A 67970-nucleotide genomic window follows, 5' to 3' on the forward strand; every position below is an offset into this window, starting at 1 on the left:
GTTGCTTCTTGGAACTCCATGAAATAGGATTAGAACCTAGGAAACTGATGTAGGCAGATGTAGACGTGCGATCATCAACGTTGCCAGCCCAGTCAACATCAGAATACGTCCGTAAAGCTGTGCTGCCAGTCTTGTGGAGCTGAAGACCATGATAGATGGTGTGTTTTAAGTAGCGAAGGAGTCTTTTAGCGGCAATCCAGTGTGTTATTGTAGGCCTGTGCATAAACTGAGATAGTTTATTAACAGCAAACGAGATATCAGGACGCGTCAACGTAAGATACTGGAGGCTGCCAATGATGCGACGAAAATGGGAACTATCCACAGCAGCGGTGCCATCATCCAGTTGAAGAGATTGAGTGGATGATAGAGGAGTGGAGACATTTTTCGCACCACTCATACTGGTAGTTGCTAGAAGAGCACACACATACTGATATTGAGACAGAAGCAAGCCAACTGGAGTGGGAATAACTTTAATGCCTAGGAAATAATGAAGGGAGCCCATGTCTTTGAGGGAGAACAGGGCACCAAGTTGTTGAATAACAGAGTGCACAAATGATGGAGCATTCCCTGTAATGACAAGGTCATCCACATATACCAAGAGATAGCAGATAGTGGAGCTGTTCTTGTAAATGAAAAGAGAGGAGTCTGCCTTGGAGTTCTGAAATCCCAGCTGAAGAATGACAGATTTAAGAGCAGTATACCAAGCCCTCGGGGCTTGTTTGAGGCCATAGAGTGCTTTGTTTAATCTGCAAACATAATGAGGCTTGAACAAATTCTTGAAACCGGGGGGCTGCTGCATAAACATAGTTTCAGTTAGTGCACCATTTAAAAAGGCATTGTTAACGTCCATTTGCCTCAGTTCCCATCCATGCATGACAACAATAGAAAGAACAGTCCTAATGGTGGCTGGTTTAACCACGGGACTGAAAGTCTCGTTGTAATCAACACCAGGACGTTGATGATAGCCTTTGGCGACTAATCGAGCTTTAAAACGATCCACTGATCCATCTGCTTTGCGTTTGGTGCGGAATACCCACTTACAACCCACTGGCTGACAATCTGAAGGAGGTGGAACCAAGTCCCAGGTGTCGTGTTTCATAAGAGCAGTAAGTTCATGAGACATGGCAAGACGCCAGTGAGGCTGAGACAAGGCTTGACTCACACTAGTTGGCTCAATGGTTTGAGGGAGGGGATATTTGGATACGGTGTTGAGTTGCTTAGGCTTGAAGATTTGGTTCATGGATCTGGTGGTCATGTGATGGGTGCGGTGGAAAGGTTCAGGTGCTGCAGCAAGGAGAGGGTGAGAAGAGTGAGAGGAGGCTGGAGGCAAACTAGAAGTGGGAGCAGAAGGTGATGGGGAGGAGCTAGGCATATTAGCAGGGTGAAGCTCAGGGGAAGAGGAAGAGGGGTCGAGATTACCTGAAGAGAATGTAACGATGGCAGGGGGACCTTCCTGGTGCTGGCAGTTCTGGTTTGAAGGGGGAGGAACAGGCACCGAGGGAACATGAGGGAGAGGAAGCCATGTGGGAGATTCTGAGGATGTGGGAGGTGCAGAAGAAGGCACAGGAGTGGATGGAGGGAAGAAATATTGATGTTCATCAAATAGCACGTGTCGTGAAGTAAAAAAAAATTTTGTTTTAGGTTAAAAACATTTGTATGCATTTTGCGTTAAAGAGTAGCCAAGAAAAATGCAAGTTTGGGATTTGGGCTGCATTTTATTTGAATTATAGGGTCGGGTAAGCAGGTAGCAAATACACCTAAATTTTTTTAGTTTCAAATAATTTGGAGGTTGACCAAAAAGAACTTATAGTGGTGATTTGCCATGGAGAAGGGGTGTGGGTTGCCGATTTATGAGATAAGACGCAGTTTGAAAGGCATACAGCGAATACGAAAAATCAAGATGTGCATCATGAAGAAGAGTAAGACCTGTTTCAACTAGATGACGGTGGCGACGTTCAGAGACACCATTTTGTTGAGGTGTGTGGGGAGCAGTGGTATAGTGGGATATGCCATGAGTTGAGAGATATGATTTTAAAGCAATGAATTCTCCACCATTATCAGAATACAGTGTTTTGATAGTTTTTTGAAAATGATTTTTCACAACCTTTTTAAAAAGTGGGAAAATGGTAGAGACACCTGATTTTGTGACCATTGGATAAAACCATGTATATTTAGTATAATGATCCACAAAAATAAGATAATATCTGGATCCATCAAGACCAGTATAACTAGCAGGACCCCACACATCAGTGTAAATAATATCAAGTGGTGCATGGCTTTTAAGACTTGTGACATGAAATGGTTGTTGATGTGCTTTATTAATGGAGCAGGAATGACATAATGAGGGAAACTTTTGTTTGGATGTAATGGGAAGGAAAAAACTGTTGATAAGATTGTGAACAATTTTATTAGAAGGATGCCCAAGGCGTTTGTGCCATCCATCAAGTGATGTTCGTACATGAACATTTGCAACCTTTTTGGAGGAGATAGGAACCATCGATATGGGGAAGATATAGATGCCATCGTTACATGCTCCTCTTAGCAGTGTCGCCCCGTGATCGTGTCCTTCACAAGAAAATGAAAGGGGTGAAATTCAACAAACACATTATTTTGTTTTGTAAGATGATGAATAGAGATTAAATTTTTACAAAGATTTGGAACACAAAGGGTGTCACGTAAAAGGAAAGTCCGGTTAGGGGAGTGTAAAGCTAAAGAACCAACGTGTGAGACTACCAAATCTGAATCATCACCAAGTAGGACTTCATCAGTTCCATCATATTCAGAATGAATGGAAATATTAGAGAGATCTCCTGTGATATTGTGAGAGGCTGCGGAATCAAGAAGCCAATTTTTGTCTTTGCCTGTGGATGATGTGGCACAATTTGCAGAAAGATTTGAGGAATTTGAGTGGGAGCAGAACTTGGCAGTGTGGCCAAAATGATCACAAAGTTGGCATTTGGGCTGATAACGCCGATTAAAATTAGTGGGCCTGCCAATGTTGTAATTTGAGTTGCGTCTGTCACGGTGAGCCCCATTGGGATTTCGTCCTGGACTGAAAGTGTGAGGTCCACGTTGAGATTGTGGCCTGTTGTGCCGTGAGGAGCCCTGAGTATATCCTCCTTGCACATATTGCTTTGTCTTCGTGTAATTGGCAGATGCAACCATTGTCTGTGTTGCAGTTTCCAGGCGTCTTAAATACGCCTCATGACCTACTAAAAGATCATAAAGTTCTTCAAAGTTGAGAGAGGACTCCCGGGCACGGATAGGTCATGCAATCTCTCAAAAATCCGGACCTAATCCATTTAGCACATACAGAGTTAGGTCATCATCCGAAATTGGATGATCAATAATGGTGATTTCATCAGCCAATTTCTTAACAGCATGGAGATAGTCTGTGATTGATCGATGTCCATGTTGAATTAAAGTGAGCTCCTCCTTCAACTGCATAACACGAGTTCTGGATCTGCTAGCATATAGAGTTTTGAGTTTTTTCCAAGCTCCATGAGATGTTGGAGCTGTGGCAATGAGGGGTGTTATTGAGGAGGAAGTGGAGGCGAGAATAGCACTCAAGATGAATTTATCTTGTCTGATCCAGTGGTTCTTGTGCAACTCATCAACAGTAGAACCAGAGGAAAAAGGACAAGAGAACGTGCCTTCAACATAATTGAGCAGATCATACCCTATGAGAAGTGCTTCAAACTGAGCACGCCATTGGAGAAAAGTAGAGGGGGTTAACTTTTCATTGATTTGTGCAGTGATATTGAGAGCAATGAGTGGCTTGTCTGTTGCGGAAGAGGGTTAGGGTTGAAGAGAGAAAGTTGAGGTCTGATTTGGAAAGGCAGACATTGTAGGTGCTTGGATTGTCGTCTTGTTAGAGATTTGAGGCTCTGATACCATCAAGAGAAAGATTACAGACACTGCTTCAAAAGCTACTTTGAATAGATGAGAATGGTTCCTTATATTTACAATGACAGAGAGTCTATATAAGGAATGTTCAAACATTTATGATGAATCTATGCTACCATTACAGCTGTGGTTAATGAGCATTGTATCTGGTGTAATTACAAATGAATGACAGAATAATTACAAATGAATGGCAGGATAATTAGCATGATTGTAGGCTAATTGTGTGTTGTTTCATGATCTGTAGAATCCTCCTTGATAAAGAGGGCTACTGACAACATGTTTGAGGGAACTCTTAACCTTCATGGATTTGCAAGAATGGCTTTACCTGAACAGGTTTTGAATATTGTGGATCCATCACTTCTATCTTCTGGGAATGTCGAGGCTGGCAGGATGAGCAATATGAGTCTTGAAAATCCAACAAGTAGCAGCAGTGAAATTGGAACTCTTGTGGAATGTGTGACTTCCTTAATCGAGATTGGACTATCATGTTCCACGGAGTTGCCTTAAAATCATTTAGAAATCAGTCATGCCATCACTGAATTATGTTCCATCAGGAAAATTCTTCAGTGAATGTTCTGCACTAAGAGGGTCAGGCCATAAATGGCCACCACAGAATATGAACATAAGAACAAAACCAAGACCTAGAGGAACAAGAATCAATTGTGCTATTGCACTTGAGGGTCTAGCTGTTGTGGTCAATCGTGTGACTTGTTCCGCCCCCGTCTCGGGTTCGACCCTCTATGTGCACGCCTGTCACCCCTGCGGTGCCTTACCTGCTCCTGGGCTTGCAGGATGTCCAGAGGGCCGTGGGGAATAGTCGTGGTGCGCGCAAGCTATCCCGGACACCCCATGTAAATAAATAAAAAAGAGAATCAATTGTGCTATCATCCTTCATTTCATGCTCAAGATCCCCCCCTCCCCCCTTCTTCTTCTTCTTCTTCTTCTTCTTCTTCTGAACAAATAAATATAACCTTTAGCGATTTTTTATATCGTATGTCCTTTTTCAAGATATGAAAAATTCCTCTTAAATGTTAAAACATAGAGAATATTATGAACTAAGTAATTATTTATGGTTTTTTTATATTTATGGACGATTTGATTTTTTATATTTTAGCTATACACCAGAAAGACTATATTATTATTACATACCAAAAAAAATGAACTTATAAAAAGGGCTTTGTTTGTCTTTTTATATTAGAATTTTATTTTAATAATTAACAAGTTGACAGAGATTTTTTTTTAATAAAATAAATATTATTAAAAAAAATTATTGTCATGTACAGCATCACCTCCACAAAAAAAAAACCAACAATAAAAGCATTGCGCTATCTTATTTCAATTGGTGTCGTGCAAGAAAAATACTCACTAATTAGCTAATTAATTTTGCATTTATAATAAAATGTTTAATACAATGTGATGGTTTATGTAATATAAAGATATTGTAATTTTAAAATTTGTAATGGAATAGACGAGTACAATTATTATGACTTATTATATTTAAAAGGGTATATAATGAACCATTCCATGTTTATAATTAATCATATGAGGACTTGAACAACACTTTTTCATCAAAAATACTAAACTTCATTTTTCATACTATTAAAAGGACCAAAAGATTGAGGATGAGACAACCAAATCCCCACTCATGAATGAAGATCAAATATTTAATATAAATTAAAATAATAAACATTGTGGATTGACTAATGCCATTAAGCTCTATATGTTTTTTAAAATCTACCATATAAATGTTTAAGTTTCTAATTGAGAATTATTAAAAATTAATGAAACATTCATTTCAATAAGATATACTTGTAAAAATCCCAATAATGAAAGGTTAAAATATATATATATATATATATATATATATATATATATATATATATATATAAAATATAAAGTAGCCACCTTATTCTTATTTTTAAAGAAACTAAAAATTCTAAAATATTCACTAGTTTTATAGATTCGATTAACGAATTGGTTATGTCTAAAAAAAATTCACCCTTATCAAATCTTTTTAAATAAAAAAATTATCTTAACTATATGTTTTTTTCTAAATTTATTTTTGTGTATATTGTTCAAATTATATTTTGAGTTTATTCACAAATTATTTATTGTTAATCAATGTTTGTCAAGTTTGTGTTATACCTTGAATCAGGAGTCTCACTATTTAATTATTATTTTTTTATTTAATTATTTTTTTATTTAAGATCATTATATTATGCCTGCGTCAGTCTCTACAGCTAAGAGTCTCATTGCCTGGCCATTGAAAACCAAAATTAATCCAAGCAAGATATTAACTTGTCAAAAACTCGTCAACTTATTTTTTAACACATTTTAATGAGGTTAAAAGTATTGTCCTAAGCTTATATCGGTCTCTAATATTAGAAGATATGTCGACTGGCTATTGAAACCCAAACTTTGATTAAAAAATAATAATAATGTTAAACTTGATGAAAACTCATTAATATATTTTTATTTTTTATTTGAAAGATAAATATTTACATGCACATGCATAAGTAAAAAGGATGACACAAAGTTTTACAAAATAAAATCAACAGTATTGCGAAACCAGTAAAAATAAAATAAAATAAAATAAAAAATATGCATGAAAAAAAGTATGCAATTTTCAAAAATGAATTTCTAATTGAATAACACATTTTTATAAAATGAATTTAATGCTATTACAAAGCAAGTAAAAATAAAATAAAATAAAGATGCATGAGTAAAAAGTTTTTTTAAAATAAATTTGTACACACACATGCATAACAATTAATATAATTTTATAAAATGAATCTAAAGATATTGCAAAGCCAGTAAAACCAAAATAAAATCAAAATAAATGCATGATTGAAAAGTTGTTGAATTTCAAAAATTAATTTTTTTCACACACTTGAAATGTGATAATTAATACAATTTTATGAAATGAATCTAACACTAATTAAAAGCCATTAAAAATAAAATAAAATAAATGCATAAGTGAAAAGTTGCCGATATTTGAGAAATAATTTTTACACACACGTGTACTTAAAAAAGCACCAACACAATTTCAAAAAATAAATCTAATACTATTGCAAATTAATCCAGTAAAGAAGGAGAAGCATGCATAGTAACTATCATGCAAAAACCCAGAGTAAAAAGAAAAAAAGAGAGAAAAGAGCTAGGGTCTTACCTTGGGGCTGGTTTAAGACAAGGGAGAAGCTACTCTGGTAGCTACTGGTGGTAGAGATGATGGCTGAGCCGTGGGTTGGTTCGGTTTTGATTAGTTTTCCTTCTCTGTGTTTTCTCTCTTTCTCTTCAAATTTTTTTTTCTCTCTTTGCTTTTTTTCTCCATTACGCTATACTTCTTAACTCAAATAACTCTTTATTATTAGCTCAAGACTCTCTTATTTCTTTTTTCTTTCTTTCTGTATTTTTTCTCTCTAGCTGGGATCTTTTTATTTATTGCTTTGCCTCTTTATTTATTGGCAATGATGATGAGGCTTTGATACCCTTCTTTGGTACTGTCATGATTATGACCATTGATCCCTTTGAGTTTGATCTCAACCCTGCACTATAATTGATGTTTTGGACAAAGCATGCTTGAATAGCCCTTTTCTCAATAGTTTTTGCAGCATTTCAAAGGATCAGAGCTTTGTTTTTTAGGCTGAACATGTAATATACATGCATGTAAGCGGAGTGGTGTAGTTCTTGGCATTGTGGGAGGCGTGGGAGAGAGAAACATGCAGTCAAAGGTCAAGTCGAAACTATGAACAAAAGAGAGAGAGAGAGAGAGAGAACAAACCTTCACAAGCGTCCATGGGAAAAAGAAGATAACCAAAAAATAAATAAATTATGAACACAGTGAGAACATTTGGAATTATACATTTTCCTTTGTACAGCGTTCATCTTCTTTTTCGATTCCGTTCATTGCTCTGGCGCTGATGATTCTTTGCCTTAAATGATTGTTCAATCAATTTACTGCATCTCTTGTTCCTCCAAAACAACATGTGACCAATGGCAACTCCCACAGGCACCGCACATCCGTATCCAAGCAAAGCAGATTTCCAACTGAACAGACTACCTGACTCCGAAAGGATGCTTTCTTCTTGTGCTCCTGGTGGCTGTTGATCTTCAACGTCATCACATTTATTGGACAATGGAAACCCACACAACCCGAAGTTTTCCTGATAGGAATCACTAGTGAAGGTAGAAAATTGATTCCCTACAGGTATCTTCCCCTCTAATCTATTATAAGAAAGGTTAAGAACCGATAGGAATGTCAAGCTTATTAGTTGCATCGGGATCGCGCCTGTGAGCTTGTTTTTTGAGAGGTCTAAGGACTCAAGCAATGTCAACTTCGAAAGAGATGTTGGGATCTCACCTATCAGGTTATTTCTAGACATGTTGAGTACATCTAGTAATTTGAGGTCGCCAATCTCTTCAGGAATCTCTCCTTCGAAAAGATTGTTTGAGAGGTCTAGGATAGTGAAAATTGTTAAGATGTTGATATTATCCATTCTATGGCCCTTGCTTGTAATTGACATCCAATCCCTATAATAGTAAGATCCCATGTACAATAGTGACCCATTGAACTTTACCCTCATTGACTTCCATATTGCAAAGTAATCCAGAGGCAGATTTCCAGTGATATGATTCGAGGAGATATCAAAGATTTGAAGCATTGGGAAGTCATTTGATGTCAATGGCTGGCCAATGGGACCGTGCAATCTATTTGATTGTAGGATGAGAACTTGCAAGTTGGGAAGCATCCCTAACCAGAAAGGAAATGTGTCATTAATCTGGTTATCTCCAAGGTCTATAACTTCAAGGCATCTGCAATGCCTCAGAGACCTGGGAATTTTCCCAGTCAACTGATTCCCGTATAAGTTGAGTGTCTTTAGGCTGCAGTCTTCGGTGAAATTCCAGAGCATGAACCCAAAGAATTTATTCTCCCGTAGATTTAGTACGGTGAGAGTAGCAGCAAGAGCCTCGAGACACTTTGGAATTTGACCTGTCATAGAATTGTAGCATAGATCCAAGATTGTTAGATTTCTTGTCCTGCATAATGATTCTGGAATCTCTCCAGTGAGCTTGTTCTTAGCAAGCGAGAGGAAGCTGACAGAGGGTGGTAGAATTTGTTGAATACTAAACTCAATCTAGAAGGTCAAGGAAGGCAACCACCGGCCAGCCAGCCACCAGCTATGACCGACCAGCCGCCAGCCGCAGCCGCCAGCCGCCTTCACACCACCGTCCACAGCCGCCTTCACACTTGGAAAGGTTGAATTATCTTGTTTTGAATTCGTGTATAAATAGCAAGCTGAGCTTATGCTATTAGGTGTGGGAGAGTAGATAGAATAGAGAGAAACACTAGAGAGAAAGAGAGGGTGTGTATTGTTAAGCTTGTTGTATTTATTTTTGCTCCTGTAAGCTTGTGTTCATGAAATAAAACTGTGTTTTATCCCCTCTGAGTGTTTCAAAGCCACCACCAGTGGTTCCTCCCACCAACAATTGGTATCAGAGCCCCGTTCGTCAGAAAACAGAAGTATTTTCTGGGATAGCCGAATTTTCAAAGTTGTCAAAAACAAGTTTTGATCATTCCACCGTGTAGAGCTCATCCATACGAACTCACTGCCGCAAAAATCAGCTCAATCGGACACCGGGGTGATCCACACGCGCCTCCTGAAGTTCCGGTAACTGTAGCCCAGTCTCACCCACGCGCGCCAGAGGAAGAAGACGAGTGACGTCCACGCGCGCCATATTTGAGCCGTTAAGCCGCGCCGAGCCAAGCCGAGCCAAGCCTCCAGCCGAGCCGAAGAATATTCCCGAGAATATTCCCTTTTCAAGCCGAGCCGCTAAGCCGAGCCGCTATTAGCCGAAGCCGAGCCGATAGAATATTCCACAGAATATTCTCGGTTCAACCCAGCGAACCGCCCGACGCCCAGAATTGGTTTTTGGACCGGTTCACCCATTTTCTGACCCGATTTCTACAAAGTAAGACCGGTTCCCGCAGTGTCCGTTTTGCCAAATTCAACTCCCAGAAGGAGATATAGTCATTAAAAGAGCAAAATGACTACAGAAAGTACACAAACACTCATCCCGAAGCTGACCAAAGACAACTATGATAGTTGGTGCATCAGATTAAAGGCATTCCTTGGTTCACAAGAGTGTTTGGAGATTGTACACTATGGTTATGATGAACCAGAGTCCAAAGAAGAAGAAGAAGCTTTACAAGAGGCACAGAAGCAAGCCCTGAAAGTCAACAGAAAGAAGGACAACAAAGCAAAGACCATCATCTACCAAGGTCTTGATGAAGATACATTCGAGATCATAGCTTCCGCTGAAACATCAAAAGACATATGGGAGGCTCTCCAACAAAAATACAAAGGTGCTGACAGAATCAAGAAGATTCGTCTTCAATCTTTGCGAGGTGAATTTGAGTTATTACAAATGAAGTCTTCGGAATCTATTTCTGATTATCACACAAGGATTATGGTGATAGTCAATCAGATGAGGAGAAATGGAGAAGCCATCGTCGATTCTCGAATTACTGAGAAAATTTTGAGATCCCTAGATCCAAAATTTGATTTTGTTGTTGTCGCTATTGAAGAGTCCAAGGAAGTGGACAAGTTGACAGTTGATGAGCTTATGAGTTCTTTGCAAGCTCATGAGCAGAAGATTGTAAAGAGAAATGGAGATAAGGCCATCGAGCATGCCTTACAAGCAAAGCTGTCTCTCAAGGACAGATATGAGCAAGGGGAGACTTCAACAAGTGGATATACCACTCAAGCAGGAAGTCAACAATCCAGAGGAGGATTCCAGAGATTCCAAGGAAGAGGTTCTTGGAATACAAGCTTCAGAGGAAGAGGTGCCAGAAATACCACCAGAGGAGGCCAAAGACAACAAGCATTCACTCCTAGAGGAAGAGGAGGCGGTTACAATAACCGTGACAAGAGGAATATCCAATGTTATAGTTGCAATCAATTTGGGCACTATAGCACTGAATGCAAAAGGAAAGCTCCGTTGGAGATACGTGAGCAAGCCAACTATGCAGAGAAGGATGACAGAGAAGAAGCTGCATTTCTTGTCCAACAAGAACTTGGCGAGAAACAGGAAAATATATGGTATCTAGATACTGGAGCCAGCAATCACATGTGCGGCTACCGAGAGTTATTTAGTGATCTAGATGAGACCAAGCAAGGTCTGGTTACTTTTGGAGATACCACAAAGGTTCCATTCAAAGGTAAAGGCAGCATCCCAATCAAGATGAAGAACGGCGATTCCAGCCACATCGCCAATGTCTATTATGTCCCAGCCATAAAGCAGAACCTGATCAGCTTAGGTCAACTTTTGGAGAGAGGATATACTTTTTACTCGAAGAATTGTCATCTGACAATTAGAGACAACAATGGGAGATTAATGGCCTATGTGAAAATGTCCAAGAATAGGATGTTTCCTTTGAACATCCAGTATGATGCAGCAAGGTGTTTGAGAGCCATCACCAACAGTGAAGAATGGCTCTGGCACCTGAGGCTTGGACATCTGAATTTTACAAGTCTGAAGATGCTAGCAAGCAAGAAGATGGTCAAAGGTTTGCCCCACATTGATCATCCAGATGAAGTCTGTGAGAGTTGTGTCCTCAGCAAACATCACAGATCCAGTTTTGCCAAAGAAGTCAACTGGAGAGCAAAGAGGCCACTGGAGTTAGTGCACACAGATGTGTGTGGCCCAATTACGCCTATGTCGACTGGACATAATAGGTACTTCCTCACTTTTATTGATGATTTTAGTAGAAAGACGTGGATATACTTTCTGAAGAGGAAGTCAGAAGTATTCAATTGTTTTAAAGATTTTAAAGCAATTGTGGAGAAGCAAAGTGGCTACATGATCAGAACCGTGAGATCTGATCAAGGTGGAGAATATACAGCAAATGACTTTGAAGTCTTTTGTACACAACAAGGCATCAGACATCAGACAACACCAGCTTATACACCACAGCTGAATGGTGTAGCTGAAAGGAAGAATCGCATGATTCTTGACATGGCAAGAAGTCTGCTCAAAGCAAAGAAGTTGCCCAAGCAATACTGGGTTGAAGCTGTATCATGTGCAGTGTATCTACTGAATCGCTGCCCAACCAGAAGTTTGCAAGGAGTCATTCCAGAAGAAGCATGGAGTGGTCACAAACCAAGTGTTACTCATCTACGAGTATTTGGTTGTGTGGCATATGCAAAGATCCCAGATGCAAGAAGGAGAAAGCTTGATGATAAAAGCGAGAAATGCATCTTTGTCGGATATGGTGAAAGAAGGATGGGATACAAGCTATATAATCCCATCACGAAGAAGGTGATTATGAGTAGAGATGTTATCTTTGAAGAAGATAAATCTTGGGAATGGAATGATGATAAAGAAGCAGGCAAATGGATCAACATTGATTTGATCCTTGAAGGTGAAGAAGTACCAACAGTACTTGTCGAAGAACCGATTGTGCCAGCAGCTGAACCACAAAGTCCAGTGATTATGCCAGCAGCTGAACCACAAAGTCCGGTACACAGATTCCCTGTATTCAACAGGAGGAACACACCAGGAGCATCATCATCAACACCAGCAGCAACATCCTCATCGTCAGAAGGACCAAGAAGGATGAGAAATCTTGACGAGTTGTACGATGCCACGCAAGTCATCGAAGATACAACTTTATTTTGTTTCTTTGCAGATAATGACCCACTTAGCTTCAACAAAGCTATCACAGAAGAGAAGATAAAAGCAATGGATGAAGAAATGCATGTCATTGAAAAGAATGATACCTGGAAGCTGACTTATCCACCAGAAAGCAAGAAAGCAATAGGTGTCAAAGGGGTCTATAAGATAAAGAAGAATGCAAAAGAAAAGGTGCAAAAAGACAAAGCCATTGAAGAGGGAAACATTTATCAGAATGAAGTTCATGCTTGGCATGACATCCCTCGATTGAGTTTAAAGGGGAGATTTGTTGAATACTAAACTCAATCTAGAAGGTCAAGGAAGGCAACCACCGGCCAGCCAGCCACCAGCTATGACCGACCAGCCGCCAGCCGCAGCCGCCAGCCGCCTTCACACCACCGTCCACAGCCGCCTTCACACTTGGAAAGGTTGAATTATCTTGTTTTGAATTCGTGTATAAATAGCAAGCTGAGCTTATGCTATTAGGTGTGGGAGAGTAGAGAGAATAGAGAGAAACACTAGAGAGAAAGAGAGGGTGTGTATTGTTAAGCTTGTTGTATTTATTTTTGCTCCTGTAAGCTTGTGTTCATGAAATAAAACTTTGTGTTTTATCCCCTCTGAATGTTTCAAAGCCACCACCAGTGGTTCCTCCCACCAACAAAATTGGGATTGATCCTTCTAACAAATTGGAGCTAAGATCAAGAAAGGTCAAGGAGCTTAAAAAGGGATCAGAAGATGGTGCTTCAAATCCATTCAAGAAATTGTTAGACAAATTCAAGTAAACTAGCCTTTCAAACTGCCAAATCCATTTAGGCACTTGGCCATGGATTTGGTTGTTAGAAAGGTCGAGCTCAACCAACCTACCTACTTTTCGAAGGAAACTTGGGATTTCTCCAATATTGCAGTTGACAAGATTCAGCCTTTCAAGGTAGGGGAGGTTAAGAAGCTCGGTTGAGTTAACAAGACCAGAAAGGTTGTGACCACTGAGTTTAATGCCAATCACATGATCAGTTGTGACTCCATGACAAGTAACACCTTCCCAGGAGCAACAATCAGTGTAAGGCTTCCATGAAGTAAGCAAAGAACCCGAGGCGGGCTGGAGAGGAAGAGTGGATTCTGGTTTGGCCGCAGATAAATCCCTTTTTAGTCGGAGCAAGGCTGTTTTTTCACTGCCAACGCAACGATGGCCTGAGAAAGGGTGAGAAGAAGTTTGTGACAAAGATGTGAAAGTAGAATTTGCTGAAGATAAGAAGGGTAGGAATAAAAAGCAACAAGCTATAATTCTACAATAATCCCTCATTTCAAGAGATAAATTTATTATCTCGGATGTTATTGTGTTGGGTCGGTGGATTTATAGAGAAAATTCCTGCACTAGCTTGATGTAGAACACTAGGAATTATTAGTTTCTTGTAGTAGATTGGATAACAAGATTCCAAGAAACTTCTTGGTCATCTCACTGGGAGTATATCTATGAAGTAAACTGTGTTCCTTCAAATTTATATTTTCACATCATAAAATATGTTAATCTTAAAATTAATTTTTTAAAAAATAAAAAAATATATTATTTTAATATATTTTTAAATAAAAAAAAACTCTTTAAATTCCAACTCTATCACAGTCTAAACCGATACTAAATGAGAGAAGATGTGATGTTCTGGCAGCAACTCCCTTTTTTTTTTTTTTTTTAGTGAAGATTTAAGGAAAGGTTGCGCAATTTGAGGTGCTTTTCCTCACTTCGTGGAGTGGATTGAACGTGCAAGAACTCTCTTGAAATCGAATCTCAAGGCATGCAATGCTTGAAAAATGTTTATTTAATTTACGTACAGGTAGGTTAATTTAGAGGAACAATTAAGTTATATTGTCAAAGCTCAGAAGAAACTTAGAATAGAAGATAATTATATTGTTTGATATTTTAATTGTACAGCAAGATATCTAAAAACAATATAATAAAATAATTTATATAAAATGCTTCATCATTTTCTTTAATAGATTATTAAAATAGTTTTCTAATTGTTTTCAATTGTTAATTTTTTTTAATTTTTTTCTCTTTACTGATTAGAAAATAATCATGAATATTCACCTTTATTATTTTCTTATTAGCAATCTTCTTGTGAGAGAATGATAATTAATTGGTGCATGTTAAGAGTTTGCTTCCAAATTAAAAAGGTGGGAAAGAATTATAAAGATGGACCCGAAATTGTTAAGCAAGTCTTACATTAGCAAATCTCAAATTATCTCTCAACTATGAAATGATTTTCAAGATAATCCTCAAACTAAAATTTTTCAAAATTGGATGTAAAATGTAAAAAAAAATAAAAAAAACATTAAACCATTTGAGATATGACAGGGTGTTTCACTATTTATATAAATAATGAACAACTTGATATATTTTTTTAGTCTTTCTTATTTGTTTTTGTATTTCAAAAGCTTTTTAAAAAAAATTAATTTTTTTAATTTTTTCTTTCTTATAAATTAATATATTTTTGGTGTTTTCATATCATTTTGATGCGCTGATATCAAAAATAATTTTTAAAAAATAAAAAATTTATTATTTTGATATATTTTTGAGTAAAAAATACTTTGAAAAGGAACCGTAACCATATTCAACAGGCTTACACCTTTGGTATTTTTTTCTTGATTTAGGCCTTTAAGCACTTTAATCTTTTTAAAATAAAAATAAAAATAAAAATTAGTCCTTCTTAATGTCATTTGGTCCTCCTACTTTTAGTTTTTTTTTTTATTATTATTATAGGCCTTTCATCTAGGCCTTACAAAAGTGAGTCCGAAATTTAGGATGATGCAACTTAACTTTTTTATTTAATTTTATCCCTTTTTAATGTAATTTGATCCTTCGTTTTTATTTTTATTTTTTTAGGCTTTTTGTTTATAGGCCTTGCAAAAATGAGTAAGAAACTCCTTTAATTTAGTCCATAAATTACCTGTTCTGGAGCCAAGAGAAATGCATTGTTCCACTCGAATTGAATATGAAATTATTGAAGATATTTGAATAATACATGTTTTATCATAATCAAATAAATATTTTAATAAATGATTCTTGTGTGTTTATATTTTAAAAATAAAAAAATATAAATGATTACCTGAAAAACTCAAAGAATTGACCCGTGATAATGGTACTTTCATTTGATTTAATATGTTATAAATTTTTTTTTTTCCTTGTCTAAAATCTTGGTGCTTCTCGAATCTATCACTATAAATAATATTGTTCTTACTCACTGACAAACATTGTCTGTTATGGAGTCAATTACTTGCCTTAATTCGTGGTTTGAGTATGAATGATTTAAAGGATATTTGAGAGTGTGGTAAGCATATTTTGTTTGAAAATATATTTAAAATATTTTTTTTATTTTTTTTAACATCAACATATCAAAAAAATATCAAAAAAACTTAATTTAAAATAAAATAAATTATAAAATTTTAATTTTTTTAAAATATTTTTGAAACACAACAATAAATAAAACACTTAATCAATTAGCACCTACCTTTTATATTTGTTTTAAAGGGAAGTTTATATCTTTAGTGGTGACTTAGGCATGGACATACTTGTTGAAAAAACAAGTTTAATAAATTTAACTAGTTATAAAGAAAAAATCTCAATTTAAAAGTTTAAAATGTAGAGTGAGCTTCAAGAAATAATTTTATATATTACTCTTTAATATTTTTTTAATTAAAAGTTTTTTGAGTTTAAAACATGCATCAACTCATCACAATTATCATGTACTTAATTTTATTAATATTTTTTTAAATGGTGGAATGTGGTGGTAAGTTTTGAAATAGATATTAATCACTTTGTCATTAAAATCTTGATATAATATAGAATAATTATTTAGAAAAAAAAATAAAGTTTTTGGATGAAATTTTATAAAAGGTTTTCAAGATAGAATAATTTGAAAATACATTAAAATAATATATATATATATATATTATTTTTAAAATTTATTTTAATATTAACACATCAAAATGATTTAAAAAATTAAAATATAATATAAAAAAATAATTTTTTTAACTAAAGCAATCGTGCTCACTCACTAACTTGACTTTAGTGTAGTGGTGTTAGGCGAGATAAGTAAGCAGCAATGCCATTGGATGTGTGTGTCTATCAACACCATTATTTAACACTACTAACTTAGCATTTACTTTGATTCCTTGTTTTTTACATCAAAATTGGCCTAACACGTTTGTGATTTGTCACCTTTAATTACTTGACTTTACTCGAAGAAACTTGGGCTGGATTCCCTCGATGCTGCTTTCATTTGCTCTACCAGAGCTCTAATTATTCTCTGGTCATTTGTCTGCAATCAGAGAGCAGACCCAGAACGGGTCAAAGAATTAGCATTGTATCAAAAGTAAATCTTAAAAGGATATTCTAAATTGTTTATTTAGATTAACGGAGATGTTCGAGTTAATTTGCGCGTATCTCGACTAATCTTATGGATCCTGAAGTTAACGATCATGTATGTCTCCAGTAGTTTTGAGAGACTCGAACTCGTGATCATTCAGGAACAAATTTACGACTTGACCAGTTGAGCTACATCTCAGGATTTTATTGTAAATTGTTTTTATTATATGAGTTAGATGATTTTATCCTAATTTTCATTTCTCCAGCGGGCAACAATTCTGATATTTCAGAGTCTTTTGGGACATTAAAGGCTCTGGAAGAAATGGAAACCAACTAGATTTAGATAATTTACTTGCCAAATTGGTTTTAACTAAAGAAAATCGATCAAAGTGCTGTTTCAAAAATAATTAATGTGTTGGTTGCTTAAAGGGAACCTGATGTCAAGAAAAGCTGATGCTGTCCTCGTTAGTATTGATATTTTATGTACAGCTTTGCAGCGACAAGATCAATACCTCTGTCAATACCATGAGCTTAGTTCAAGTATAAAGAAATTGATTCAAAAGCTACAAGATGATGATTTGAACCTTTACTTCAAAATGTCGTGCAAAATGATATCAATGTTACTTATTTAAAAGCATAATATAATATTCTCGTGAAGTAAAGTTCTCATAACTCAAAAATAATATATTTATAACTGCAATTAATTTTCAATTACAAGAGTTAATGCAATCAACAATTAAACTTTTTATTTTACGGTCAACATTGTATTCTCAAGATTTTTATATCTAATTCAATGTTGATGATGTATGTAATTTGCCAAAATAAAATTTATCCCAAAGATTTTATTGAGCACGTAGAAATTTTATTTGAGATTTCAATTGCAACATTACCATTTTAATTAATATACCAAAACATCTAAAATTTCAAATATTGACTACTCTTCGCAAAAGGTTTTTTTGTGTGTAAATGAGAACTCTCCGATACTTAAATAAATATTTTTTTAGAGAGAGAATACAATAGTATTCTAAAGAGATGTTCTGAAAATATACATGCAGTAGAGAATGAAATTGTGAATTTTTGTTCTAAAGGTTTTATAATGTATTTATAACCAATGAGTTTTGTTCTTTTATGAAGAAAAAAAAGCTGGAGTGTAATTTTATATTTGTAATATTTTGAGTTGCATTGTGATCATTCATTTTATCCAGCTAAAAGATGGAGAAATAACCAGTCATGAAAGGTTTTAATACATCTAATGGTCTTAGTAGAATATAGAGTAATTTAATTTGCATATTTGTTGAGAAATAAATCTTATATGATTTTATATAAAAATTTATAGAATTGATAGTGTTAGACTTAATCATCTTTTAAATCTGACCAATACCAAATCTAATATGTTTAGGTGAAGCACACCGTCAAGCTTATCTGTTGCTAGATTTGGCCAGCGCTAGAGCCAATGTGTCTGGGCTAGGAACATTGTCAAACTCATCTGTAGTTGAGTCTGACAAGAATTAGATCCAATGCTTGGAGCTTGATGTACTACTAAGCCCAATCATGGCTTAGTCTAGTTAGCACCACACCCAACACCTAAGGCTTGGTGTGCTGGAAAGTATCTATGGCTAAGTCTAGCGAGTGTCGAGATCAAAATTTAACCGATGACCGGAAATACTTGAGATAAATATAATGATACTAAAAATAAAAATAAAAGGAAAGTTGTGATAAAAAATAATATAAATTTGAGGAAATAAAAACTCTCGATTCCTCCAATATGATTTAATACGTCATCGTTTCCACATTCAACAACACGTCACCGTTCCAATTTATGCGAACCACAGCACTTTGCTCTTCTAATCTCCTTTCCCTCCTTATTTCTCCCTCCAAAAAACACACTGCCCGGCCACTAACGAATCGGATCCTATACATGGCATCAACCTCCGCTCCTCGCGGCGGCGACGACGTTCCTTCCACCTCCGGAATAATGACAACCTCCGCTTCGATGCTCTGCTCGGAGAACCAATCTCTCATCGTTGTAAGTCTCTCAAAATCCTCACTTCGATTCCAATTTCTTAAACCCACTTTTGAAACCCTAATTTGAATTGGCTTTTGTACAGGAAATGAGGAAGGTTTTCAATATGATGAAGGAGATCGCAGTTGATCTTGAGAGAGAGAACGAGTCTGCAAAAGTACTATTTTTTATAAAAAGAAAAAAAAATCTTTGCTTTTTGTAAAAGCAAAGATATTTTTTTTCAAAGTTTTTCAAAAAAAATTCGGGATTTTGGGTATCTGGTTTTAATTAGTAAAATTGTAATTAAGGGTTTATTTGGAACTTCTTGATGTAAAATGGGCTCTGCTTTGATTGTAATTAATTAATTCATTAGAGGGAGTTATTTGCTTGATTTCTAACTAATTAGTGCTGTTGTTTTAGTAGTTCGTTTTGGCTTCATGTAGATATCTTTCTTGAAATTCAGTTTGGGATTTTGGATATCTAGCTTTCGCTTTGAATGACAAAAGATAAAAATAAAAGGGTTTGGAGAGGGCTTGAACTTCTTTGTGAATGAAGCTGATCTTCTGTTTTCTTTGTAACTTCTTGAGTTTATTGATGACTATATGGAATTTTAGGTGAATGAACTTGAAAACACTGTTGCTGAGTTGTTAGCGACTTATGAAGATTTTACGTATCAGACTTCTGCAATTGAATCTGTTGGTAACACATACCAGCCTGGGGCAGAGGTGGGTGTTTTTTTTTCGGTTGATTTTTAGTATTCTGGTTTTTGCATGTTGTCAGACTTACATTGGTTTGGTGTTTGAAATGCAGCTAACCGATTTCAAAAAGTTGCTTAACGATGAGTTTATGAAGTTTAAGGGTAATAAATCCTCAGCCCAACAGAATCATCCACTACTGCGTCAATTTCGAGAAGCTGTCTGGGTACATTTCCTGACATTAATTGATTTTGACTTCTTTCTTGCATTATTGCACTTCACGAAGGCATCGCATGACTATTTTCTAGCAGTAACATAATCTTCAGTTTCCTGTTAGTTTTTGAGATCAGTGGTCGAATCATTAAGTGGGGGACTTCATCCGCACTCTGCTGCATTAATATAATGCTGTTAATTACTTGATTGTGGTTTGTTGATGTCACTGAGGCCTTGCTTAGTGAGCTCAGTGTAGAATTCTTGGTTGCTTGATTCTAGATGTGTTGTATTGTGCTTAACCACTGGTTTTGGTTTTCCATTTTTGTCTTCTCCCACAGAATGTTCATCATTCAGGACAACCAATGCCGGGTGAAGAGCACGAGGACATTGTAATGACATATACCCAGTCCACCATTTTGAATATCACTTGCCCATTGAGTGGAAAGCCAATTACTGAACTAGCAGAACCAGTTCGCGGGTACTGTATGTTTACTTCAAATTTATCTTCCTATAGCAGCCCAGTTAGAATAATTAAAATTGCTGAGTTGTTTAAGATGGAAGCTTTTGTGGATCTGACCTTATTTCTTACGTTTCAAAACTTGTCATGTTTACTATTTCCCTGGTCTAGTGTGGATTGCAAGCATGTGTATGAAAAGAAAGCAATCATGGGCTACATATCCCTAAATGCACAAGCCAAATGCCCCGTAACAGGTATCCCATATTCATCTGTTTTATTTTGTGAATTTGATGTACGAGTCTAACTTTTGACCATGGATCTACCTCTCAGGCTGTCCCAGGTATTTGCGGCAAGATAAAGTGGTCTCTGATCCGCTATTACTTGTTGAAATTGACGAAATGCGCTCAATGAGCAAAGAAAATATGACTGCTACTCTGGTAGAAGATTTCACAATGACAGACGATGAAGAGGAGGATTGATGAGAGCACCTGCTGCTAGAATGTAGTCGTATTCCTATCAGGATTTTGAACTAGCTACTACAGCCTTCGCTTCAGGAGTTAACTGTGTATTTATTGTTTTTAATTCAAAGCTTGTACTAATTCATCTTCCTCAAACATGTTTCTCTCTTGCTTGCAATTAGTTTACTTGCTATAATTTGCTGGTTAGAATCATGCATTTCTCTTGTTCCATGTAATTCCTGTGATGCTGCAGGAATATGTATTGTGACTTGAATTTCTAACCAGTCTTGAATTCAAATCTAAGCCTGAAACTTTTCTTCATCAACCTCATCTTCAACTCCCACCTGTGATCCCAGCAATGCAAAAGAATCCAAATCAAGCACAATCATTGGAAAATGATGTTCAATGTTGTATTGACGTATAACGAGCAAGTAATTTCATTTGAATCCCCGTGTAAAGAAACAAGTAAGAATTTTTTTCATGGTTTTCTTTGCACCATTCTCCTTCACTTGGATACACTAAGCCCCAAGCTCAAATCGGGACGAACCAACCATACTCAAACAATTTTTTCTTTTATAAAAAAAATTGGAGTTAATATTGCTAAACATGAACTAATTAGCGTTCATCAGAGACCTAAGGATTCAAGCCTGCCCTTTAAAAGCTCAGCTTTCTCTTTTGCAAAAAGAGAGCAAATTTAGCTTAAATGCAAAAGACAAAGCACCCATCATAAATTGGTCAAAAAATACACATCCAAACCCAAGCAAATGGAAAAACTAATCCAATAGGACAAGCATATTTAGCTGCTAGTTAATTAGAACAAGCAGCTCCTAAAACTCGAGCACAAAACCTTGTTTCAAGTTAACAAACAATGGATTTGAAAGCTTATAACTCAAAACAAAAATGATCGAGTAAATTCCATGTAAATTCATAGTTAGATCGTACTAAATCTTATTTTTTTGGGTTTTTTTTTTAAATAAATGTATGGACTCGTAAAATATAATAAAAATTATTTTATATATATATATTTTTAAAGTAGTTCAAAGAAGTAATTAATACAACTATACTAGATATTTTTATATTATGAATATTATTTTAAGATCTACCGGTGTGATTGACTAATCTGAAATTTAGCTAATTTAAAACTTAGAGCATTTCTCCTTAAAAAAAAACTTGGTTAAACTAATTAAAAACTCGAATTAATTCAATAATATAAATAAAACTTAATTATTAATCCGTTGATTTTCCAAAAAAAAATCAAATTTTAGTTTTTGTAAAATTTTTATTTTTAAATCAACCTAAATTCATCCATACAATCCGTAAGCCGGTCAATCATGAACTCAAAGGTACAACACCAACCTGAAAAGAAAGGCAACATCCTCTATCCTGGAGGACCCCTCGTTACCCCCAGAAATTTACCTGCCAAATCATCCATCTCGTTATCCTGACGCCCACAAACCCAAATCCCTTCCTCTTCGATTCAAACCTTGACACTCACCGATAAAACATGTCCTTCCCTAGGATTCCTCTGTCTAGGGTTCCTTCATATCTCCACAACAGCAACAACTGCTTTCACCTTCTCCACCCGCCCTTTATCCCGGTATCCAAAACGCCATCATTACCCCCTTACCAAACTGCCCGTACATACACTGATTTCAATTCCCAAACACAAACACAACCCCCTCTTTCACTACCCTCTTTAATACCTTCTCCTCCTGTTAATAATCCCAATGCCACTCATAGATGGAAGCCTATGTGCTTATATCACACACATGGCAAGTGTACTAAGGTAAAGTTTCAAACTTTTCTACTTTTTATTAGCAATTATTCCTTTGCTGGTTTCCAGTGTTAATTCTGTTGAGAATTAGCTAAACTTAGATAAATAAGTGCAAACTTTTGTGGGTTTCTATTGTTAATTTTGTTAAACTTGTGAAAGGTTTGGACTTTTGAACTGTGATTGGTAATGGGATTTTTGTGGTTTATATTCAGATTGATGACCCTGTTCATGTAGAGAGGTTTAATCATGATTGCTCTAGGGATTTTCAAGTGAGTGCTGCTGATTTTGAACGAAAAAGGCCTCAAGATTTTGACTTTTTCTTGGTGTTTGATTTGGAAGGGAAAGTTGAGATTCTTGAGTTTCCTGTACTGATAATCGATGCAAAAAATATGGGTGTTGTCGATTTGTTTCACAGGTTAACACTCTTTTATTTTTAAGGCAACGTCTAATGGTTTGTTTCTTTATTGTCTAAGTTAAATTGAAGAGTTTAGATATATATGAATGGAGTTTCTCTAATACTGTAAATTATTGCACCGTAAATGTTACATTGTTAATGGTGTTTGTTTGGGACAATCATAAATAAATTGGCAGCATGATCTGTGAGTTTGCATTGTTTTGTATTCTTAAAATTTCTTTTATGCTTTACAGGTTTGTAAGGCCAACAGCAATGAGTGAGGAAAGAGTAAATGAATATATTTACAACAAATATGGAAAGTTTGGAGTTGATCGGTATGATGCCCTTTCTGCTTTTCATGTCACAATTTATGATTAGCAGAGCCATTTTTAGCTTAGGAAGCAAAATTCTGATGGTCACAAAAGCGTCTAGATGATTTTGTGTAGTTCCTCCTTTACCTGCACATACTATTTTGACGATTAACAGCTGCAAACTGATTATTTTATATTTATTTTTTCTCAATATATCTAAGATTAGTCATAGCAGTGATGCTGCTGCTGGATACTAAATGGGCTGTGAAACCAGCAATTTTCTGTAGTTAGTTTATGCATGATTGATGCTGATGACTGGTTGTAGCTGTCTTAAGAACATGACGTGTTTTGTTTTGGCAAATCAGTAGTATGTAAGCTCCTTTGAGTTATATCAGCCACGTTAGCTGCTTTACTAATAGTTTAGTAAATACAGTTCTATGATGCTATGAGCAACGTTAGCATCTCCTCTTGACCTCCATGCTTCCACCACCATTGGCAAATCTACTAATGTTTTTCCTTTTCTGGTAAATACACCTCCATTAACTTAAATTTTCCTATTGTATTATAAGTTATTCTACATGGAATGAGTTTGGAATAGCAATGATTCATCTTGAACATAGTCTTAGTTTTCTATGTGTCTGGTGGAAAATTGATCCATCTTACAATAGTTACTTGCTTTTGCAGTGTGTGGCATGATACAGCCCTCCCATTTAATGAAGTTCTTCAACAATTTGAATCATGGTTGACTCAACATAATTTGTGGGAAAAGACTCGTGGTGGGCGCCTTAATCGAGCAGCTTTTGTAACCTGGTGAGTCTATCGTTAAACCAATTGCGTTCTTCTAAGTAGACATATTGTGAAGGTGGCAAAGCCCACCCTCAAAATAATAAAATAGGCATCTTGCTTCTGGTTTGTGAAATAATATCCACTTGGTGACATGTCTTTGTTCTGATCTGGTATCAGTGGAAATTGGGATGTGAAAACACAGGTCCCTCATCAATGCTCTGTGTCCAAGTTGAAGCTCCCCCCATACTTTATGGAGTGGATCAACCTGAAAGATGTCTATCAAAATTTTTATAATCCAAGAAATGAGGTATGCAAACTGATTTTTTGACTCTTAAGGTTTCATAACACATCATTCATAATTCTAGTCACGAAAATTACGATCATGTCTGAAGAAAAGGATTTTTATGTATTTACAGGAGGTTTAATGCTGCTGACATCCAATACAAACCAAGCCAAAAGTTTAGAGCATAGATCTGAATTTGTTTTCATTTTGCGAACTATCTTAATAATTTTTCCGATTAGCACTTGCTATTCTGAATTTGCTATTTATGCTATCAACTATAAATTAGTCATAGTTTTGATTAGTGTTGGGTACAAGTGACCCCCTTCATGATTATTACTGGTTGATGGCATTTATTCTTTCTTTCCTTGTGTTTAACCTTCATTATTGATGACAGGCCAGAGGAATGAGGACAATGATGTCGCAGCTTAAAATACCAATGGTGGGAAGTCATCATCTTGGTCTTGATGACACAAAGAATATAGCAAGAGTCTTGATACGGATGCTAGCTGATGGCGCAGTTTTGCCGATTACCGCCCGGAGGAAGCCTGAGTCACCAGGAAGTGTTAATTTTCTGTACAAGGATCGCATATAGTGTTGTTGGTTCTAGCTCTGCAACTGTTTTTGGAAACCTTTGTTTGTTCATCATGAAGTTGTAAGGGCTGAGTATTCCTTCAAAACTTAGGAGAGCAAAAGGATTAGCACAAGAAAGAGAACAGTGCACAGGCCAACAACAAATCATTTACACACGCTTGCTAAACATTCCAACATTTTTACTAAATTTATTTTTATTAATTGATGTACTAAACACAAGACCTTTGTTTCATGCCAACTTCTAAATTGAATTTACATGGGAAAAAAATTGTAAAAATTCTTGAATTCAAATTTTGGAAAAGGGCACGAGAAAAAAAAAATTATCATGTATATTTTTAGGTAGGATACATTATTAAAAATATCACGATACTTTTCGGTTAAATTATTAAAAATATAACGTTTTGAGATACTTTATTAATTATAATTGAACCTAAAATTAAAACTTGATTATTGGTGTAACTTAAATATCCCTGAAACTAAACTAAAAATGTTATTGAAACCAAGAAGAAAAAACTAAATTTGTGTTAGATATTATGGTAATTTTTATGGTTATTATATCATTATGATTTAAAAAAATAGATTTAAAAAAAAATATAAATTTTTGACTTTGTTGTTATTAATATTTCAAGAGAGAATTTGTAACGGGATTTATGCAAAACTTAATATATTTTGATTATCTGAATACTTTTAAAAATATAATTGGAACAAACATAGTTTCAAGGAAGGTTATCAATTCTGTTTTATTTCGTTTGAAATGACTGATATAACTTGGTCCAGTTAAAAAAAAAATAGAATAAACCAGAATAAATTTTATTTCATTCTAAATCTTGACCCGCTCCAAAAATTCCAGCTAGAACGTTCCGGTTTCATTTCTGATGAAATGTTTCTGGCCAAATAGTTTTTTATTTTTTGCTTTTAATTTTTTTTTTAATTTCATTTTTTTAGCACTTGGTTTATTAGAGATTGAACTTCATAATTTATTCTGATTTTTTGTGTGGTTATCTCAATCTCATGAGCATTGTCATGTATTTAGCGAGTTAATCCAATGACTCTATTTTTTTTATCTATTTTTTAATTTTATCGTTCGATTTTTTCAACAATTTGTTGAATATGAATTAGGTTTTGTTATTTGTTTTAGTTTTTTTAATTAAATTATCTTAGTCTCATAACCAGGGTTAAGTGTTTTGCAAGTTAACCAGAGTAAACTTAAGTCATTTTATGATCTCATGACCTGAATCAATTTAATCAAATTATATTTTCATCTCAATATTTTTTTAAAAAAACTATCTTGAATTTTTTTAATCAAATTATATTTTTATCCATCATCCAAGTTGTTTTTGGATTTATCAATTCGATCAGTCATATTATGTTAACTCTCTCATTTTTACTAGTATTTAAAATTTAAATTACATAATTTCAAATTAATTTATTTTTAAATTTAAATTTAAATTATATTTGTTAAATATACATGTATAATAGTATAATCCCAAAACAACACCTAAATACTTTAAAATCAAAATATACTTTTCTATTAAAAAAACAAAACATTAATCGAAAAAAATTGAGAACCTTGATTTCAACTGCACGTCACTATGTTAACGGAAAAAAAAACCTTGGGACTTCATTTTTTTTTTTCCCTATTGATGGAGAAATCAATAATTGGCGGCAATTCTTGCAAGGAAAAAGAAAATTGAAGAAAAAAGGGAGCAAAATTATACTTAAGCACAACAGTATTCATTCTCTTCTTGGCGCGTGCCGCACTCTCCGAAGGAATACCAGCATCAATGGACAACCCCTCTCTCGCGTTGACTACACGTCAGTTCAGTCGCGTGGTACGAGGCTCAAAAAACCAGTTCAAAACCTCTCCTTTATAAGCCCCAAACTCTGCCTTGTAAACACAAAAATCAAACAGAGCCCCAAATTTCTCCGGAACCCCAAACTCGGATCGGTCCAACTCAGTGAGTCGCTTCTCGTATTCAAAACTCTCTCCCTCAAATCCCTCCAAAATCAAAACCCATTTCCAAAACAACACGATGAACCCTTTTTTCTCTTAAAAGTCCATATATACATATATACATACGCCTATTCAGTCATATTTATATATAATATTGTTTTATATATTATGCAATTGAAATCGGGTTCGGGTTTGGGTTCGGGTTCTTCGCCTACGGGCGCTAGGCTTCGAAAGAAGCACAAGAGACTCGATGCGATATGTGAAACCGTGTATAATCAGAACCATAGCGAGTCCCTCAATGAGGAAAAATCCGGGTCGGGTCAGGCTGCTGACTTGGAGCTCCGACGGAGTTCACGGGTCAGGCGGGCACCTGAACTGCTCGATGTGTCACCGCCACCGGCCAAGAAACGGAAGAAGATGAAGAAGAAAGTGAATTTGGGTGTTAGTAAAAGTTATAGGATTGGCAATAGTAGTTTAAGGAGTGGCAATAGTAGTTCGAAGAGGGTTATGGAGGAGGAGGAGGAGGAGGAGGATAGTGAAGGAGAAGAGGATTTGGATGATACGCCGGGGAGTTGGAGGTCGAGGTTGAGGACAAGAGGGAGGAATGCTGGGAAGGGAGGGAGCAGTGGGGAGAGTAGGAGGAGGAAGCTTTTTGATGACATGGAGGCGGGGGAGAGTGAATTGGGTGAGGGAGAGGGGGGTTTTGATGGTGGCAAGTTTGTTATGGGTTCGAAGAGGGTAGGGAGAGTTAAGGCATTGAGTGGGCTGGAGAGTGAGGAGAAAGAGGGTGGGAATGGGCACGGTAGTGGAAATGTGAGTGAGAACGATGAGGATGAGGAGGGTGAGGAAGATGATGAGATGGAGGTGGTGAGGAGTGAGGATAGTGATGAGAGTGTGCTGGATTTGGGTGGTGAAATTGATGGTGGAAATGAGGAGGAAATAAGGGATGACGATGGTGTGCAGGTAAAGGGAGAGGAGGAGAAAGAGAGATTGGATGGTTTGGAATTGGAGAGGAAGGGTGATGGAAATGAGAAATTGGAAAATGTAGAGGATGATGAGAAAATGGAGGAGTTGGTCATGATGGATGCGGAAAATGAGAGGGATGTTGATGAGGTTAATGGGGCTTTGGTGAACGAATTAGAGGATGGACAATGTGGTGCTGATGAGATTAAAAAGGATGATGTGGAAAACGTAGATTTGACAAAAGGTGTGGAGGACAGAGGGTGCTGTGATAAAAATGAAAAGTATGTTGTTGAAGAGTATGTAGATTTGACAAAGGAGGTGGAGAGCAAAGGTGGATTGGATGAGCTAGAGGGTGAGAAAGATGTGAAGGTGGACAAAATGAAGCGTGATTCAACCAGTAGTCTTGGCAGATCAAAGATTAAACAGGGTAGATGTTGTGGTTTGTGTGGGTGTGGAAATGATGGTAAACCACCTAAAAGGTTGGTGCAAGATGGCGGTGAGAGTGAAAATGAGGCATATAGTGGCTCATCAGCTTCAGAGGATGTAAAATATGATGTATGGGATGGGTTTGGTGATGAACCAGGGTGGCTTGGTCGTCTCTTGGGTCCTATAAATGATCGTTATGGTATTGCTGGAATCTGGGTTCATCAAAACTGTGCTGTATGGAGTCCAGAGGTGCAGTCCTATAACCAGTTTTATTTATTTTCGCTTTTCTTGGTGAATTTTCCATGATTGTAAATGTCAGTTGCTAGAGACATTAGTTCTTTGAATATCACTTTCTGTTGTTTATTATTCCCTTCATTTAGGTTTTAATAAATACCCTTTCACTCAAGATATGTTATGTCTTTGAGGATTGCTATAAGTGCGTCGTAGTGTGATCAGTTGTACTAGGTTGTCAATACACGATCAAAAAAAAAAAAAAGGAAAAAGAAAAAAAAACAGAGAGAGGGTCTGTTGACACGTTACTCAGATGAGATGCTATTATTGTATTGGCAGCAACTTTAATGGTCATGAGTGCTCCTTGATCACAATGATGGTTCCCTTTGCATGATTTAAACTGATGTTGTCTGTTCAAAGTGTTAGGGCTCAACAATAGACCACAGTTAGTCTTGTATTTTATAGGAAGTAAACCAATGGAATATATATTTTGGAAGTAAGCTACAACCTTTACTTTTTAATTTTTCATGGACATTAATTTTATGTATGTGTATTGAATGGGTTCTTCTATCTTGTTTTATGAGCTAGTAGATTTTTGCAAGAACTGGGAGTTTTTAAACATTAATTGGTACTTCCATCTGACTATTATGTTGCAGTAAATCTCCATACCTTGTGATCTGTGTTTGCAGGTTTATTTTGCTGGCTTGGGTTGCTTGAAAAATGTTAGGGCTGCACTTTGCAGAGGCAAAGCATTAAAATGTAGCCGCTGTGGAAGGCCAGGGGCAACTATTGGATGTCGTGTTGATCGGTGTCCGAAAACTTACCACTTGGTTGGTTATTTTATTTTCTGTGCAAAACATTCTTCTGTTTTGGTTTTTATTCTGATTTTATTTTTTTTCTTGCTTATATTATTTTATTTTTCCAGCCTTGTGCACGAGCCACTGGCTGCATTTTTGACCATCGAAAATTTCTTATAGCATGCACATATCATCGGCATCTCTTCCAACCTTATGGTAATCAACATGCAATACGGATAAAGAAATTGAAAGCTAAGAAAATGAAGTTACAATTGAGAAAGGTTTCAAATGATGCTTGGCGAAAGGATGTTGAAGCGGAAGAAAAATGGTTGGAGAACTGTGGCGAGGATGAAGAGTTTTTAAAACGTGAAAGCAAGAGGCTTCATCGGGATTTGTTGAGAATTGCACCTGTGTACATTGGAGGCTCAGACACTGATGGTGGAAAACTATTTGAGGGCTGGGAGTCCGTTGCAGGGCTTCAGAATGTCATCCAATGCATGAAGGAAGTGGTAATTTTGCCTCTATTATATCCCGAGTTCTTCAGTAATTTAGGGATTACACCTCCTAGGGGTGTTCTTTTGCATGGGTACCCTGGAACAGGTAAAACTCTTGTAGTACGGGCATTAATTGGTTCATGTGCTCGTGGTGATAAACGAATAGCATATTTTGCTCGCAAAGGTGCAGACTGCCTAGGAAAGTATGTTGGGGATGCTGAGCGCCAACTGAGGCTCCTGTTTCAGGTCGCTGAAAGATGTCAACCTTCAATTATATTCTTCGACGAGATAGATGGATTAGCACCTTGTCGTTCAAGGCAGCAAGATCAGACTCACAGCTCAGTTGTATCCACGCTGCTTGCTCTTATGGATGGTTTAAAATCCCGGGGTTCAGTAATAGTGATTGGTGCAACCAACCGTCCTGAGGCTGTTGATCCAGCATTACGTAGGCCTGGGAGATTTGATAGGGAGATTTACTTTCCATTGCCATCAGTTGGGGACAGGGCTGCTATTCTCTCCCTCCACACACGAAGTTGGCCTAAACCTGTTACTGGGTCTTTGCTGAAGTGGATTGCAAGAGGAACTGTAGGTTTTGCTGGTGCTGATCTGCAGGCCCTTTGTACTCAAGCTGCCATTATTGCTTTGAAGAGGAATTTCCCTTTGCACGAAATGCTAGCTGCTGCAGGCAATAGATCTCCTGGTGCTAAACGCATTCCTCTTCCAGCTTTTGCAGTGGAAGAGAGGGACTGGTTGGAGGCTTTAGCTTGTTCCCCACCCCCTTGCTCTCGTAGAGAAGCAGGGATAGCTGCTTATGATTTGGTCTCCTCCCCTCTTCCCACTCACCTCATTCCATGTCTTTTGCAGCCACTATCTACCTTGTTTATTTCATTGTATCTGCATGAACACCTCTGGCTGCCTCCTCCACTTTTGAAAGCTGCAAAAATGTTTGAATCTCTGATTGTTTCTTCTTTAGAGAAGAATAATCTGCCTACTGATCGTTGGTGGTCTCACATTGACAGTTTCCTTAGAGATGCAGATGCTGCCAAGGAAATATGGAGGAAACTTTCATGTGCTGGCATATTAACTAGAGAGGTTATTTGTGCTGATACTGATGCATTTGCAGAAGAAACTGATGCTGAAAGTGTTCAGGTGGAACCTTCTGCAGTTCATATTAGGGGCACGCACACTAGTTTATTTCGAGAGGTTTCTTTTGCATCGAGCAAGAAATCTGGATTTCGAGTATTGATAGCCGGGAGTCCCAGATCTGGCCAGAAGCATCTTTCTTCTTGCTTTCTTCATTGTTTTGTCGGAAACGTTGAAATTCAGAAGGTTGATCTGGCTACTGTTTCACAAGAGGGGCATGGTGATATGGTGCAAGGAATAACAAGAATATTAAGTAAGCCTCTCTCGCACACTCTCTTTCTCTTTCTTCTTCCATATTTTGTTGGCAAGATTCATGATTTCAGCTACATGAGATTCATGATCACAATGCTTGCATAGTAACCTTGTATTTTGTTTTCTACTCAATTCCTGGGATTGGAGTGCATTTCTTTTTTCATTGCTGAAGAGTTAGCTTGAGTATTTTAATTGACTGTTCCAACAAACATCATCTTTTGTTTTCTCTTGCATATATCATTTTAATAGTATTTCAGTATTTCCTTTTTTGTGTTGCTCCAAAAAAACACTATCACCTTCTAGAAAATGGCTAAGATCTTCATCTATTTATTAATGCTACAGGTTTTGGCCTGCTATTGTGGACCTTAAATGTAGGTTAGTTTTCAAATGTACACAAGGTGAAGGGTTTTTTCAACTCTTTGATCTGCTTTGCTGGCTATATGATGTGGAATCCAGTAATGTATTTAAATGTCATATTATATCACGTCCTTGTACTTGGGATTCCTGGCCTGGCCACAACAATTAATATTGGAATTAGATGCTACTGAAGGATTTTAGTAGCTACTGAACTCTCTAATTTGGTCCCTTATCAAGTTGACATATCTGTTTATTTTTATTTTTTCCTTTTAAACTTTAACAGAACTTTTAACTGCTAGTCAAGCTGAGAACTGACTATAAAACTTCTGGCTTTGGACATAAAACACTGGGTATCTAATCTAGCACCTGGATTGCACCACACAATTCCTTAAAGGTTTCAATAGTCTCTCAGTTGGTCTTACTGGAATGAAAAGCATATACATATTTTTGTGCTGTCATAGGCCACCTAGCTATTTAGGAGTAGGACTCGCAAAATAAAATTCATACTGAAATAATTGCTCACATAATGAGATAGATTGGTTTTCATAATTTGCCCTTGACTTCCTTTCTTTGGTAATTAAGGAGGAGTGGGGAAGACGCATGGGAACTCATTGGTAACATGAAAAAACTACACTGGTCTTTAGTAGGACTGACGTACAATTTAGTTTGTAGTTTAGTACCTTCAGTATAAAATAATATTCTTTGATTAAGGATACGCAGAGTTGGTTGTCTTTGTCAACTCTTCCTGACCTTTGTAGCTTAAGACACAAACTCAAAAATGCACTTGCATGAATTCTCACTCCTATCTATTTGCCCTGGCAGTGAAGTGTGCCAGTTTCCAATCATGCATGATATTCCTGCCAAGAATTGATTTGTGGGCTGTGGAGACATGTCATAAAGTTAATGACGATGGTGATGCATCTTCAATTAACCATCAAGTTTATGAGGAGAAAGAATCCTCTTTGACAAACAGTCAAGTTGTGGAAGAGGAAAATGAGTCACCCATCCATCAATGTATACCGGCTGAAATGACAGAACTTCAAAATGCTGCCCAAAGTATATCACCTGCCTGGAGCTCATTTGTTGAGCAGGTGGAATCGATATCCGTGTCTACTTCCTTGATGATTCTGGTATGAGTTTATTTTTTTGGATAATTTTTTTTGACATCTCATGTTAAAAGTATGCGACAAGATACACCTTGTACTTATCTAGCAATACTCTCACAATACTTAATTGAAATTTTCATATGAAATTAACTGTAGGGAATCTTGAAGGATATTATAGTACATGTTATTCTTCCTGTTTCAACAAATATAAATTTAATTAGGATTCTGCAAGCGTAACTGAATTAGTAATCAAATTCTAGCATAAGGTGTATACTGTATAATGAAGATGAGATATGAAAATGCTTTCTTGGCATAGAATCAATAACTTTGACTAAAGGTTTTCAAGTTGGGAATTGTTTGTCTACCCATGAAAACAATGTTCTTGTATGTTGAGTGAATTCTATATATTACTATTTGGCAACCTTTCACATCTGCAGTCTTTTAACCTGTACTGCATAAAAAGTTTGCGTGTGCATCAGTTTTTCCTGTGCAAGAATCTCTAAAACTATACCAAATTACTTCATCTATTATCAAAATTAGTGTTTTTTTTTTTTCTGTTAGAGATTGATTAGTTTAGCTATTGATTAGAGAGTGCTGTTATGTGGCCATTCAGTCCATTTCCTTGCATGTTTGTGTGCTGCAGGCTACCTCAGAGCTTCCATCCTCAGAACTTCCCCAAAGAATAAGGCATTTTTTTGAAAACAATAGCTCGAATAGCAGGCATTCAACTCCATTGGAGCACACAGTACCCCGATTTCCTGTGCATATTGATGGGAATTTCAACCATGATACAGTGATCAGTCTTTCAGCAGAAGCATTATTGAGAGACATAATTCAACCATTTGTTCAGTTGATTCATCTTAAAGCTCACATCCCTACAAATATACCCAAACATCATAAAACTTGTGATTCCATTCTTGCTTGTTCAAATGCAGAATATGACAATCAAAATCTTTGTTCAGTTGTTAAAAATGAGGCTGGCACACAATGTCCTCATGGTCCTTTAAATGTTCCACCACCACCCAATAATAGAAGTTTGAAAGGAAAATCAAGCATGTTGCTGGCAATCTCTACATTTGGCTATCAAGTTCTGCGGTATCCTCATTTTGCTGAACTCTGTTGGGTCACATCTAAACTTAAAGAAGGTCCTTGTGCAGATGTTAGTGGTCCTTGGAAGGGATGGCCTTTCAATTCTTGCATTATTCGTCCCTCTAACTCATTAGATAAGGTGGCTGCTGCTTGTAGCTCTGGCAATATTAAAAGCAAAGAGAGATCAGGTTTAGTCAGAGGGTTACTTGCTGTTGGTTTATCAGCATACAAGGGTGAGTACAATTCACTTAGAGAGGTCTCCTTTGAGGTAAGGAAAGTTCTTGAGCTTCTAGTTGGACAAGTTAATGAAAAAATTCAGGCTGGGAAAGATAGATATCAATATGTTCGTCTTCTATCACAAGTGGCTTACCTGGAAGATGTGGTCAACAGCTGGGCATATGCTCTGCAGAGGTACGGTGGACTGTTATCATTTGTTTGTTAATTCATCCATTTCACTTGTAGATTGATTGCTCACAACCTTTTTTCTCATTTCAGTTTAGAGCCCGACACTCCAGTGAAAGTGGCAAATGCTAAACTGAAAACCATGGAATTCCCAGGTAATGATACCTGTGCAGATGATTCTGTTGAAAGACAGCACAAGGGAGACACTCCTGATAGAAACTTCCATGAAACTGAAAGGCTGGAAGAAAGTCCCAAGGGGTTTTCTGATAAAAATCAGGAAGGAGGTGAATCAAATAAAGTAGAAAATGGTTTTTGTGATCTTAACCCTGAGGACAGAGCTATACTTTCAGAAGATGGATCAGAACAGCATACCATCCTCTGTGAAGGTGCCAAAACTGAAAACCATCAAAATTCTCCTGCTGATAATCAGTTGGTTGGTAATATTACAAATGAGCAGAATGGGACCTCTCACAGACAAAGTGAACCTGAAATTACTAAAAATCTTGCAGTTACTGATGGAAATTCAGAAACCTTGAAACATTCTAATGGATATACACTCACAGAACCTGCCCCCTTTTCTGAGAATGGTCTCTGCAATTCAGGTGAATTGGGTGCCCTGAAGCTTTCTGACCCTGGGAGCTCCTGCAATCAGAGTAATGGGTTGGCTGCAGAGGGAATGGTAACATTTGATGATACTGAACCTAACCATAGTGAGCATGCTGAAGACATTGACGTCTCTCCGGTTGAAACTAGCTGTCCTCCTAATTCTGGCTTTGTGTGTTTGTATCGCTGCTGCTCTGTATGTCTTAATGCTGTACACGACATGATTCAGAAATTCCTTGCTTGTAAATTGGCATTAAACAAGAGCAATTTGACAGTAGAGGATGTTCACGATGCTGTTGCATCATTGTCAGTGGATCTTCTTTCAGTGATTAGAAAAATTGATATTACTGAAGAAATCAGCAATTCATTCAAGGAAAGCTCTGATAGAAATCCTGAAAGATATGACGGCTTCTCAGAATTGCATAGCTGTCAATATAAAAGTTCTGAAGACAGTTCAATTGTCCCAACAGAATGTGGTTGTCACTCTGTGTTCGAATCTGTAACTGTGAAAGCAAGTCATTCGCCAGGCTCCCAGTTTGGACTTGACCCAAAATTCATTTTCAGAGATGGCATTCTTGTCCTTGTAGATACCACCGAGGATGTTTCTTTCCATTGTAAATATGAGACTTTGTGCCTTTGTTCTCTTGTAAAATCAGTAGCAATGATGAAACAACCTTTTGGTTGATTTTGCACAGCTTGGAATTGCCTGGCAATGGCAACTCGGGTCCTTCACGCAGTTTGTAGGTTTATATCCTCTTCCTATATAGAATCAAAATTTTGTTAGTAAGTTCCAATATAAAGATGTTTATTTTGTTTACCATTGTCAGCAATTCAAAGAGCTTTATTTTCTAATTGTAGCTTTAACTCTTCGTGATTCTCAAGTCAAGTACTACCAAGATAACAGAATCTGACAATAACATCATGGATAGTCACCCCATGGTTGAGTCTATTATCCAGCTTGCTAGAAAATAGAAAGGGACAAGTGTTTGGGTAAGTTTAAGGTTTAAAATAATAAGAAGCCGACGAAAGAGCATCTGATGCTGGCAAGTTGTTACAACGTTGTTGCAGATCATCGACGCATGTATGCTGTGACGATAATTTGTTACCATCATTGTCACCAGGCGTGTCGGTGGCTTCTTTGCAAAGCAGGGGACTGGAATTTTGGGTTTTGACTACCTGTCTTGGTGGTGGGGAATGTCTATGGAGCAACAAGAGAATGTTGCGTAAAGGTAAGGCAATTTCCAGCAGGAAAAGTCTTACAAGCTCTAGTCCCTGACCCTCTTATTAATAACGTATCCTGAGCTGTGGGATATTTTGAACTGCTGTTTGTCAACAAAGCACTGCCCAACTGTGTTTGGATAGGAGGGGAAAAGAAGGGAAGGTTATTAAAGGCAAGTGCTTGAAGGAAATGGTAGGGCTTGAACCTCTTTGTTTGGATATGCAAGGAAATGGGAAGGGAATAGAAAGATTATTCCTTGAGGATGAAATATAATGTCCAATTATGCATCCATATTCCGTGTCTTCCACAGTATAACTCAGGAAAACCTTGCTCCTCAATCAACATTAAGCAAGTGCAGCAGCAGAGGGTGTTCATGATGTTGCACAGTTGCAGTATCGTTGTTGATGGGTCTAGTGCTCTCAGCAATCACAGAAGGTTGATATTAATTGGCAAGTAATCAGACAAATCATTTTTATGAAGCTTGACATGGGAATCCTGAAAAACTTTCAGACTGTCCTAAATTGTTCAGCTTTGATTCCAATAGTTATATAGATTTGTTTTGATTTCACTTGCTTACTTGGTATAAAGCCTGCTCTTCGGACTCGCAATGATTTCAAAGCAAATTGAATTATGGTTACCAAGTCCGACATCAAAGGATCACCCTGTCGTGGAGTACCCTACCTCAAGCATGCTAAAATAGAAACAAAATATTTGATTAATTCCATGTTCTTACATATATAGGAGAATATCATGCGATTGGTAATTAACAACAGGAATGTCGGTACTTCTCTGCCATGCAAGCAGGGAACAGAGGCAGGAATTTAGGTTTCAGTGCCTGTTTTGGTTCCATCTCAAGAAATCCTGGTAAATTTGAAGGTACAGCAGTTTCCAGCAGAAAAGGCCTGATCAGCTCTAGGCCCGGATCCTCTTTTATTGTTGAATCCTGGATAGTCAGCTTTCTTGAACCTAACTTTCTCAACCAAGCACAGCCAGCATCCTCTGCTAATCTCTCGATATCCCACTTCCTGTAAGGCTCTGTGGTTTTATGAGTCACATGAATTTCTCCAATCACTTCCAACATGTCATAAGCACTCTCCAGGAAGCCCTCCACCAACCTTTGATGTTTCCTAAGAAGAGAAATATATGTTATTACACAGTTAATTATAAAAACATTTTCCAATCTTGCTTTTGACCTAGCAGTTCAAAACAAAACATCATATAAAATTGCAGACAAAAGAGAGGTCTCACGTTTAAATCCTGCGATTTATACCTTGAGAACAAAAAACATCAAATGACCTATGGCGAAATGTAGCATTAGTCGATCGTCTTAGCTGAACTTACTCAATTTGGCGAGTATTTGATTCACTCCTTTTGAGAGCTGTAGCAGGAGAATTATAGACTATCCTGTCGAACAACTTCTGATTCAGAAGAGGATGCTTGATCATAGTATGTGCATCAACTCCTTGCATTATGGTACATCCAAGTTCCTCTAGCTCCCTTAAGTTTGTTGCAGCTCTTGAATACTTCAGCATCATGGTATTTTATGTTTACAGAAGAACCAAAGGCTTTGCCCAAGCAAGCAGCAAAAGAAAAATCACCTTCTCCTACCAGTAGTATTTTATGACAACTGCTGTAATGCCTTATCCATTTCTCTTCCTTATTGTTATCATGTATGCTAAGCATTTCCATTTAGTTCTCTAAACCATCCATGATTTCTATTTGGCTCTCTCTTCTGTTGAAAATGGCCGGTTCTAGGTTGTAATGAAGGAAAAGAATTTTAGATGAGATGAACAGCTGACAGGAAGTCTACTCTTTAAAAAAAGACCAACGAGGGTGACTTCATGGTGGAAGAATACATCATTATGTTTCCATTTGTGAGAAATTATTTCATATGGCTTAGGCTCATTTAGACTAAACCAATCACGTTTCAGGAATCCAGTGCAGCAGCTAGCCCAGGTGTAAGCTCCACCAATCAATCACATAGATTTAGTCACCATTCTATACGAATTTATGAGATCAAACCAGCAGATCATACTAATGAGAGGCTTAACTAAAAAAATGTAGCTAGTCACCAGTGAAAAGAAAAGGGAAGGAAAAAAAAAACAAAAGCAAAAGTGTAGGGCATGGAAATAATAGTCTTTCATTTGTTATAATTTGCATAGACAAAAGGAAAGGTAAACAAGAGAAAAAAGCCATGTTCTACGGAGACATTCTTCACTGTATGCTATGAGGTTGTGAGAATTTTGAGTGATAACATTTCTTTGTAGTCCTTTTCTGAAGAAATAAATTAGATTCCATTAATTCATATCTTCAAAAGCACTGAAAGACATCCATGAGAAACAATCACAATATATCTCTTATAAAAAGAAAAGGAAAGGAAATCAATCTTGTGTTTCTGTGCCACATTAAGCTAGAAGATGAGCTACTAGATTTGCTTGAAGAGACGATAGTTGCAGCTTTCTTCCTGTAAGACAAATATCCTTGATACATCTTTGAGTTCCATGCTTATATAAATGTGTGTAACCAAAAACAGATAGGTTATCACTTTCAAGCTCAAGCAAAACCAGTCCCAGGCACATCTAGACCAAACGGAAATGTGAAATTGCATTGGACCAAGGAAGTTTGAAATGAAACTTAAAACACTCTTGTTTTTCCGATAAGCCGGAAATTTATTGACTACAACACCATAAGGGAAAGGAACCAACTTGGGGAAAGAGGTTTACATTACAAGCACAGGGCTCAGAAAAATTTGAATAATTGAGCTCCAAGAGTATCAAGCTGAAAGTGAGAAAAACAGCTCCAGTGACTTAATGGCATAATTTTAATCAGCCAAGATGAAAACCATATGACATATCAAAGCAGAATAGAATATGGCCATAGTATTGGAGCTCAATATTAGCCTTGAGCTAAGCAATCTGATAAAGATTACATAAGTGTGCTATTCACTTGGATGGATTACTATTTGAAGAAAAAGCCATCTCAAAGCACACAGCGTCATACTTGTCTGCACAAGATAGTAGATTCTTGTCAGGATGGCAAAAACAGGATTTCAACTTGAATCTTACTGCATCTTCGCTTATGCGAAGAGTATCAATGCCAATAGTTGTATCAATGAGGATGAGAGGAACTTAAAGTTCTGCTCGAAACATATTCAGGCCTTCGGTGCATGATTTATTATGTCAAGCAATTGTAATCCAGGCAAATTTGAAGATACAACAGTTCCCAACAACAAAAGTCTGCACAAGAGCCTATCCAATTTTATTTTCGTATCCTGGATAATCAGAAACTCTGAAATTAACTTTCTTAACCAAGAAAAGCCCAGCATCCTCAGCTGATTTCTCAATTTCCCACTTCTTAAATGGATACGTGGTCTTGTGGATCACCTGAATTTCTTCATTCTCTTCCAATTTATCATGTGCACTCTTCAGGAAGCCCTTCACCAACCTTTTGACGACTCCTAAAGATAGAAATAGAAAATGTGCAATCATCATTTATTCCTTAATTTCAAATAACTATCTAATGAGAATTTAATGAGCCAAGTGGTTCTAGATGAACTTACTCAATTTGGCGAATGTTTTCTTCAATCCATATAAGAGCAGTTTGAGGAAAATTAAACTCTGTCCTGTCAAATAATTTCTAACTGAGAAGCGGGTCCTTGTTCATGGTATGTGCGTTTACACCATTCAAGCTCCTCAAGCTCTCTTAAGTTTCTTTCAGCTCTCAGGTTGTACTTTCGTATTATGGTATCTATTATTTGTAATGAAACCAGTTAGAATGCATCCATGATCCAACAAATGATATTAATATATCTAGCATCTAGGCTGTTGAAAAAATATATATCCTTCAGATCGGGTAGAGATCAGCGACAACAATGTTAGTGGCAGAACCAAAGGCTTTAGCCAAGCAAACAGCAAAAGAATAATCACTTTCTCCCACTAGAAGTATCTTATGACAGCTACTGTAATGTTTTATCCATTTCTCCTTTTTTTATTATATAGACTAAGCCCTTCCATTTGACCCTCTAAACCATCCATTTTTTTTCTCTCAAGAATGGCCAGTCTTCTATATATTATACTTGCCTTTAAATCAACTTTCAAGTAGCTCTTCTTCTATCATGAATATACTACTACTACCATGCATGGTACCGTGAAGGGTTCCAGTTTTATGGCCCAATAGTCCATATGCATGCAATGCCTGTTCAACTTTGGTCGAGGTCCAAGCATGGTGATTTTGTATTTGGAACCTTTATTTGAAATTTACTTGGAGTTCTCTACTAAAAGCAGGTGATGGTGCATTAAGCAAGAGAATTAATTCTTCTTGTAAATTAAAATGGGTTGTCTCATTGCTAGAGGAGAAATTCAAAAAACACCATGGCTATTGGATGGCCAGATATTTTTCAAACATTCAGACACTCCAAGAAACTAATTCGTCCCTGTCAGCTCTCTATAACATGATCAGATTTTTTGCATGCAGGATCCGGCCATCCAAGCCGTGCATGATATAATGTCTCTGATCAGTAACTTCGGAATATTTTTGAAAAGCACTGGAAAGACTAACTATTGGTGAAGCCAGAAATTTGTGCAAATGTACTATTAACATGTGCAAGGCTAAGGGGAGTTACATATATAAGTGAGACAAAGGCGCATGTCTTTAGGGATGTTAACGATGTTGGTCCAACATTGTTAGTGGATCTTCTTTCAGCTATACGGAAATTTGATATTATTACTGAAGACATCGGCAATTCATCTGATAATGGAAGCTCTATCCATAGAAATCCTGAAATATATATGCTGACTGCCCAGAATTGCATAGCTATCAAAGAAAAAGTTCAAGAAAATAGTTCACTTGCCCCACATAGAATGCAGGTGTCACGCTAATTCGCAGTTTGGACTAGATCCAAAATTCATTTCAGAGATGGCATGTCATGGTTCCTGAAAGATACTAATGAGGATGTTCTTAATTTCTATTGTAAATATGAGACTTTGTGCTTTTGTTCTCTTATTGAATCAATAGCAATGATGAAGCAGCCTTTTGGCTGAGTTTGGACAGCTTGGATTTGCAAGCAATGGCAGCTTTGTTCTCTTTGCTGCATGTTGATTAATATCTTCTTTCTTCATAGCATTAAAGTTTTGCCAGTGAGTTCCAATCTACAGATGATGATTCTGTAGAGTCTATCATTAACTTTAAGGATCACCCTGTCATGGAGTCTATCATTCAGCAGGCTAGATAGCAACAAGATGTTTGATAATTACTTCGTATATATACAGTAACAATTACATGAGCACATCATGCAGGCATGTTTTGACCAGATCATTTGGATTTCAGCCATGATTATATATATGGTATCAGTAATCTCTCATAATAATACATTTAAAATAGTTATTGCCACTTAGTGACAGGGGCAGGAATTTGGGTTTGTGTGCCTGTCTTGGTGGGTTGGAAATGCCTATGCATCAATTAATGCCAAAGAAAAAAGTAAAAGCATAATGATTTGAGGAATAAGAGTGTTGATTTACAGAGGGATTGCTCTGTGTCAGGTAGCCCTGGAAAATTTGAAGGTATAGCTGTTTCCAGCAGGAAAAGTCTCATCAGCTCTAGCACCAGATCCTCTTTTATTACCGTATCCTGGATATTCAGATCTTCTGAACCAAACTTTCTCAACCAAGTACAGCCCAACATCCTCTGCTAATTTCTCAATCTCCCACTTACAATATGGTTCTTTGATCTTGTGTGTCACGTGAACTTCTCCATTCTCTTCTAACATATCATGGCAACTCCTTAGGAAGCCCTTCACCAACCTCTGATGTTTCCTAAAGAGAGTAATAGGAATGCATGTCATTAGCACTCTCTATTTAAACTGAAACCTAAACCTAAAAAGACTTGTCAATATTGCATTATTAAGAAGATGGAAAAAGAGGGGATCACAAGCTCAAATCCTGTCACCTACACCTTAAGAACAGAAAATAAAATAAAATCGAAGGGCATAAGGCGAAATGTAGCATGAATCGTCTTAGCTGAACTTACTCGATTTGGTGATCGTTTGATTCACTCCATTTTAGAGCAGTAGCTGGGAAATTAAAGACTATCCGGTCGAACAATTTCTGTTTCAGGAGAGGATGCTTTCTCATATTATGTACATTTACTTCATGAATTATGGTGCATCCAAGATCCTCCAGCTCAGTTAAGTTTGTTGCAGATTTCGAATACTTCCGCATCGTGATCACTTTTATTTATTTGTAATTACAAGATCAATCAGAATATATCCAACCAATAACAGATCATATTGACTATAGAAAAAATTACCTTCGGTGTAGAGAGAAGTGGCTACCATGTTTACAGCAGAACCAAAGGCTTTGCCCAAGCAAGCAGCAAAAGAAAAATCACCTTCTCCTACCAGTAGTATTTTATGACAACTGCTATAGTGCTTCATCCATTTCACTTCTTTATTATTTATACTAAGCATTTTCACTTGGCTCTCCAATTCATCCATTTCTATATGGCACTAAAAGATTTTGTTTAGAGTTTCTGTGCTTTGTGGCATGCAATAAAAGAGCTACAATGAAGGGAAGTTTTGAGAATAAAGGAATAATCAGCGAGAAGCAACAAGAGATGAAAAGTAAATGGAGAGTCTTTGCTATGCGGAAGGAATCTCTAAGCCATTATGCCAAAGGGCCATGAGTGATACTTTTTCATGGAAATTTACATCTCAATACTTCGTATGCAATGATACCATTCCTCGTCAATTTATGGAATCAAATCAGCAGGAAACACCAATACGAGCCTTGAGAGTTGAATAGAGGCAGACCCTTGTCAAAGAAAGGGAGGGAACCAAGAGAAGAAAAGGCAAAAGTGGGTTGCCTTGTTGTTCTGCTATGAATGGTGCAGTACAAATAGAAATAGACCTTAGATGAAAGGAAAGGGAAAGAAGAAACAACAGTGGTGGATACATCAATGAAAGTGATGCGAAACAATAAATAATAAAAATTAAAGCAAAAAATAAAATTTTTAAAGAAGAAATTGAGAAGAAAAAGCAAAGAAAAAAAAAAGAAATTAAAGATATGTCTATAATATTTTCATTAATTATTAAAATTGCTTAACATTTATAAAAGTAGTGTATTACTAAAACTTTAATTAGAATAAATGATTGATCTTATGACGCACTAAATAAAATACCCAACAATAATTAAATCAAACCCAATAAATAAAGTCAAATTAATAAACTTCAATTAAAAATTTATATAAATTAAAACAAAAAATATAAGTTAAAATTCAATCCTTCAATTATTTAAACTATTTTCTATCGTTTATGATTATATGATTATACGCGTGTATAAATAATATTTGAAGTTCGAAAGCAAGATCAGTGTCACATGTTCAAACAAACAAAAGTGGGTTCTAAACAGAAGACTCAAGCCTAGGGCTGTGCGAAGAGCGTCGGAGAAGATAGCCACACCATTAACTTTATACCGTGTTAGCACGTTCACCAACACTCCCCTCCCTTTGCAGCCTAAGCCTTGTGGTGGATGAACTATTCTCAACTTTATATATTTCATTGTATTCTTATACTTATTCCATGCAAGATATGTTCATTAATAATTAGAGATCAGTCAGTACTCCTTCCGAATATGTGCATATCTGGCTCATAAATAATGAGCTTCTCCATTTGTTTGGCAAGGCATATAGTTGCAGCTTCCTTGCCGCAAGGAGAGACTAATTAAGGAGCCAACTTAGAGAAAGAGGTTAGCACAAGGGACGCAAAATCATCCCAACATCCTCTGTAAATTTCTCAATTTCCCACTTGCTATTTGGATATTTAGCTATCCTCAAATGTACTTACCAAGAATCCCTTCACCACCCTCTGATGATTCCAAAAATAGATGCAAACATACTAATTAGCACCTTTAACTTAGAACTCAAGTCAAAAAACTTCTAATGTGCGTTGTTCTAAAGTCTAAGGTGTCTAGTTCCTTCCATTCACTATTTTTGAGGTAACTAGAAAGAGGCTCGAACACGAGATCGCTTAGGGAAAGTGGGGTATGAAAGCTAGTTGAGTTACAAAATCACTGCCTGACCTTGCCCTTCTACTTTAAGAACCAAAACAAAACCCCCAATGACTTATTAATGAAGGTACATTACTTTTTCTAGTTGAACTTTACTCGATTGGGCTAATATTTGCTACACTCCGGTGTTGAGTTATCCTGTCAAACAATTTGTGATTGAGAATAGGATGCTTGTTCAATGTACGTGCATTTACTTGTCACGGTGCATCCAAGTTCCTCCAGCTCTCTTAAGTCAGCTCTGCAACACTTTAGCCTCACCATCTTTTGTAATTGCACCAAGACACCAGTTTACATTTGGCTTTCTAAACTACCCATTCTTGTTTGACCTACATACCTTGCTTGGAAGATGGCCTGTTCTATTTTGAGTAACATCCAGACCTCTTCTTCTAGCATGAACATATAGAGATCTGATCAAGCACCCCCTTTGGATGAAGCTGAAGATTTATTTGTAATTAGTGCATGCTTGCTTGCTCATGTTTGAGGTGGTTTGTGTGTTGTAGGCATTTTATTGTCGGTTTGGGCTAGGTTTTATGGTTTTGTGTCCTGGTTTTCCTTTTTCTTAATCTCACTTTTTTTTCCTGTATTTGTGTTCTTTTGTGTGTGTGTGTCTTTGTGCTGGAAGCTGCCTTCACTGGGTTCTAATGTTTGCATTTTCTATCATGTTGTGTTGGAATTCGGGTTTGTGGTTGTTTCTGTTTTTGTATTTTTGATTTTGTCTTCTGGTTCTGAATCATTGGATGTTTTTTTTCTTTTATTTATTATTGGCAAAGGTGTTTTAGCTGTTCTGTTTTTCTACACTTTGTTTTACCGTGCTTTCATACATATATTGTATGCTTTGCCGATTGTTGTCTGTCTTGGATTTCCATTATTTTTTCTGGCCTTTTCTGCACTGTGCTTCTTTAGTTTGTGATGATCTTCAACTCATTTATGATTCTTTCTTAATATCTTCTCACTAGGTTTGCACAACATACAAGCACAACAACACAAATCGAAGCCTTTCTTGAAAGGAAAAAAATATTCTCTTGGAACAATTCATCATTCCAGGTGCAAATTGTCCATCCATATGCAAACCCGTGCTCCATTTCCCACTCTGCAGCACGCTGCTCGTCGTATAATCTGTTGTCTCATATGCCGCTTCAGGTAAGCTTAGGCATTGACCAATTTTATCATCCATGAAAGAGCTATTTGAGAATGACAAGCTTTCAGAATTTTAGCCACCAAAGAGCTTTCATCTTAAAACAGCCATCCAACCATGCTTTCGAGCATTGCTTGTTTGAAAGAAAGTACTGAAATGCCTGAAACCCATTACTCCACTGCTTTTTGATGCACAAAGCTTTTCCAAGCCACCTAGTGTATTCTACTAGTCTTTATCCCCACCAGGAATGACTTGGAAGCGCATGTCTACCTCAGAACAAAGATTGTGTCCCTTTGTTTTTCTATGTAGAGCTAGTAGTAATGCTGTAGCAGCCTTTAGCACCCTAGCAGGCGACCTTGGTCTGATATTTGATTTCAGTATGTAGGTTTAATGGCCAGTTTCAACTTTCAATATACATATGTTTATTTATTTATTATTTTTAATTGGGGCTGCTGTCAAATGCCTTTATTTTCTCTACACCTAGATTACTCTTTAATAACTCAGGAAAAGAAAAGATTACATCATTTTCATTCCACAAGTCTTCTTATAGAGAGAGGATATAATGACACAGTTGCTCAGTGTCAAAGACTGGTACTCTTTCCAAATTTGAAGGTACAGCAGTTTCCAGGAGGAAAACTCTCATCAGCTCTAGACCCAGATCCTCTTTTATTTTCATATCCTGGGTAATCAGATTTTCTGAACTTTACTTTTTCAACCAGGAACAGCCCAGCTTCTTCTGATAGTTTCTCAATTTCCCACTTGCTATATGGATCTGTAGTCTTGTGAGTCACATGAACTTCTCCATTCTCTTCCATCATGTCACTTGCACTCTTAAAGAAGCCCTTCACCAACCTTCGATGACTTCTAAAGACAGAATTCAACAAAGCATTTCACTTATCGTTCACAAATCAAAACTCAAATAACTTGCCAATGCACAATTAATCTTGTAGCTACTTAACCAACAAGGTCAATCCTTGGTCACATAGGGAAGTCCAGGATTGCTTTTAAATTTCTAGTTTTTGTGAGCTACCAGGAAAGAAGGTCCATTCCAAAGAGAACAAGGTAGGCCTTAGTGTAAAATATCAAAAATAAAAAGACACAAGAGAGTAGACAGGTCTCAACAGTTTTTTTCCTGCACTTCTTCTTCAAGAACAAGAGAAAAATCCCAAATGATCACATAAGGCAATATATTAGAAGTTGTAGCTCAACTTACTCAATTTGGCGAATGTTTGCTTCACTCCTTTTGAGAGCTGCATGAGGAAAATTATAGACTATCCTGTCAAACAGTTTATGGGTGAGAAGAGGATGACTGTTCATGGTATGTGCATTTACTCCGTGCATAACAGTGCATCCTAGTTCCTCCAGTTCTCTCAAGTTGGATGCAGCTCCACTGTACTTGAGCCTCATCATCTCTTAATTTTGTAAGTACAGGATCAATCAGATTGCAACCAACAAATATTAGACAAATGTATACGGAGACAGGTGAAACATTGTTACCTTCAGAGTATAGAGAAGTGGCAACAATGTCAGTAGCAGAGCCAAAGGCTTCAGCCAAGCAAACAGCAAAAGAAAAATCACCATCTCCAACTAGAAGCATTTTCTGAGTGCTGCTATAATGCTTTATCCATTTCTCTTCCTTGTTATCATCTATATTAAGCATTTCCAAGTGGCTCTCTAAACTATCCATTTCTATATATATTTGACCTTGATGAAAATGGCCAGTTCTATATGTGACCTTTAACCTTTTCTCCTGGCATGAATATATAATCAGGAGGCCTGATCAGGCAACTTCCCTCACCCTCAGAATGAGGACTCATCGGGATTCATAGAGAGTTATTGATGAGTTTCATTTCCAAGGAATTTTTAGTCTTCCATAGCACTGCTGACAGGTTTAAATGTTGCCTAGTTTCTTGGCCCAATAGAAGCCTGTTTCATTAGTCTCCAGGTTCATGCATGGTCGTTTCGTATTTGGACATTTAATCAATTCTCCACCCAAACCAGGTTATGTGGCATGAAGCAGGAGAATGATCCTTCTTGTAAATTACTTCAAAGATCACTAATGTCAAGAGAAAATCGGACAGTTTTGACATGACCATCCATTTGTAGAACATCCACGCATAGCAAATAATTGAAGAACCAGGCCTTGTAATTCCTCAGCAAGTGTGGACAAGATATGGAGTAGAGAATCAAATTTCCAAGGATAAATTACCTTTCTAAGAAAATCACCCTTGATTGGTTTCTTCAGATGGCATGTTCCATTGTCCGAGAAGGATGTGTTCTATCGAGGACAATAATAAATTTTGGGGTTATTGCGTAAAATGTTGATAATTCTTTGACTTCTCACATACGCTAAGCTTACTGTATCTGGATCATGTTGCTGTCACCCCAGACATGAAGAAAACCTGCAGGGGGAGAGGCTATCCTGTCAAAGAATTTGCCAAGCAGAAAAGGGTGGTGCCTCCTAGTGTGTGCTTCTACTCCATGGAGGATTGTTCATGCATACAAGGCCCAAATCAACTAGGAACGTTGTTAATTAGTCTTATCTATCTTATATTAGGTTCATGCTCAGAATAATATTAAACCATACTGGCAGCAGACCCAAAGGCTCTGAGGCATATGCAGGAAAAGAAAAAAAAACCCTTCCCCAACTGATAGTATTTTATGATGACTACTTGCTATAATGCTTTATCCATTTCTCTTCATCTTCTACTTTACTGTCCCTTTCCATTTGCCCTTCCCACCTGTCCATGTTGTGATTAGCTCTCTGCACCAACCAATTCAAATTGGCTCACTGTGCTAACCATTTCCAATCGGTTCTGCTAGGTTTTCTACACCAACCATTCCACCTGGCTTTCCTTGCCTTTGAAAATGGTTAACCTACCCACAAAGTAAATTGATAAGAGATTAAGAGGGCTGAGGCACCTACGCTCAGTTGCTCACTGTTGGATGCAGGATTTGTATATCCTGTGGGATTTAGGTCTCCTGGCTCTCTGCCCCGGTGGACCATGGCTACTCAACTCTCACCAAATTTCATGCATGGTAGGATATGTTGAACCATTTATTGGACAGTTTGCAGTATTGGCCATCTTGTTCTACTGTTTCTATGGCGAGAAAACATAGAGTGGATATAGGTGCCGAAAGGGTTCTGCCTGTGGTGATATCCTAGATACTCCGGCCTCATTTATCCTTTCTTATGGTCCACCGCCTGAAAGCTGATACACCCATTTAGCCAACTGAACTAGTCTGGCTGGTGGCTACCTGGCCGGTCATGCACGAGATATTTGTTATTGACAGCCTCCGAACCTTGTGAGCTGTGTGCCAATTTCATACATAAGTTCCTTTACTTCAATTTTTTTTTTTTGATGATTAATTTGGGTATTCGGACTAGTTTGCACGTACCTCGATTAATTTTACGGGTTCTAAAATTAATGACTATGTAAACCTCCATTGGCTCTGAGAGGACTCGAAATTGTGATCATTGAGAAGCAAATCAAAAACCTGATTAGTTGAGTTATCTCTCGTAATTCCCTTATTTCAATTTTTGCTCCACTTGTTGGGAGTGTTAGTACAACGATATACATTTTTTTAAGATATTTTTTTATTATAAATATATTAAAATAATATTTTAAAAAAAATTATTTTTAACACAAACCTATTAAAATCTTACAAAAATTAATTTAAAAACAAAATTTAAAATTATTAAAAGCACAATTAAATTATACTTTCAAATATCCTCTTAATCATTAAAAAAACACACATAAAATTAATGTAGTATTTGTTGTCTCATGAATAGTGAATTCTCTAAATCTCTATTTTAAATAACTTAAAACTCAAACAATAAAATAAACTATAGAAAAAAGCACAAAGTATTTGTATTTCTTTCTATAATCTGTTTTATCGAAGATTTTAGTAAATTCATGTATCTTAGGATAAATTTAAATTACATGATTTTCGTACTAATATGTTTTATCATCTTCTCTCTATGATAAAAACATAATTTAAAAAAAAATTACATCTAAAAATATTTTTAAGAAAACAGAGCCGCTGATGTTGGCTGTTACCACAACAACAATCATGGAAACGGATGCATTCTACTAAAATTGAAAGCATAAGCAATTATTAACCATTAAGGCATTAACCCAAAAAGAAGAACTCAAAGTTGGTCCCACTGAATCATCATTGTTATGCAATGCAACGCTCATCCAACTCCACGACACAAAGCCAAAGCAAATTCTCTCATCCTCGACCAGCGCCCTATCTTTCTCCACTGTAATAATAATAATAAAAACCAGACCTTTTGGAGCTCAGTGTCTCTCCTTTCACGAGCTTTCTCTGCACTTGGTAAAAAGTTTAGGGTTCTCTTGTCTCTCTTCACCACCAAAGCCAAAAGATGTTTATCCTCTCTTGCAAATCCTTCTTTTAAAGAAACCCATTTTACCATTTCTTGCCGTAACCCCATTTTTGTGGTCTTTTCTTAGCTTTTAGCCCTCTATCCTGTGAACCTCACCAAACCCAACAGTACCTAATTGTTGTTTCTTCTTCTTCTTACTAAAGTCTGAATCTTTCTAGCTATTTTCAAAGTTTTTGGGATCTAATTGGCGCTCTTATGACACCCCAATACAGTTACTGTTAACTTCTAGCTTTTTTTTTTTTCTCTCCTCTTTTGTGTCCTTTTTATTCTCTATCCTTATTAAGTTATGTTCACTCTTAAGAGAGAGGAGACAGATAAAGACATTAGTGTCAAAAATAAAGGAGGAGAATAATTCGGGTTCTTCTTGCTATTTTGAAAACGATCATGTGAAGCAAAATTTGGTGTTGGACGTGATGGATTTTAGTGTTTTCTCATGAGGGTCTCTCTCCTTTTCAACTCTCACTGCTAAAAGGAGAACCTTCAATTCACTGATTTCTATTTGCAACCTCAAGAAACCTGTGAAGCTTCCCTGATCGAGGCTGCTTTTTGGTAGTTTTGGTAGATCAAGCCTCTCTCACTATGGATAGCATTTATTTTTTAGCTTCGCATTGTGTGAGGGGTAGAGGATGTTGGGGTAATATCAATGGAGATATGAACAGACTGTAGTATGTGAAGATCTAGATGCTTGTTTAAGTTGTGGGTTGTGTTTATTTGTTTCTTTGTGGAGTTGGTTATATAATTACTAGTTTGATAATGGAGGATATTGGGCTGGTTAAGCGAGGGCGGAAATGGCTGCAAACGCAGAAACATGCCTATTGGCGGGCGAAAACTGCAGTGGGGTGTTGGCGGGACAAGATTGGTGTGTTTATAGAGAGGCATTGGCCTATGGTGTGCAATGGATGTGCAAGATTTGGAAGATTGATGCGTTTGTTGTTGATTTATTGGAAAGATTGTGTTGTGAGGGGTTTTAATTCAGTTATCAAATTGGGTTCGGCGGCTTTGCTTCTTATAATGTGGAGTTGCTTTCTTAGTCTCACTTCAATGTCTTCCTTGCTTTATGTACTACTTTGTATGGTATGTTTTCTTATTTTTAGCCATTTAACTTTTCTTGTTGTATGCACCTGATTCTTATTCTGATCATGTCGCTATCATTTCTTCTTGTTTTTTTGTTTTTCCCCTTATTTTTGTGATCCGATTGTTTTGAATCTGCATTTCTGATTCATCAATGTTTGAGTTGTATTTATGGTCTTCACATTTATTTGTGGCATATTCTAGTTGTGGGTAATTAAACTTGAAAGTCAGGTGGAGGGCGATTAAAATCGTTCATGACAACGTGGAGATCAATTTAGTTTTTGTGTAATGCGAAGTTATAGACTGTCTGCTCTGATGATACCAATCGTGGAGCTAGTTTGTGGACAAATATGGTATAAGCTCTCATGGGTTTTACATGAAACGAAATTAGCATTAATGAACTGGATCCTGAAAAGGCTGAGAACTTGACCATGAATCCAACATGCTAGCCAAATCACCAATTTGGCAAGCAACTCCAGTGATGCAGTATTCAGAACTCTTAAAGACTGAAATTCACCAGAAGAAGAGAGATTATAGAAGAAAAAATTTAAGTTTAAGCACAGTTCTCAATACTCGGTTAAAAAATAATAATTACTTGTTAAGATTGAAGTCTTAGAGAGGTTTTTGTGCAAATAATGGAGATAACTAGTAATAAATTTAAAATTGTAGCTATAGATAAACCAGCAGTTCCCAGACTGATAAGAACTGTGATCTCCTTTCTGGAAGTCCACAATCCTTAGAAATTCTAGACATTGTATTCAGCAAATAGTGAGAAATTATAATCCAAATTGTAGAGTTATTGGAAATTTATGTTCATAGGTTTAGTGTCTGAAGCTCCTGATGTCGTATGGTTCTAATTTGTGTGAAATTCATTTATTCTCTTGGGAGAGAATGGTAAAGCTTAATGCTTTGGTGATGTTTTATGTTTACAACCTTCTCATTGGTCCACGTCCATTGCAAAAGAAAGGGCCTGCTGATAGAGTTGGTCGGGGAGATGATATTAGCTATCTGGTCTGAGAGACACCTGGCCCTTTAGCTGCCCCTCTTAAAAACCATTACTTAATAAATCTTTCTTGCGCTAAATATGCTGATGACATACTACTGGGAACTGCTGTTGCTGAGAACTGCTACATCATTTAGTTCTAAATTAGCCCACAATCCTTCTTTTTTTTCCCCCCTTTCTTGGGGGAAAATGATAGATCTTAACGCTGTGTTTGTGTATTTTATGTTTGCAACCTTCTTATTGGACCACTTTCAGCCTTTCGATTGCTTCCATGCATTTGCAATTTTGACCATTAGCATTTGTGTTCATTTATAATCGTGGATCTCAAACTTATTAAAGCTTATTATGAAAATATCACTATAAAGTTGTTTGAGTTGATAGGATTTCTAGAAATCAACAGGGTCTATAGATACATTGGCTTTGTCAGGGATTATAATTCAAGTGAATATTTTAAAATTGAAATTTCATTAAATGCCACTGACGGAGGCTTCAATATTTCAGGGAGCTGCGGGAGCTGCTGTTCAGTATTTGGGCTACACTCCTGGACTTTTTATTGTAGGACTGTTCGCTATTTTAATTTTATGGATGTATGCTAACTTTTTGATAACTGGAACATTATTTATAGTTGGAGGTAAGTTTAGTTACTAGTGCAAGTAGATGCTCTTTTTTTCAAATTCTATATATCTGTAGAACTTTTGGGGAATCTAATTCTGTTTGTTATGAAATTGCAGGTTATTTGTTCTCTCAGAATCATGCACGGCTAGTAGTCTTAATGGCGACTATATATGCTATTTATTGTGTGAAAGTTCGAGTTGGATGGCATGGTGTTTTCCTATCAATAAACCTAACATTTTTCTCAAACGATATTTTAAATTTCCTGCTTCAATGGTGTGATAATGTCAGGGAAAGCACCCAATTTGAAGAACATAAGAAAACTGAAACAGTTCTCGAAGATGAGTTTTTTTCTGAGGAATGTGAATTCTCGATTCCTGCTGATGAATCTGAGAAGGTGCAGTCATGCAAATCATCTAGCAAACCAGCTGCAAGCGCATCTGTTGTGAATAACCAAAAAGAGTCTTCTGCTAGAAAAGTAGTTGTAGAAGAAGAAACAAGCTCAGCTGATGAGATGAAAAGAATATTAGATAGTGGAGGTCATTATGAAGCACTGGGATTTCCTCGCCACAAGCGAATTGATGTTGCAATTTTGAAGAAGGAATACCGGAAAAAGGTAAGTTCCACTTTTGTTCTAAACTGAAATACTAGTAACCGTTTTAATTGATTTGTTCTAGTGTTCTCACTCTGAGAGGCGAAAGTGTTTGGGAAAGTTGATCTGGTTGGATCATTTCTCAAAAGTTTTGCATCTTATTGATTGTTCTGTGCAAGTAAATGAGATACCACAACAATCTCACCAGGTATCTAAAATGGTCACAGTAAACAAAAAGAACCTAAATATCAGAATACTACATTAGGACTCTTAATGTATCACAAAAACCATTATGTTCAGCTTGCAGTAAAAAGGCTTGCAAGAGAGAAAAGTTAGGGGCGGTACAATAACCCGTCATTTTTTGTTACTTAATATTTCATAGAATTCATATCAGGCATGCCAGGGACCTGTCCCTTGATTGGCCAAGAAAGCTGCTTGTTGATTTTGCATGGTTGTGTTCATGGCTGGTTAAAATGCCAATGAGATATTTGAATTGCTGTGCATGGGTGGAACTAGCTTATGCCCTGCCCAAGCTTTGAGGAAGTCTTAAATCATCCTGTTATTACATTTTCCCTCCAAAAGAAAAATATATGTTTTCAGGTCCCTCTTGTTTTCATGCTAGCCCTTGTTTTTTTAAAATCTAGTTCTGTCTCCTAATCTTTATGTTGTGGAGTGGTGTCAGGTTGTTCTTGATGTATAAATCTATTATGTTTGTGTGAATGTAACATTACCCCCTTGCCCCATGGGAAAAGAAAAGGTAGGGGGGATGAGTGAATGGGGTTTCTGATTTTCTCTTTATCCTTTAAAATATGCAGGCCATGCTTGTCCATCCTGATAAAAATATGGGAAGCCCTTTAGCAAGTGAATCATTTAAGAAACTTCAATGTGCTTATGAGGTAAGCATCCTTCTCTGTCCTCTCTCTCAAGAAAGTTAGGGGAGATGAAACATAACAAATTTAAGAATGTGTTGATTTGTGTCCTATTGACTGACCACAATGATACAATGTCCAGGTTTTGTCTGATTCTGTGAAGAAGAGGGACTATGATGAGCAATTGAGAAAGGAAGAATCTAGGACTAGGAGTGTATGCGAGAAATCCCATAGTACTTCACGTCAGGTAATTTATGTGGTATTGCTTGCCGATGTATTTTTCAGCCTTATGGTCAATAGTTGGAATTTTTTGTTCTCCAATTATCATTGATGTGAAATTCCTGACTAAAAGAAAAAAAGAAGTAAAAGAATAAAACAACCATTTGTGGAGACTGACTGTTAGTGTTCCCCACATGGAATCTTGTTTTCATGTTCACAGTTCATTGATGCATTTTTATAATGTGCAATGAGTTGTGAATACTGTCTTTTCATGTCTGGGGAGTCATTGCTTGGTGCAATGGCTTATCTTTGACTTGCTGCCATTGTGGGTTCAAGTTTGATTCCTGAGAGCGGTTACTTCTTGCAAAATGGTGAAAGTAGGCTTATCCAGATTTCCACCCCAGGACCACACTTCAATGGAACCAGAGGATAATGATATGTGTTTTTGTTTGAGAAAGCATCAATTGAGGTGCAATTTATTACAAACTTGAAAGTATCGTTTACAAGGATTTTTATGTTTCACTTGGCACTTTTGTAGGTTGTTTATTTCTGAGGTAGAATGGAGATCAAATAATTAAATTGTGAACTCTAGGATCATGAGCTTGCATTAGTTGTAAAATGGCAAGGCATTGTAAGATCAGTCAAAGTAGTAATAGGTGTGTTTAATCTGGGAAACTGCCTCCTAAGTCCAAGCCCACATGCTATGTATGGCAGTTATGTGCAGCTGAATGCTGAACTGATTCATATGGTTCTGAGTTAAATCACTGATAATAAATAATATCACTGATTGCGACATTTTCTAATCTTATTACTGTTATAAGCAGGATAATTCAGATTACTGCTCTGAGGAATCGAGGTGGATACATTGCACCAAGTGTGGCAATTCACACATATGGGTGTGTACTAACAGGAATAAGGCCAAGGCAAGATGGTGCCAGGTTGGTTTTCTGATTCTCTTTCCAACTCTGTATTTCATCTTTCTAAATTTATAAATTAGAATTAATTTTTGCTTCAGGATTGCCGCCAATATCATCAAGCCAAGGATGGAGATGGATGGGTTGAATATAAAGGCTCATTGATCTTTGACAGGCCTCAGAAGGTACATTCCTCGTGATTACTCATTATTTCATCTATGTTTCAGTAAGCATGTCCGTTAATTCTTCAAAATCATGTGATCTTATTTTGTGAATGTGGTTTTGGTGATCTGAACGTTCCTTGTGATTACTCATTACTTCTTCTGTGTTTCAGTAAATATGTCTGATAATTCGACAGAGTCATCTGATCTTATCTTGTGAATGTGCTTTTGGTGATCTGCCATCTGTCAACTATTCATTATGCTAAGCATTTTCAGTTCCTGTTTTTTAGATGGAAATTCCGCGTGCATTTGTTTGTGGTGAGAGCAAAATCTTTGATGTGTCAGAATGGGCTATTTGCCAGGTCTGTAGTTCTTTTTCCATAGGCTTGTGCTGATTTTGTTTCTTTTCAATATCCCATTTGAACCTTGCTGAGTAGAAAAAAAGAAGTATTACAATTAATGACTACAAAATCAGTTGTGGTAATGAACCACGGTGGTTCTGATCTGTGAAATTTACCGTTCCAAGCTAATTTGCCAATCTGAACTTGGGGCTATATAAGACATTAATTGGGGTGCAGGACAACTATAATGGAAGTTGTAGACGGCTGTTTTAGGGTTACGGCTGTGAAATATATTGATCTAGGGGCTGCACTTCATTCATAATATATTTTCATGCAGAAATTGAAAGGATAAAAGCATATTACTAACCATAGACTTGGGCTCTTAAATAAGAAATGTATAACTTTTTTAATTTTTACTAGGAAAGAGAAACCTAAATCTTGTTATTCCTAAATTGCTAGAAAGTATATCTCTTCACAGGAAAATTACTGAATTTTCTAACTGCCTGTGTAGGCAGCATCAAATAGCCTCGATAAAAATAGAACTGTTGAATCCAAATCCTAGGGTAATGGATTTTTTGAGATAGCTGGTTTTAATTTCTCTGATATGCTTTCTGAAAATTAAAGAGAGAGCAATTAGACATGGCAAAAAATCAGCCGCTTGCTGCTCTTTCCTCTTTGTTAGATTCCCACCTGGGAGATAGTCAGATTAGAAGATCCTATGATCCAGCAAAGAGTACCTTGCCTTGTTGGCATTATTTCAAACCATTTTCTCATACTGTAGACTTTCGGTTAATTTCATTATTTCCTATCTTCATTAATGGAAATGATTCATGACCGGATCTTTCAATTCCTCATGGCAGTCGCATCAGTGGTGCCTATAACTTGTACGTTGACTGAATTAATTATAATCAGATTATCAGTTATAATCCAATATTCTAAATCATTAAAACTCTTTACAGGGGATGCAATGCAGGCCCAACACCCATAGGCCAAGCTTCCATGTAAACATGGTTGGCTTGGAGAAGACAAAATGGTCCAACTCAAGCAAATATCCATGGGATTTGGATGCTGAAATGATGGATGACAAGGAAGAAGAATTTGAGGTGTGGCTTCAGCAGGCTTTTGGCCGTTTTTGTGAGACCTCCAAACGTAGAAAGAGTTGGAGTCCTTTTAAGTTGCCCCAAAAGAAAGGGAAGATGCAATGGCGAAGAACATCAACTTGAATGAATTCCCATTGCAACCAAATGGAACTGTGCTTTTTTTCCCCTGTTGTGGGGGTGATTGGTTTGGATCGAGACCACCTGTTTCACCAATGGAATGTGATTTGGTGATTCCAGCAAAGCCAAATTTGAGGAATTGAGCTGGGTTTTAGAGTCTAAACAAAAAAAGACAGATGGGTTTTGGGTGTAATTTTCAAGCTTGTAACAGGCAATTACCTTGCAGCATGCGACTTGTCATAGGTTCTGTCAATGTCAGAATAACCCCCATCCCATCAAAGGAAGAAAAAATCAAGATACATTTTGCACAAGTAGCACATAATGTTAGCCTTTTTGCACTAATTTTCAATATTTTGTACATATAATATTCAATTTCAATAAATTTCTCATTTACTTAAGATGCTGCTTTCATGCTGTTTATTTAAGAATGAGAATGATCAAAATATCTTTCCCTTTATCATTCAAGAGCAATCTTTGTCAACAAATTATCAATTCTAGATACATTATTCAACAAATTCTCTTTTCACCCTTTCCCAATCATCAACTATCATTTCCAAAGGAGTGTGAAACATCTAGGACCATAGATGCAACTCATTTGGAATTAAAAAATGTTATGAAATTGCTCGCAATTCAAGATTTGTGGTAACTTGATCACATTGGATCAGACATAGAAACCAAATGTGTAATTGAGTGAGAGAAGGTAAGTAAATGAGGGACATGGCGAGGAGAAGAGAGAAAAAGAGGGAGATTCCAAACCCTTGTGCAATTATTTATTAACATTACAGGAATTTGTCCATTTGCAACAGAATAGCAAAACTGTGTACCTGTGTATATAAGGGATGGTTACAAAATTTACAAGCCTAGAAAAAGAAAATAAAAAAAATGGAATAAAATATATGCAATCGGAATTTTTCTCACATTGAAGTTCAAATGCTCCAATCATACATCGCAGTAAAAGCGTCATGGTCGTGCTTGATGAGTTTTGTGATGACAGGATCGAAATTTCCTGCATCTCTGATTTGCAAGATGCCTAAAAGGATGTCGTAGCAGATGCTTTAGTCTTGGAGAGTACTCATACTTTGAGGTCCATGAAATCCAGAAGTTCAAATGCTCCGACCATATAACCCAGTCAAAGTTGTAGGAGTTGCAGTTGATGAGTTTTCTGATGACAAGATCGAACTGTCCAGCATCTCTGATCCGGAAAATGCATTAAAAGATGTTGTAGCAGATGCTTTGGTGTTGAAGGGTGCTCGTACTTTGAGGTCCATGAAATCAGAAATTAGGCCTGGCTTCATTATCTTACTCTCATCAAGGTCCTTCTGGCCAGTCAGCATTCTGACTACGGTAGACATGGAAGGCCGAAGCTTTGGATTATCTTGGGTGCAGAGTAGACCGATTTTTAGAAACCTACAAGCCTCCTCAGCATCAAAGTCACCATTTAATGCCGTATCCACCAGAGCAACCAGCTCCCTTCGCTCATAAAGATCCCAAGCCTGCAACAGTAGAACCAATTATCAAGTCAGCTTGTGGCCCCAAGTGTGAGTTAATCCTGATTGTTGGTTATTTATGTAAATGCATTCTCTACGTAAATGTTGGATGCCAAGAAAAATGATTGATGAAAGCAAGCACCATAATCAAATATTCATAGCTCACACCATAATAGCATTGACATTTCACATTTCAATTACAATTTTCAAACATGGCAGCAAGAACTCGAGATTCATACCCGTTCTAAGAGGTATTGTTCTGCAACAGGTAATCTTGTGTTTGTGTTATTTCTGCCACAAACAATTTCCACAAGGAGGACGCCAAAACTGTAGAGATCTGCTTTCCGTGTCAATTGCCCCCTTATTGCATACTCTGGTGCCAGGTAACCTCTAAAGCAACAAACAGAGAGGAAAGTTTAGCAGCTAAGCTTATAAAGATAATTCATACTAAAAGTATGACCCTTCACAGAAGCTGAATAGTGCTACATACAGATCCTTAGCTTATAAAAGGGCAGCGTATTGGAAATCTAAACAAGAAAGACAACAACTGAATTTTGGCTCTGCGAATTAACTAATTTATCAAGATTTTCAGGGGGGGGGGGGGGGGGGGGCGCTAACATTGTGAAAAGGAAACTGCAATGGTTCCATATATGTTAAAGGAGTATAGTTAGTCCTTGCATCATTTCAACCAAATCAATATTTCCTATAACCTTTAATGCAAAAGGTAGTGTGAAAACTAAATTCATTGACATAGAAGTATTTAGTGTGGGAAAATGGGTATGATGTTGCAAATGCAAACTCACCAACCATTTTCAAGGAAAACGAAATGGGTTTAATTTATTCCTTCCCACCCCCATATACGTTGTTTGCACAGCATAGCTACATCTTAAATCCAATGACAAGTTGAACATGAAATATTCAACTTCAAACATGTAATAAATCGCAGACACTTACAGTGTTCCAGCCACACGTGTACTGACATGTGTCATGTGGTCAGGTATAAGCTTGGCCAGACCAAAATCTGAAATTTTTGGTGTTAGGTCCTTGTCAAGTAGAATATTGCTTGCTTTGATATCTCTGTGGACAATGCATGGTTTTACTTCATCATGAAGAAAGGCAAGCCCTCTTGCAACCCCAATGCAAATCCTAGTTCGTGTTCTCCAACTAAACTGGATATTAATGTGACTGTGACCTCCACCTGAAAGTGAATAGATACTTGAGCCCTCAAATGCCATTTGATTCAGGGAATAAAAGCAAGCTTTCTTTAAATCATATGGATTTGTACGCCTATGCATATATGTTTACCAATACCAAGTTTAATCCTGGAAATCCAAGTTCAAAAAGCCAGAACTATTTTCCCAGGTCTAAACTACTGAAAACAGCCTTGATAAAGACGTTCAAAAGAAGGATATTCAAGAATTACCTAGAAGAGTTTGCGCAAGGCTATTGTTCTCCAGGTAGTTGTAAACTAAAATTCTATGATTTCCTTCTGCACAACAGCCATATAACTTCACTAAATTTTCATGCTCTATCTCTGACATTGTTTTAATCTCTGCTAAGAATTCTGGCACCCCTTGTCTCGACTCAGCTGAAAGAACCTTTATAGCAGCTATTTCCCCATGTTTGAGCCGTCCCTGAACATTCACAATCATTTCTTAGATACCATTCATAATTAAAAGACACAAAAGTACCATATAAACTACTGCTATATCGTTGACCATGCATTCTAATAACAATCATACAGTTACCTTGTATACAGAACCGAAACCTCCCTCCCCAATTTTGTTGGCAGTGCTAAAATCTTCAGTGGCATTTCTTAATTCCTTGTACGAATAGCATTTAACATTATGAACGTGGCTAAGGTCTGTTCAGAAATAAAACTAATAAGAACCTTCATGCTGACAGAAAAACAAAGATGTGTAGAAAGAGGAAAACTTTATTTCAAGCACATGGAAGCTATGGCCCCATCAAAGCAAGTCTCTCTAGAGGCTTCGCCTGACAAGATACATTTAAATCTGTCCATGTATAACACACATATTCACACATTTTTTGTATCTACCTTCTTCAACTACACCAAATTGTTGCGGAGAATCTATCCGTCGACCAAATAAGAAAGAAAAACAAGTCATATCTGTTTGATCTGCCGGTGAACAGCCCTTCTCTATCAACCGTCACGTGCTTGATATAAACAACTTCCAAGACCAATAAACCTGAATTATCAGAAAAACAATTAACCTCAGGTACTTAAGCCAGATACCACAGCGATTAAACAGGATCCAGAGACTGAGGAAGCTTTTGCAACGATTATATGTGTACATAAATCTTTGGACATTTTTAAAAGCCCCCAACACTTAGAGAAGTTCATAAGAGAAGAACAGAAATGACTACAAAAAAACTATCAATACTAGAAACATAGCAGCGAGTTTTATTAAGATCATACTTAGACAGAGACAATTAAAGATCAAAGAAGAAAAATGGGTACCATATAAATTAAGTGAAGATGGAGCCTGCAAGTTTTATTACAGCTAATGTTTTGTGTGTCATTCATTTAATAATCTCCACAAAAACTGATTTCCTCCCTACCCTTTCTTCTTTTCTCCTATAATTATTTCAACCTTCCCCCTCTCGTAAAAGTAGCTGGACAGAACATCATTTGCACTGTTTTGGAGCTAATCATGACTCACTTTTCACTTTGAAATGAAGAAAAATAACAGAGATTAACATCAAAATCATGAAGAAATCTAAAACTCTTAACTGGGGTTAGTTGGAGATGTTGAGTTAGATCACGAAAAAATGACTAAAAATTCATACAAAAAGAAAGCAATATCAGCGAACTGAAGCATATCAGATAAACACAAGAAACAGATAACCAAAAGGAACAGAAAAATCAAAACAAACAAGAAATTAAATCAAGAAACTGAAAAAATCATGAAAGAACAAAAAGAAAACTCACCTGAACAAAAGAAAAGCTCAAGAAAGACACAGCATGATTATCCGGGAGAGAAAGATGTATTGAGCTGTAAGAGAGAGATAGAGAAGAAGAACTTTGCTAGTTAATGGTATAGCTTGGGAAATTAAGTCCACGAAAGGAAACTCAACGTTCATTAAATTTAGTTTTCTATGAAACGGAAGAGCTGGCTGACTTTATAACAAATAACAAAAGCACAGTGTCATTGTCGCTTCTGTTTTCTTTAAACTAAAAAAAAAAAAAAAGGAAGAAGACAGCAGATAACCTTGTACGTCCCAAGGACCAGGCGCGTCAATTTATGTGAACTACATTCTTTAACTCTTTAAACCTTGGTTTACTGGCTAGGTCTCTTGTCAGGATAAGATAAAAAAAAAATTAAAAGTTTTTTTTTAATATATTAAATTAATATTTTTTTAATTTTTTTTAAATTTTGTATAGCATATAAAAAAAATTTTAAAATCAAAATTTAATAAAAACTTAACTCAACCGCAACATCAATTATTTAATAATAATTATTTTTAACTCTTTAAAACTTAAAAATTAGATTAGGCAGCAAATACATTAGTTTTTATCAAAATTATGTTTAAATTAATTTAGTAACTTGAAATTTATTTAAGATTGGTTTTTAATTCAAACTAATATTTTTTTTATAAAAAACAAAACCATTTTTGTAAGTGAAATTTCTTTTTCTTAAATAATTTATAATTTAAATTAACTCAACCACAAAATAATTTGAGTTAACTCAACTACCTTATTATTAGTAAATGATTAAATTTTATAATTATAATTATTAAAATTATTAAGATCAAATTCTTGGTATATGTCAATTTTGATGTTAATGATTTACTTTAAGAGATTTGATGAGAAAAGATTTATTATCAGTTTTTTTTAAAAGTATTTTTTATTTAAAAATATATTAAAATAATATCTTTTTTATTTTTTAAAATTTATTTTGAATATCAATACATTTAAACACATGAAAGCCCATGTCTTATTAAATCTTAAATCTAAATGAGTTGAAACAAGAAATTTTCTAAATATGAACTCATTGACCCAATTAATTTATATAGCATAATTCAATGGATTCCAACTTCAATTATCATATCTCTTTTATCAACTAGTTTATTGGTTTTTCTTTTATATCCCTAATAAAACCTACTTTTTCAATGAAAAATATTATTTTATATATTCTTATATATAGGATTCAACTTGTATAACCGATGCTATTATATATCAAGATAATAATAAAGAAAAATAAACATAAAATTTTAATTATTGTTCACACTACTACAAATATTTTCTAGTTAATTATGTTTGTGTAATGATTGTTTTTAAATTATTTTTTGTTTAGTAATATATATTTTTAAGATCAGCTCATTAAAACGATGTAAAAATATAAAAAAGTAATTTAAAATTTAATAAAATATCATTTGGAACGCAGATCTAATCTGCCTCTATAAATATAAATACACTATTTGTTCAACACCTTTATTACAAAAAAAAAAAAGGAAGAAGAAAATCAATTCAACTTCACGTGTGAACTCATTTATTCAAATGGGAATTACTATAAATCTTCATATTCTTCTATTAGAACACCAAAAAGAAAAATAACAACCAAGGGTTATTGTTTGGTTTGATTGCTGTTTTATTTCTTTCGGGTTGACGGCAATAAAATATGATTTTTCCTGGAAAATTCATGTTTTGTCAACGTTTATGATATCACATTTTGGAAGGCCATATACAATTTATGTGCTTAGATCACAAGTGGTCAAGAAAAGCATTCGAAGAAGCATCCTTTGATTAATAATTCCAACCTACCCATAAATATATAATTAGACTAGGAAGGGAGGTTTCATGGAAAGGAGATTAAACTGGCTGCTTCAAGATTATTATTTCGTGCTTCGTACTATATATTAAATAAAAACAATTTATTTTTTATTTTTAATATTAGTATATCAAAACTATAAAAAATAATACTTAAAAAACTATTATTTTGATTTTTTTTATTTCAAAAACTTTTAAAAAATATTTAGAGTCTTTTTGGAAGTGTGGTTGCGGTTGTTTTTTAAAGTGTTTTCACTTAAAATACATTAAAATGATATTTTTTTATGTTTTAAAAATTATTTTTGATATCAGTATATTAAAATAATTTAAAAACACCAGAAAAATTAATTTAAAAAAATTAATTTTTTTAAAAATATTTTTAAAATACAGAAATAAACAGGGCCAAGAAACCGATAGAAACTAGAAATTTCAAACAACCACTTAAACGGGATGGAAACCTTGACCATCATTCATGTGAAAAGGGTTTTGTTAACATTAGGCTAGGGTTAATGTCTTGACCAGAAAGGCACACTTTTTTAGAATCCAATCCTTAATTATCTTATCCTCATATAATTAGGTTTCATGACCTCCGAATTAAAGGTGAATATATAGACGTTAAGAATTGAAAACTAATATTAAAGTTGAAAATATACATGATCGAAGTAATATATATATATATATATATATATATATATATATATATATATATATATATATATATAGACAGACACACACAAGAAAAGCAGATTCCCATGATGGGCTCTAGATTTCCAAAGAAATGATTTGGTGTGAGGACCAAATTGGCCGCATTCTATATAATTAAATACAGTTTGTGGATGCCAAGAGCCACTCCTGTAGATAATTGCTGGGGATTTTTTGATAAGGTCAAGTTGCTCTGCTGGTAGACTGTTATTTTTGGGATCAAACATTTCTTTTTCAAAATATTCCACTTTTGATGTTACTCATTTTGAGGCCCACATAAACAAAAAAAATATTAAAAAAAAAGAAAAGAAAACATACAAAAAAAAATCAAAACAATGTTGGAAGAAAATAAAAAATATATATAAGTGAGAAGAGTATATCAGAACATTCAAGAAATTATCAAAGACTGGTTAAGAAATATCAATTATACAAGATCGAAAAAATTCAATAGTATATTTTCTATTGATAAATGTCTTATTAGCAAGGAAAATTCAAAATTGGATATTAAATAACTCATTTAGAATTTTTCAAGGTTAATTTGAACTTATTGAGTGCTTAATTGCAAGAAAATTAATTTTTAAAGTCAATTTAGGCTTTAATTAGAAGAAATTAAAATATGGAGATCGGATTGTATTTTTTTAGGAGTTAATTTGATCAAATCAGGGGCTCAATTGCATAAATATTGAAGTTTGATGGGCAATTAGGGACTTGATTGAAGAAATTCAAAACTAATGATCAAATTGAAAAAGACACGTGAATATAGGGGCTGACATTGACCAAATTAGGGGTCAAATTGAAGAAATAAAAACATTTGTTGTTCAATTGAAGGTCAAAATGCACAAATTCAAAACTAAGGATCAAAATGAAAAAAGTGGCCAACTTAAAGGCTGATAATTGAGTTTGGCGGGGGTTAATTAAATTGCATACAATTAAAAGTTTTTGTGTCAATTAAGAATGCATGTGCCATAATTGAAAGAATATGGACTAAGTTGAAATTTTGGCAATTCCTAGATTAAAAATCTTAATTTATAGGGTTTAACTCAGATGACGCATTGTTCAGCCTCTGTTCATTTATTCCTTAATAGTTCACGATGATCAGGTTGACACCTTCTAAAAGCTCGTTATTTAGTTCTAGACCACTAAATAGCATGAGATTTTTTTTAAATAGAAGAGAAACATCTCATCTACAAATCTATTTTCGTGAAATTAGATGTTTACATCCCAATTTTTTCATAGAAGTCCTCAACATCTTGTCCCTCGTTAGCCATCACTCAATTTTTATACTTCAGGTTGATCCAGTCAGCAACTTCGAACGCATGAATGTGAAGTTATAAATCTTCAAATTGAGCAAGGATGGATCCAAATGAAAGATGTGCACCCCTTCTACCAACTTCAGGTGGTTTCAGGCAACGATGATGTCATGATTGCTTTGAAAAGGCCTCGAAAATAGGCAACTCAATCAGCCTCGATAATGCAACTATCATGTAAAAAATGATTTGGTTTTCATGTGTTCACATACAAAAGGCTCCTCAATGAGTTCATATCAAGGGCTTTAACCTTTCTTTCAAGATCAAGAGGTCACAAATGAATTCAAAACCTCCAAAAAACCTTGCAAAACCCTATAAATAACCCCCAAGTTTAGATAAAGAGAAAATGGTAGAGAGAGGACAAGAGAAAAAGAAAATCAAAATATAAGGAAAAGAAGAGAAATATTAATAAGAAACATAAGTGTAGAGGTCCAAGAACCTAAACAAAATACTTTTTAGCTTTGCAAGTTTATAAGTGGCAAAAATTTCCAAAAGAAAACAATAAGGATTAAAGGAGAGTAGCTATTTTATGTATACTTTTCTGGTCTAAATATTGGTTATCTGTGACCTGCTTTTGATTTTTTTTATTTACTTTTATTTTATATTTATGTTTATAAGCACAGAAAAGATGTTTGAATGCTCAACAAAGAGAAAGTAGTTATTCTAGGTATACTTTTTTGTTCCAAAAATAGTTCATTTATAGCCTGCTTTTGATGTTTTTTTATTTACTTTTGTTTTATATTTATGTTTATAAGCATAAAAAGAGGTTTGAATACTCAATAAGTAATGTTGTATTCATCTCTTTGTTGTTGTGTTTTTATTTAATGATGTTTGTTTTAAAGTTTTTTGATGTTTTTGATACATTAAAGTTGTTGTTTAAATTTGTTTTTTATATATATATAATCTTGTTTTAGTTTTTGTTTAACTGAAGCTGTACATGTTAAAGCAAGGATGTTTTACCATGGGTTTGCTAGGTCTGTTCATGCACAAAATTAGTTCAGAAAACAATTTGAATCCATGTTGTGTGAATATATAGTTTGTTTTAATTTTTTTTTTTTATGGATTTGGTACCTCTTGCTTGATTTTGATGTTTTTTGTTAGTTTTTATAATTCAAACATGTTTGTGTATGATATTATGACTTGTTGGGATAAAAAAAACATGTTTTAGAAGCCAAAAAATCTCATTTCTAGGCTTGGCAGTGACTACAATTTCTAGGCATAACAGAGTTTTTATTTTAGGTTTAGGCAATGTTTTTTTGTGTTCTTGAGAAGAACATTGCCTCAACCCCTAAATTTGGATAAATTTCAATCCATTTCTTTGCACATACACCTTTCTTATGCTTGATTAACCAATAATCAAGTGTTTTTTCGCATCAATAACATGCTTAAATGGTTTTAATCTTAGGGTTTTAGTTTTAAACTGAAACCCATTTTGGCCAAATCTTGATTATTCATTGATAATCGAAGTGAATTGACACTAGATTATTAATTATTTCATGATTTGCAACATGTATATGCCTTAGGTTGCCCATATCTAGTCTGGTTTGAGAGCCACGTTATTGGGTATACGTTAAATGTTCTTTATTTGTTCTTCGTGTTCTTCCTAAGAACATTGCTTTAGATACATGATTTTGACTTGTTTTGTTTAATTTATTTGCCCAAAACCCTTTCTTATGCATGATTAATCAATAATATAGTGTTTATTTGCATCAATAACACAATTTCAATTACTTTTAATCCTAGGGTTTCGGTTTAGACCAAAAACTATTTTGACAAAATTATAATATTTTAGTGATAATCAAAGTGATTCGATGTTAGGTTATTGATCCTTGCATGATTTCCAACATGTATGTGCCTTCGTTGTGACAAAATTTGGTTCGATTTGGAACTCGCGTTGCTAGATTCATTTTGGGTGTTCTTTGTTTTTTTTTTTTGTGTTTAATCTGTTTTGTTCAATAATTTTTGAGTTTTTGTGTTTTTTGAGTGTTTAATCTGTTTTTTTTCTTTAGATTTTAATTTTTTGGGTTGTTTGTTGGGTCAAACTAGAATTCTTGTTTGGTTTATGTTCGAATAAAAAATTTCAGATCAATCCAATCGGGTCGGGTAAAAAAAAGTGAGCCAAAGGATTTAATACCCTGTTTGACTTGCTATAATTTTTGTTTAAGGGTTTTTGGGTTTAAGGGTGTGTTTGACAAATATCCTTTAAGCCTATTTTTAGTTGTTTTGTTATAAATAAAAAATGAGTTTTTGCCAAATAAAGCCTAGAAAAATATATTTTTTTTCTTGCATATGGCTAAAAATCTTAAAGTTATTTAAGCATTTTTTTTAAAAAAATTAAAATACTTTGAAATGTTTAAAAAATATTGCATAGATTTTACAATAAGTATGTAAATTTCCAAAGGATTTGCGCCTATATTTCAAAAATACTAAAAAAAATTATTTTGTTTCTTTTAATATATGGGACTATGAACTTATACGTAAGACATATTCTCGATATGAAATAAAAAAACATATTATGAACTTATATAAAAAATTATTTTATTTTCTTATGTTGGCATTAAAACAGTTAGGTTTTTAACCTGATAAGATAAGAATTTCCTTATTAAGGAAGATTTTTCTTAAACGTTAAACAGACTAACGATTAGAAAACACAATATTTTCTTAGTTTTATATCAGACAAATAAATAATACAGCTTTTCGAGTAAGGTGTATTAGGGATGTTAATACATTTTTTTTATGCAATTAGTCCCTTTATCCAAACTCTAAAACCAGTTAGAGTTTTTAGTGACAAAAATAATATGTGACAACTCTCTCTTTTTTTTTCTACTGATAAAAAATTAAATTTTTTTTATTTTTTTCACTCACATCATTTCTGACAATTTCAATCTGAAAAGATGATCTTACAACGCTGCTCACTTGTGATAACTTTTAACTACTTATCATTTGATAAATAAATTAATTTCTCAATAACTCGAAGATGAGGTCCTCCCTTTTCTACCCTTTGTAATTAAGTTAAGAAAATGATAGTGAAATCCTCCCAGCATCTTAAAAAGGAAAAAGGTTTATGTTTCTAGTTTCCTTACAAACAAACCATCAATGTGGGTATTTGTCATAGTTATTTTTGGGTATCGACTTGGATTA

General features: G+C 35.7%; 10 protein-coding genes and 1 long non-coding RNA gene across 16 annotated transcripts; 5 read left to right on the plus strand and 6 right to left on the minus strand.

Annotated features, from left to right (window-relative positions):
- Positions 1-7740: 7740 nt before the first annotated feature.
- Positions 7741-9015, minus strand: LOC133702619 (receptor-like protein 9DC3). Its single transcript, XM_062126924.1, has one exon. It carries the CDS (start codon positions 8901-8903, stop codon positions 7788-7790), a length of 1116 nt encoding a protein of 371 aa, XP_061982908.1. The 5' UTR covers positions 8904-9015; the 3' UTR covers positions 7741-7787.
- A 9721-nt stretch (positions 9016-18736) lies between these two features.
- LOC133703223 (E3 SUMO-protein ligase MMS21) lies at positions 18737-21086 on the plus strand. The gene is made up of 7 exons (XM_062127680.1): positions 18737-18962; positions 19045-19116; positions 19553-19663; positions 19749-19859; positions 20185-20324; positions 20475-20557; positions 20634-21086. The coding sequence occupies exons 1-7, from the start codon at positions 18756-18758 to the stop codon at positions 20780-20782; spliced, it is 873 nt and encodes a 290-aa protein (XP_061983664.1). The 5' UTR covers positions 18737-18755; the 3' UTR covers positions 20783-21086.
- Positions 21087-22091: 1005 nt separating this feature from the next.
- LOC133702928 (uncharacterized exonuclease domain-containing protein At3g15140) lies at positions 22092-25132 on the plus strand. Of its 2 annotated transcripts, none has more exons than XM_062127261.1 (6): positions 22092-22547; positions 22748-22950; positions 23184-23264; positions 23925-24050; positions 24204-24333; positions 24443-24571. In XM_062127261.1, exons 1-6 carry the CDS (start codon positions 22266-22268, stop codon positions 24449-24451), a joined length of 831 nt encoding a protein of 276 aa, XP_061983245.1. In that variant the 5' UTR covers positions 22092-22265; the 3' UTR covers positions 24452-24571. The 2 variants fall into 2 exon arrangements, with proteins under 2 accessions (XP_061983245.1, XP_061983244.1); XM_062127260.1 differs by lacking the exon at positions 24443-24571 and adding an exon at positions 24704-25132 and having other exon boundaries at positions 22093-22547.
- A 1672-nt stretch (positions 25133-26804) lies between these two features.
- Positions 26805-35569, plus strand: LOC133703200 (uncharacterized). Its single transcript, XM_062127657.1, has 6 exons — positions 26805-28492; positions 29164-29304; positions 29400-31161; positions 32340-32647; positions 33267-34123; positions 34208-35569. Exons 1-6 carry the CDS (start codon positions 27023-27025, stop codon positions 35400-35402), a joined length of 5733 nt encoding a protein of 1910 aa, XP_061983641.1. The 5' UTR covers positions 26805-27022; the 3' UTR covers positions 35403-35569.
- Positions 35570-36628: 1059 nt separating this feature from the next.
- LOC133702636 (uncharacterized protein At4g26485-like) lies at positions 36629-37848 on the minus strand. Its single transcript, XM_062126941.1, has 2 exons — positions 37278-37848; positions 36629-37063 (listed from the first exon to the last, which is right to left on the minus strand). Exons 1-2 carry the CDS (start codon positions 37469-37471, stop codon positions 36700-36702), a joined length of 558 nt encoding a protein of 185 aa, XP_061982925.1. The 5' UTR covers positions 37472-37848; the 3' UTR covers positions 36629-36699.
- A 1082-nt stretch (positions 37849-38930) lies between these two features.
- On the minus strand, positions 38931-40159 carry LOC133702799 (uncharacterized protein At4g26485-like). The gene is made up of 4 exons (XM_062127112.1): positions 40082-40159; positions 39807-39914; positions 39496-39514; positions 38931-39393 (listed from the first exon to the last, which is right to left on the minus strand). The coding sequence occupies exons 1-4, from the start codon at positions 40157-40159 to the stop codon at positions 39185-39187; spliced, it is 414 nt and encodes a 137-aa protein (XP_061983096.1). The 3' UTR covers positions 38931-39184.
- Positions 40160-41249: 1090 nt separating this feature from the next.
- Positions 41250-42822, minus strand: LOC133703271 (uncharacterized protein At4g26485-like). Its single transcript, XM_062127734.1, has 3 exons — positions 42240-42822; positions 41961-42159; positions 41250-41746 (listed from the first exon to the last, which is right to left on the minus strand). The coding sequence occupies exons 1-3, from the start codon at positions 42424-42426 to the stop codon at positions 41470-41472; spliced, it is 663 nt and encodes a 220-aa protein (XP_061983718.1). The 5' UTR covers positions 42427-42822; the 3' UTR covers positions 41250-41469.
- An 859-nt stretch (positions 42823-43681) lies between these two features.
- On the plus strand, positions 43682-45608 carry LOC133703380 (uncharacterized). 2 transcript variants are annotated; one of them, XR_009843877.1, is made up of 2 exons: positions 43682-44063; positions 44953-45608. It is a non-coding gene; the product is annotated as an uncharacterized LOC133703380 (long non-coding RNA). The 2 variants fall into 2 exon arrangements; XR_009843878.1 differs by lacking the exon at positions 43682-44063 and adding an exon at positions 44081-44444.
- Positions 45609-45712: 104 nt separating this feature from the next.
- Positions 45713-46538, minus strand: LOC133702800 (uncharacterized protein At4g26485-like). The gene is made up of 2 exons (XM_062127113.1): positions 46345-46538; positions 45713-45995 (listed from the first exon to the last, which is right to left on the minus strand). Exons 1-2 carry the CDS (start codon positions 46536-46538, stop codon positions 45713-45715), a joined length of 477 nt encoding a protein of 158 aa, XP_061983097.1.
- Positions 46539-49299: 2761 nt separating this feature from the next.
- LOC133702838 (uncharacterized) lies at positions 49300-56939 on the plus strand. Of its 3 annotated transcripts, none has more exons than XM_062127155.1 (9): positions 49302-50616; positions 52118-52247; positions 52348-52844; positions 53636-53716; positions 53832-53936; positions 54730-54846; positions 54924-55007; positions 55274-55345; positions 56284-56939. In XM_062127155.1, the coding sequence occupies exons 1-9, from the start codon at positions 50296-50298 to the stop codon at positions 56545-56547; spliced, it is 1671 nt and encodes a 556-aa protein (XP_061983139.1). In that variant the 5' UTR covers positions 49302-50295; the 3' UTR covers positions 56548-56939. The 3 variants fall into 3 exon arrangements, with proteins under 3 accessions (XP_061983141.1, XP_061983139.1, XP_061983140.1); XM_062127156.1 differs by having other exon boundaries at positions 49305-50616; positions 54733-54846; XM_062127157.1 differs by lacking the exon at positions 55274-55345 and having other exon boundaries at positions 49300-50616.
- A 334-nt stretch (positions 56940-57273) lies between these two features.
- LOC133702839 (cold-responsive protein kinase 1-like) lies at positions 57274-61206 on the minus strand. Of its 2 annotated transcripts, XR_009843790.1 has the most exons (8): positions 60982-61206; positions 60088-60238; positions 59777-59892; positions 59452-59662; positions 58983-59226; positions 58268-58418; positions 57460-58034; positions 57274-57365 (listed from the first exon to the last, which is right to left on the minus strand). XR_009843790.1 is itself a non-coding variant. In XM_062127158.1 (7 exons), exons 2-7 carry the CDS (start codon positions 60155-60157, stop codon positions 57645-57647), a joined length of 1182 nt encoding a protein of 393 aa, XP_061983142.1. In that variant the 5' UTR covers positions 60158-60238; positions 60982-61206; the 3' UTR covers positions 57274-57644. The 2 variants fall into 2 exon arrangements, 1 of the variants encoding a protein (XP_061983142.1); XM_062127158.1 differs by having other exon boundaries at positions 57274-58034.
- Positions 61207-67970: the final 6764 nt, after the last annotated feature.

Source organism: Populus nigra, chromosome 9 (genome assembly GCF_951802175.1).
Source record: "Populus nigra chromosome 9, ddPopNigr1.1, whole genome shotgun sequence".
In the NCBI taxonomy this organism is placed as follows: Eukaryota; Viridiplantae; Streptophyta; class Magnoliopsida; order Malpighiales; family Salicaceae; genus Populus; species Populus nigra.

Bases quoted from the DNA above. Each gene is read 5' to 3' on its own strand.
- LOC133702619 (XM_062126924.1), bottom strand. From the start codon at position 8,903: ATGACAGGTCAAATTCCAAAGTGTCTCGAGGCTCTTGCTGCTACTCTC.
- LOC133703223 (XM_062127680.1), top strand. From the start codon at position 18,756: ATGCGAACCACAGCACTTTGCTCTTCTAATCTCCTTTCCCTCCTTATT. The intron at 18,963-19,044 runs GTAAGTCTCTCA...GCTTTTGTACAG, and splicing joins AGAACCAATCTCTCATCGTT to GAAATGAGGAAGGTTTTCAA. The intron at 20,558-20,633 runs GTATCCCATATT...TCTACCTCTCAG, and splicing joins AGCCAAATGCCCCGTAACAG to GCTGTCCCAGGTATTTGCGG.
- LOC133702928 (XM_062127260.1), top strand. From the start codon at position 22,266: ATGTCCTTCCCTAGGATTCCTCTGTCTAGGGTTCCTTCATATCTCCAC. The intron at 23,265-23,924 runs GTATGATGCCCT...TTGCTTTTGCAG, and splicing joins GGAAAGTTTGGAGTTGATCG to TGTGTGGCATGATACAGCCC. The intron at 24,334-24,703 runs GTATGCAAACTG...TATTGATGACAG, and splicing joins TTTATAATCCAAGAAATGAG to GCCAGAGGAATGAGGACAAT.
- LOC133703200 (XM_062127657.1), top strand. From the start codon at position 27,023: ATGCAATTGAAATCGGGTTCGGGTTTGGGTTCGGGTTCTTCGCCTACG. The intron at 28,493-29,163 runs GTGCAGTCCTAT...CTGTGTTTGCAG, and splicing joins GTGCTGTATGGAGTCCAGAG to GTTTATTTTGCTGGCTTGGG. The intron at 31,162-32,339 runs GTAAGCCTCTCT...TTGCCCTGGCAG, and splicing joins AGGAATAACAAGAATATTAA to TGAAGTGTGCCAGTTTCCAA.
- LOC133702636 (XM_062126941.1), bottom strand. From the start codon at position 37,471: ATGATGCTGAAGTATTCAAGAGCTGCAACAAACTTAAGGGAGCTAGAG. The intron at 37,064-37,277 runs GTAAGTTCAGCT...TTCTCTTCTTAG, and splicing joins TCAAATACTCGCCAAATTGA to GAAACATCAAAGGTTGGTGG.
- LOC133702799 (XM_062127112.1), bottom strand. From the start codon at position 40,159: ATGCTTGGACCTCGACCAAAGTTGAACAGGCATTGCATGCATATGGAC. The intron at 39,915-40,081 runs GTACCATGCATG...TAAAAAAAGGAG, and splicing joins TAAAACTGGAACCCTTCACG to AAATGGATAAAACATTACAG.
- LOC133703271 (XM_062127734.1), bottom strand. From the start codon at position 42,426: ATGGATGAATTGGAGAGCCAAGTGAAAATGCTTAGTATAAATAATAAA. The intron at 42,160-42,239 runs GTAATTTTTTCT...AATAAATAAAAG, and splicing joins CACTTCTCTCTACACCGAAG to TGATCACGATGCGGAAGTAT. The intron at 41,747-41,960 runs GTAAGTTCAGCT...TACTCTCTTTAG, and splicing joins TCAAACGATCACCAAATCGA to GAAACATCAGAGGTTGGTGA.
- LOC133702800 (XM_062127113.1), bottom strand. From the start codon at position 46,538: ATGAGGCTCAAGTACAGTGGAGCTGCATCCAACTTGAGAGAACTGGAG. The intron at 45,996-46,344 runs GTAAGTTGAGCT...TTCTGTCTTTAG, and splicing joins GCAAACATTCGCCAAATTGA to AAGTCATCGAAGGTTGGTGA.
- LOC133702838 (XM_062127155.1), top strand. From the start codon at position 50,296: ATGGAGGATATTGGGCTGGTTAAGCGAGGGCGGAAATGGCTGCAAACG. The intron at 53,937-54,729 runs GTAATTTATGTG...TACTGTTATAAG, and splicing joins CCCATAGTACTTCACGTCAG to CAGGATAATTCAGATTACTG. The intron at 55,346-56,283 runs GTCTGTAGTTCT...AACTCTTTACAG, and splicing joins CAGAATGGGCTATTTGCCAG to GGGATGCAATGCAGGCCCAA.
- LOC133702839 (XM_062127158.1), bottom strand. From the start codon at position 60,157: ATGACTTGTTTTTCTTTCTTATTTGGTCGACGGATAGATTCTCCGCAA. The intron at 59,893-60,087 runs GTAGATACAAAA...ATTTCTGAACAG, and splicing joins ATTTGGTGTAGTTGAAGAAG to ACCTTAGCCACGTTCATAAT. The intron at 58,419-58,982 runs GTAAGTGTCTGC...TTGTTGCTTTAG, and splicing joins ACACGTGTGGCTGGAACACT to AGGTTACCTGGCACCAGAGT.